Below are 72,089 nucleotides of genomic sequence, written 5' to 3' on the forward strand. Positions count from 1 at the left end.
ACTAATTTTCCCAGAAAAAACACTCTGCAGTTGAGTGTGTAGAGGCCTAGAACTCTATAGCTCAGTGCACGAACCCCTGTAGTTGAGTGCGCAGGGCAATTCGAGTTTGTAATCATCTGGAATTATCAATAAAGAGAAGTATTGTATAATTTCTTCATCTTTATTTCCTATTTATGCATCTATTATATTGGGTATCAATTTCGCTTCTAATGCTTATATGATGCACGAATGTGAATAACTATATTGGTTAAGTGAACGCAAGTAAAAACATTTGTTTACATGAAGCTAACTAAGATCTACTAATAAGATAAGTAAGATACTTAGCTTAGTTTGGGAGATATCGTAGTTCACTGCCCTAACAGCGCAAAAGCATATCAACCCCTGGTTAGGGCTGCGCGGAAGCCAATTGTAACATTTGGCGAAGGTAATGAATGGTAGAGTAGAGGGATAAATAACCTACGCGAAGGCAGGTATAGTTGGAATAAACCTACATCACAACCATCTCAAGGGTGCGGAAACTTGGTTCCAGCATCCCTCCATACTCCTTTGGGTGAGACTTTAGTCTACGCTCCGCTAGCTAATGCTGAAAGGGCTAGTAGTGTAGGAATTTGTTTGGCTAACTAACGCTAAACCTAGATCAGGCCCCCACAAGCCAACAAATGGTTGCATTGCCAAGACCAGAATCTACATGAGGGATGTGTGATGTCATATCACTAGAATCCAACTAAGAAAGAAATCGAAGGTTTGTTGGACAGAAGGATTCACAAGTTCACGGCACAAGAAAATAGAAACCCATGACTGTCAAAAGAACAGTGGTTGGACCAATACCTGTATACGAAGATCCATGAAATCTTTTTTCCCTCTTTCTGTACTGAGCCATACGAGTGGATCGCAAAGCTAGCAGACAACCAAGGAAGGTGGAAAGTTGATGGTCCTATTATGTTGACCCCAAAGCTAGTCAAAAGTTTCGAAGCATCGAAGGATAAGATCACGTGCACTGTTGATCATTGGCTCGATTGCATTATAGGAGGATTTTTTACTGAGTTCGCAGTCAACACCTCAGTCAGCTATAGCGAGGCAAAGTGACACTTTTTCAAAGGATCGCAAGGTAAGTACGTAAAATCTCTGAATACTTGGATTAAAATGTTGTTGTACAAAAAATGGGTTATGCAGTTACCTTGATGTTTGGGACTACGGGAAGTGGAAAAAGTTACAGAAACAAAGGAAATAAGGGTCTGAAGTAGAGCCCCTTAATTTCACCACCACAAATGGATGAAAAAGGGATAATGAAGGTCTCTCTATGAAGAACTATTCAATTGATAAGATAGGGATTTGCACGAATGCCACCTCTACCAACACCACCTCCATATTCACCACCATCACCTCCAACTTCACTCGTACCACCTCCGCCACCACTGTGATTTAGTATGGAAAACACAGTGAAGTTTCCTTTGTTTAAAGGCTTGGGAAGTGAGGACCCAGACCAATTCTGGTTCGTTGTGAGGGCTGTATGGGAAGCTCAAGGTGTTACAGATGATAACATAAATAAGGCAACACTAGTTAGTGCTTTGAAAGATTGCACGCTAACCTGTTATATTAAGTACTCCAGTGATAACCCGAATGATAGAGTAGCGGACATCCAAGCAGCACTAAATAGGGAATTTAGCAGGCCTAAATCTAAAGCACAGTCGATTGTGGAATTCAAAGGGATCACGATGCCACTAGGCAAGACACCTTAGGAACTATATCAGAGCCTGAAATGGACGATCCATGAAGCCAACATGAATTTGATAGATGGAAAAAATCACAAGTGGTTTGTGACTTCGCTACAACCACATTTAAGGAGTGCGCTATCACAACAAAAGATAACAACTCAGACAGAGGCCTTGGAAATTTCCATGAGACTACATGAGAACCTAATGCAAGATCATAATCTAGGAGTTCAACAAATCCACAAGCAACTGAAGAATCTGTGCCTTGACATGTAAAAGATGAAGCAGGATAGGATGGTTCAACCAAAGGTATGCGAGGAAGTATGGTGCATGAAATGCAAGAGTCAAGGTCATGAAAAAGACCACTGCCCGATATTTACAAATTACCTTGCAAGATGAGGATTGATGCCTTTAAGGAGGGAAGCTCAAGCATGACCTATTGCGACACCTGCTTTGTGGTGCGCTATCTATCAAATAGCTGAAAAACATGCCATGGATCACTACCACTTGTTACAAAAGTATATGCAAACTCTACAACAGTTGTTCTACAACTTTTGGAGATCGATCGGACATGATGAGCATACTTGCAGGAGCCATGAATTGCTAATAGATAGAACTCCTACCTATAGGGTTCAGGCTGAAAATCGGCCCCTTGACCAAAATGCAGGGATGGCGTAGACAGTCGATTTGCTACAATTGCGGACAGCTAAGACACTATGCCCGCGATTTCACTAATCCAACATGCCCGTCATGAAATTATTGCATGTTGTTTGATCGTGAAACAAAATATTATCCAATGATGATAGCCAGGATACGTGACAAAGGAGTGCCATGATCCAGGTGGATATTGGTGGCCACCTGCCAAGTCCACCTGGACCCCCACCATTGTCTTTCTCAGCATTCGCAGTTTCCTAAATTGTAGCACAGTTTACTATTTTTAGCAGTTTTTCGGGTCCTGAACTTCTGGAGCCGTTTTGAGACCCTAAACGACGTTTTTTTGGGAATCTGGGGCAACATGGGTCCATGGACCGATGTTGCCTCCCAAAGTGGTAGTACTCGGATAGATCTTTCTAACGAGCTATCATACGCGTCAAACGGAGATCGTATGCCCGAGTTACGACCTCGGGAAATTGATGTACCAATTTACCCAAACGGGGCCCACAATTTGGCGTTTCATCTTCTAGGGTTAGGTTTCGAGATGTGAAGGGTTTTCCATTGTTTCTCAACAATAAATAGGCCTTCGAGCCTCATTGTAACAGAGTTCGAAACAGTTCAGAGGCATGTAGCCGACACATCTCTTCTCAGAGATAAGCTACCATCGCCCTAGCTGGTTTATTTCCATTTCTGGTTGTAAGCATATTTCAGTATTTTCCATTAATGAATGAAGTATTATTTCCGCTGCATCTCTGTTTTTATGGTTATCGCATCTCTGTATTTATGGTTATCTCTGTAATCTATTGCGTTCCTGTTTAAATCCGGATCAGTGGTATCAGAGCGGTCTGCTTTTTCTCTATTTTTCTTTGCATGTCCCCAACGAGGTCAGGATATAAGGAGTTAGGGCTTGAACTGGTCGAACCTTTGCAAGACCAGCCTCGAAAATCCCGACGACCTCCCATGGCGGATGAGAAGAAAGACAAGGGGGCAGGAGATCCTATCAAAATCTTGCTCGAAGAAGCGCTCGAGCGGCAAAGGAACGCGATGATGGATAGCTTTGCACAGATCCTTCAGCGGCTACCCAGAGGCGACGCATCGGCTTCCAACAGCGACTCTGGAAACGCCACACCGTTTAAGGTACAAGTTAATTTTGAAATCCCCATCTTCGAGGGTCAAATAGACGCAGATGCCGTAGATAAATGGTTAAATCTGCTAGATGGGTATTTTTCTGTTCATGAATTTTCAAGTCGGGAAAAGATTGTTTTCGCTCTTCTCAAAGCAACCCCCCACGTCAAGGACTGGTGGGAAACCTACTGCGAGCAGAAGGATGAAAGTACAGGCTCACTATTTTCAGCCGCACCCACTTGGAATGACTTCCGGGATGCCATCAAGGAGCAGTACTACCCTGTCGGAAGCTATGAGGACAAATACATCAAATGGACCACACTGCGGCAGGGACGAGACCAAGATGTGCCAGAGTTCACAAACATTTTTCATACCCTTCGCACACAGTTGGGTATCAAAGATTCTGAGCTGCATCTGGTACTCAAATACCGTGGCTGCCTACACAGATACATCCAGGAAGAGATGGGGTTCTTGAACATCCCCTCACACGGCACAGCGTATCGATACGCTGTCAAAATCGAGCAAAAGTTCAAACAGAAGAAGCGAGACTTTGGATCTGCAAATCCGAAGCCCAAAGGACAAAGCCAAGGCGGGGTGACCCAAGACAACCCGTCGAAGCCACAAGAAAAGAACAACACCACGAAGCCGAAGAAGGACACAGGGAAGTGGTGTGAGTTCCACAAGAGTCCCACTCATAACACAAGTGAGTGTCGGACCAAGCAGTCATTGGTGGCTGAGTTGAAGGCTTTCGAATCAGATGCATGTTCCGACCCTGAGCCAGAACCCGACAAGGGGAATTGCAAAGGGAAGCAGATCATTGATGCGGATCCCAACGCCACTGTTGCCACTGCCAAGATCCAGAAAGATGAGCCCGAAAATCCAGAGGAAGGGGAGCGTCTTTTCCACTCACAGATGTGGGTGAAGGGTTCGCCACTACAATTCATTGTCGACAGTGGTAGCCAAAAGAACCTCATTTCAGCAGAGGTCGTGAAGCGGTTGGGCCTACCGACTACACCACACCCACAGCCGTACAGTATCGGGTGGCTTCATGAAGGACGAGATCTGAAAGTTCGCCAGCAATGCCGCCTTCCCTACAGCATCAAGCCCTTCACAGACGAGGTATTGTGTGATGTTACACCTCTGGATGTTTGTGATGTACTATTAGGCCAGCCATACTTGTGGAGGAGACATGCTGTGTATGAGTCAAGGCCTCGCGCTGTCATTATTTCTTTGAGTAATTCATTATACAGGATACCAGAGGTAGCCCCACCTACTGCCACATCTTTGATCACTACCAAGAAAGGCAGCAAGCTCATATCACAGACCAGGAAATTCATTTGTCTGGTTCACTCCCAAAATAAGGGGAAGATCGTTGCTACATCCATGACCCCTGCAAAGGGTTCCTACATGCAGCAGCAGCCGCAAAGGGATACGGTCATGACAAAACATAGGAACAACTTCTCCTCACCCACAGGGGTACCACATAAGTTTCAGGTGGGCAACAAAGTTTGGTTACATCTGCAGAAAGAACGCCTTACAAGAGCCCATCAGAAGCTCTGACCACTCCGACATGGTCCTCACAGCAGTACCAAGGCTACGGGAAACAATGCTTTCAAGCACAGCATTCCTCCATTCCTTCACTTGCAACGAGTGTTCAATGTGGACCATCGTCGACCATGCTTCCCACCATTTCTGGTCACATCAGAGAGTGCAGAACAGCTCACCAGAGACCCAGCTCAGCAGAAGCTTCCTCATCTCAAGGAGGAGCTCAACGCAATGGGGACCATTGCTTCCTAAGGGGGGAGGAATGATCCAGGTGGATATTGGTGGCCACCTGCCAAGTCCACCTGGACCCCCACCATTGTCTTTCTCAGCATTCGCAGTTTCCTAAATTGTAGCACAGTTTACTATTTTTAGCATTTTTTCGGGTCCTGAACTTCCGGAGCCGTTTTGAGGCCCTAAACGACGTTTTTTTGGGAATCTGGTAGTACTCGGATAGATCTTTCCAACGAGCTATCATACGCGTCAAACAAGATCGTATGCCCGAGTTACGACCCCGGGAAATTGATGTACCAATTTACCCAAACGGGGCCCACAATTTGGCGTTTCATCTTGTAGGGTTAGGTTTCGAGATGTGAAGGGTTTTCCATTGTTTCTCAACAATAAATAGGCCTTCGAGCCTCATTGTAACAGAGTTCGAAATAGTTCAGAGGCATGTAGCCGACATATCTCTTCTCAGAGATAAGCTACCATCGCCCTAGCTGGTTTATTTCCATTTCTGGTTGTAAGCATATTTCAGTATTTTCCATTAATGAATGAAGTATTATTTCCGCTGCATCTCTGTTTTTATGGTTATCGCATCTCTGTATTTATGGTTATCTCTGTAATCTATTGCGTTCCTGTTTAAATCCGGATCATGCCACCACCTCCCATGACTTAGAACCTGCAAATGATGAGGTCTGATTCGTGCAAGGAAGATTTGAACGTAAATATAGTGCTCCGAAGTGGAATTGCGACAGGAGATGACAAGGGAAAACAGTCAGAAGACAATACATGGGTTTGCAAAGCCTTGGTGAAATAGGCTAAGTTTGATTTGGAGCATGCTTGGGAAACCTTCATGGAAGCTAAGAAGAGCTTTGCTGAAGCCTCCACTTCAGGAAGAAAAGATAAGCCTGAGCCAGAGATGGACCCCTCCATGCTCTACACTTTCCTAGAAACATGTATGAAGTTACTGCGCGACAATAAAGCTGTGAAAGGGTTACAAGAACTTATCAACAGATGTGATGGGACCATGCCAAGAGAACAACACATAGTCCGGAAGATCGGAAAACATAAAATAAGGATGGGGCATGAAATGAGACTAACCGCACAGATCGAAGAATACGAGATGGATCAAGTCATTCTGGATTTGGGATTAGATGCAAATGTTTTACCAAAACAGACATGGGAGCAAATAAGGAGACCTATGCTACAATGGTCTCTGATTCAGCTAACGATGGTGAATCAGCAGAAAATCATACCATGGGGCGATTGCAGGGAATGACCGTGGATATTGAGGGAGTGAGCACGCTGGAATATTTTGAAGTAATAGAGACTGTTGATGACAACAATCCATACCCTACAGTGTTGGGAATTGATTGGGCTACTAATATGGATGGGGATATTAATATGAAGAAGCAAAAGATGAACTTTGAGAAGAAGTCACTACGCGTAATAATACCCCTGGATCCTACTGAAGGATCATGCTATACGGAGTTGGTCCATGACTATGAGAGTGATGATGATCTAGAATGCATCTATAAGATAACAAATGTGAGACCAAGACAGGGTGAATCCCACCACGAATGGGCGGATTACATGGGAGCATGAGAGTTCCTGCACTTCAAACTCCGACGAAGAAATAAAATGCTGGTAGAATCAGTTACACGAGGTAACTATGCTAAATTGCAACATGATGACCCGATCGCTATGTTGTGTGTCATTAGAAGTAAGGAATATTCCTACTTATGATGGTCTAACTGAGGTAGATACCTTCTTGGATGCATTTGAAAGGGAGGTGCCAAAAAGTCAATGCTTCCAGGCCTTAGACTGGGTACTGCGCGCTATGCCCGCAAGATGGTGGGGTACGCATAAAGGAAGCTTTGATGATTGGCGCGAATGTAGGAGAATGATGCAAGCATGATTTGGGAAACCTAAGATGCGATTGATAGACCAGTACGATGGCCAGAATGATCTATGCATGCAGTTTCCCAAACCATAAAAGAACTATTCCACCACTGAACGTGAGGGACTTACTATGGTGTATGCACCCCAAAAGTATCAGTAGTACTTGCTAGGAGGCCACTTTAAGATGTATACAAATCACTTCGCGCTCAAGTACCTGGTCAATAAGCCTATGTTGGGGGGGTACATCTACCGATGGCTTTTATTGTTCTAGGAATACGATTTTGAAGTTTTTGTGAAGCCTAGACAATTGAACACTGGACTAGACCACCTATCACGCATTGAGATAGGGGAGGAACCCACTAATTAGGAAGAAGGATTACCTGACACGCAACTTTTTGTTATGTGTATCATGGACGGACATTTTTAGGATATAATACACTTCCTAACAACTGGAACTACGTCAGAAGGATACTCTATCCAACAAAAGAAGGAATTAGTGGTGCGCGCAGCAGATTTCTCTGTCATTGCTGGGCATCTGTACAAAATGGGGACTGATGAGATAATGTCAAGGAATGTACCTGAGTTTGAATGAAGTAGCATCCTCGCGGATGCTCATGGGGACACCACGGGAGGACATTATGTAGGGAGAGCCACCGCGCAGAAGATTCTATGCACTAGGTTGTGGTGTCCAACCCTTCATCAGGATTCAAAAGCATATTTCAAGGTATTCGACGTATGTCAAAGAACAGGTAGGCCATCCCGAAGGGATGAAATGTCTTTGAATCCACAAATGACGTTGCAACCTTTCGAAAAGTGGGCAATAGATTTTTTAGGACCTATCGAACCTCAAGGGAAGACAGGTGCGAGGTACATTATCACTGCGATGAAGTACTTGACTCAGTGGGTAGAAGCGTAGCCATTGAAGGATTGCATGGGCGCAATTGCCCCGAAGTTTCTATTTGACCATGTACTAATGTGATTTGGCTGTCTGAATATCTTGATGAGTGATCATGGTACTCACTTTCTAAATGAGACGATCAGCGCACTAACTGAGGAATTTTAGGTGTATCACCAGAAGAGCACACCTTATCACGCATAGGCTAATGGGACAGTGGAGGAATTCAACAAAGTATTGGAGACTGTACTGACCAAGGTTTGGAATGCTCAGTGAAGTGCTTGGGACCTACAAATACCTGCAATATTGTGGGCTTATCAAACAATGTGCAAGAAGTTAACAAGATAGACACCCTTTAGGTTGGTATACTATGTTGAAGCGGTGATGCCTATGGAATACGTCGTGCCTAGTATGTGCATAGTAGTGCTCACAGGTATGATGAATCATGGGGCCCTGAAAGCGAGGCTTGCACAATTGGATGAGCTGGAAGAAGAGACATTTTTGACTGGATTTCACCAGCAAGTCCAAAAGAAGTGTGAAAAAGCATGGCATGACCGCCATATTAAGCTGCACACATTTAAGGTGAATGACTTGGTGTTGTTGTATGATAGTAAGTTTGATAAATTTTCATGGAAACTCAAGATGCACTAGTTAGGGGCATATGTTATTAAGAAGATTACTAACGGAGGTGCGGTATAACTAGTTAAGTTAAATGGAGAACCTTTCCCAAGAAAGGTGAATGGGAGTCACTTGAAGCCATACACCGATGATTTGGTGATGTGACTATATGGAAGTAGCACAATCTTAGCACTCCAGGCAACTGAAAGGAGGCACGAGACTATAAACTACACTGCCCAGGGCTGTGCAATTTCAGGACTGTGCGAAGTAGCGAAGTGTCACAGGGTCCATGAAAGCGCGAAGATAGTTGTGCTAGCACATAGGTCAGCCAAAAAGTGACTGTTAAAGTCACTATTCATGATTTCATGGTCGGTTTGAGGCCAAATGGAGTAGGTGGCAGACATTTAAGGAGATATTTACAGATTAGATTCTTGAAAATTTGCTGGAAATCTAGCATTAATGGACCGACTATGGGGGGAATGGTCGAATTTGAATTCAAAAGGCCTTATAAATTACAAGTGGTTGTCCAGGGAAAAGAACTTGGCATTTTGAAAATTCAGTTATTGCGCTATCAAGTGTGTATGGAACTTTCAAATTTTGAGGCTTTGAGAGCAAGTTCAGTGTTTGAAACATTGCCGAATGAGACATAGAACCTCCTAACTAGAATGATGTCGACACCTGAAGAAGCCGCACAAGAAATTGCAGTAGTGGAAGCCCCAGAGAGCACCAGAATAATAGTTGAGGTTGCTAAATCACCTAGAACACTGAGATCTAAGAAGGATAAGTAGGCCATGATCCCAGTGTGCATCCCACCTAGAAATCCACAAAGGACCAAGCTCACCTTGCAGGAAAATGGGAAGGGCATTAATCTACAGGCCGACGAGGAGGAATCTGAAGAAATCCTGGTGGATGAGGAGGACGTAGAGATGGAAGTTGAAACCTAGGGTGCAGACCCTATTATGTGGTTACTTGAATATGTTCCTCCACGCAAGGGTAAAGCTAAGGTGTTGAAGGACATAGATGAGAGCAAGAGCTCTCTGCAAACTCCGCCACTCCCAAATGTTATTTTTTTGAGGGACTGCACTTGGGGCGGGTTCCTATGTTGAATTTTGAATATTGGGACCTCAAAGACCACGAGAAGTTCCCGCATTTAGCGATTGAGAAGCTAATGCACCAGAGGATTGACATGACTACTAGAACAATTCAATTGGATTTGTGGACATGGCTCAGAGGTGTAGAGAAAGCTGGGTTGCTTAACCTACTATGGGTTCCGCATTACCACCGTGCCCTAGTGACAATCTTCATCATCAGACAACTGCTCTGCTTGGTGCATGATGGGTGTTTGTGGCTAGAGGAAGCCATCCCTATCACATACCATTTGATTCACCGGATTACATGGCTGCCTTACTCAGGGGAGGATCCAATCAACATATCAAAAGGAAAAGGTGGCAAGTTGGCCCTTGTGGAAGCGAAGAAGAAGAAGTTCAAGTTGGAGAAGAAGAATCAAGGATACGCCATCTCCAACATTAACAACCCTGTAGTCAAGGTCGTGACACAAATACTAGTAGGGAATGTGATGCAGAAATGTTGTGTGGATGAGGTGCCTGCACCCATGGTTGCACTGGCGGCCCAATGTGCAGAAGGAGTCTAGTTCAACTCGGGGAACTATTTATGCGGCGAGTTCCTTGCAAACCGTCTTGAAGCACAGGAGCTGAGCAAAATGTTTCACTACACGTGGCTCCTATTGTCGATAGTAACAGTGGCATGGGAGCTGCCTGACGATAGTCAATTCCCTTCGATCGTTCCTGACCTTCCAGAGGCAGTGAAATACGCTACGCTGTGGGTGACCAAGGACACACAGCGAATAAAAGAAATCAAGATTTTTTGGGAATTAATGGAGATGAATATCCAAATGGGGATCAATCACAAGCTACAGTTGTCACCCACAGTATATGCCAGTCTACAGAGCTTTGTAGAGTTCAAAGAAAATTTCCACCAAGTTTTTATTAGGGCGCAGAAAGACCCTACGAAGGCATCGCATAACCTACTGTACCTGGTGACTAATGATGTCATTTTCGCAGTCCTTGAGTCTTGGCCACCGGAGTGGCGCGCTCCAGCTAGCTCCGCAGTGGAAACGAACAAGCCCGTTGCATAGCACAAGAAGGAATAGACACAAGTTTGAATGGCATAGTTAGTAGAGAAGCACAAAAAAGTGGAAGCAGAGGCTAAGGCCTAGGCAGCACATGACACCGCAAAAGTGGCGGAAGAACAAAAAAAAAGGGAAGAAGAGAGCGAAGGACAAAAGTCACTTTCACCCAGCACTGAGGTAGAAACAGAGACAGAACAAGGTGGCATGGACTTGCAGATGACATCCACCCAACTCAAGCATCTACGACCAAAAGAGAAGGTAGTGCCATGAAAGAAAAACAAGGCATCCAAAACGTCCTTCAACCCAATCACCCTCACTAAGGGGGATTTTCATGACATTGGAGAAATGGTGAGGGATGTCACTGCAGAGGCCCTCCAACAATTTGAAGAACAATAGCAACTGGTATTGGGGGGTCTTCGATCATAACTACAGGAGTTGCATGCCCACACTCCATAAGCTAGCATAGTGTCCACCAGCCTCGCGATTGGCACTTCAGATGCTGAGGAGATGTTGCGCACAAGGGTGACCAACACAGTATTGCCACTTGATGGGACACTCACTACAGAAAATGAGGTTGACATGCCTATGTTTAGTAGTCTGAAAGGGTTAGGATTGAACATGGCTGTGCTCCCTCGGGAGATGCTCTACCTCTTATAGGATGGAGTCACCACAGAACTCAAGGCCCGGGAGAGTCACGCTCTACAGGTGATGACAGAGCAGCACATCAACATCGAGCAATTAGGTCTACAGCGCAACGAAGAAGTAGAGCAAAATAGTAGATAATGTAGGTTGTGGAGGAAGCCTTCTAGATGGTCTTGGAGTTGGACATTCAAGCAGAAGAATGGGTGGAGGCGCATGTCCGCAAATTGGCCACAAGGGTGCATGACGCTCGAGCAGAGATGGCCAGGGTTTAGCTACAGCTGAACCTACAGATCACAAAACTGCAGTTGAAGGTTCAGCCTTCAACTCCACCAGTGATTAGGGAAAATCGTACCACCACTGTTACAATAGCAATGGTGGTGATTGACAATCCAATGGGAGACTGCCTGTAGCTTTTTGAACAATCATTGGAGGTCCTAACCACACTACGAGAGGACCCGAATATAGAGCACCTAGAGACAGAGGCGCACGAGCTCTAACCGAGGTATGACAAGGTAAAAGGGCTTGCAAAGACATTTTCCCTTACATAGAGGCTTGCATGGATGCAAGAGGCAAAGGTGCTCAAGGAACAGGTGGATGCTGCTCGGCACAAAGAGGCGATCTTAAAAGTGTGCCTACAGCCATGGATAGATGAGGCTTATGCAATCACAACCTCCATTCAAGGAAAGCTTGCAAAACTATAAGCAACTCTGTTATAGACATTTTTTGGGCACTGCAACCCCAATCATAAATGTCCATAAACCAAGGGCTCCTAAGTCCCTAAAGGTGTTGTTCCAACCCCTAAAAGAACAAGGTCAACTGATTACAGCATCTCCTAGAAGTTCTCCATGAAAAACTACTCAGAACTGGTCAAAACTGAACCATTTCACCTACTCCATGGTCAAAGTGCGTTGCATCCCACCTGGATACACATAGTAGGTGCGATACATGTTGAAAACCCTTCTATGGGGTGCAATGGGCGAGAGTGGACAAATGGTAGGGTCAATCCGCAAGGTAGAGGAGCATGGAATCTTCCAGAAACTTCTCCTGTGACACTTGCCTCTCTGCATTCGACCAGGGATGAGTAAGAGATCATCAATCTCCAAGTGGAATCAAGAACTATCAGAGAGAGGATACTAATCAAATCTCAAAAGCTGACTCATTCCCCTTGCAAACATCTATATATGGATCCCTCATCCCAGAGATCGAGAGGCTGGAATTTTGTATCTTGTAAGGAAGTGTTGTTGGTTTCTTGGTGCAATATCATAGTGTTGGGTGATCTAAGATTTTCATGAGGTGAAGAAGGGCTTTCTTGCTAAGAGGATGATGTTGGGTCAGAACAATTGGTTGTAATCCTCTTTGCTCTTTCTTGATTATCAATAAAGCTATTCAAGTTTTCCTCCACATTCTTGTATGATTGATGTTATATGCATTTGTGTGGTCAATATACATCTGGTCCTATATTGTTTGTGATAATAGATCTATGTTCTTGGATAGTGTTATGCTGCTTTGATTCTACAGGTGCTCTTTGAAGCTGGGTAGATGAGAAAGCGAGTGGCGAAGACCTATCAGAAGGGAGAGGAATCGAGCAAGGAACCAAGCGCAAGACAGAGGTTGGTCTCCTTATTCCCCTCTTATCTATTTCTCATAAAGGAAAATGAAAGTAGTTTTTAGTTTGTTTGTTTCTAAGGTAGCTACCAGCCTTAGTGGGACTAGCAGCTCTACATAGACACTAGTTTTTCTAATAACAAAATGGTGACTCCACTCGGGAGCAAATAGATTGTTTGTTTATCTACACTTGTTTACTTTATAAACTTACAGATGGAGCCTGAAGTTAAGCCAGCTAGCCTTCGAATTGCATTTTCTATGCAAGTGAAAAGTAGATCAATGCTGCTTCAGTCTATCTCTGGGTTTTGTTTATGAATTGAACAATTGATTTACAAGCTCTCTAATTGCCCTTGTGGTGGCTCTAGTAGCCTCTTTAGATCTACCCCTGTGATTGATTTACTGATTACTACTTACTCGCCCTAAATCCCTGAACTGAGCTGCAAACTGTGACCCGGAACCCAGCTAAAGTCTCGTCCCTGGTGTTATCACTCAGGTTTTCCTTAAGCTCCTGAAAGGATACGGCCGAGGTAACCACAAACCAATATTTGGATTGCAGGTTCTAGCCCCCCTGCAATCAGAGAGGGCTCTCTCTTTCTGATTTAGCTTTGTTGAAGATGATTTTAGGCTAGCTATTGAGTTCAAGGGGGTTTTGTTTAAGTTTTGGTGGGAAGGATGATACTTTCAGGTAAAGAGGCAAGGATAGCATGAAAGTTTTAGAACCATTGGGCGTGGAGTCAAGGAGTAGGACTACTGGTGCATTTTCTTGGTCGCCAGAAGGAAAATAGAGCAAGCTAGCTGTATATGAAACAATTATTTAAGGTAAAAGAGATGGATTAAAGGCTAAGGAATGAGGGGAAATTAAGAATCTCTCATTCAGATTAGCAGAAAGAAAACAAATGAGCCCTATCTAGGAGCAGTTAAGAATTCCTAGATAACAGTCATTTATATGTGAAAAAGATCAAACATGAGCCACAAAGGAATTCATGTTTATGCCTAAATCGAGAAGAAAACATTAAAAAGCCACAGAAGCTGAGCATAGAGTGCAGCTAAGCAAATTATAAACCAATCCTTCGTTCTGCAACTTGAGCTTATATGAAATTGAAATAAAGAGGTAAGAAGCACTTATTGATTCATACTGCAGCACAAAAATTCCACATTCAATTCTTCAGACCATTAGACACAGAGCAGATAGTCATTTATCCAAAGCTTTTCAACAATCTTTGATTAAGTAAAACATCTCAGATATCCCGTGCGAGTCTCTCCTCTAGATTATCAACCAACCAACCCTTAAAACAATCTAGAGGGTGGTATAAATAGGGAAAAAAATATCCAAAATTGTCTATTACAACTTGACCTAAACAGGTCTGAAAGAAAATGATTACTTTAGCCTAATCCTATCCAGAAATAAATGTAAGAAAATATCTTTGAGCTGCGCTGAGGGCAGTCGTATCAAAACTGAGTTAATGTGTTGTCTTTGGTGGCTTGGTGCAGTGTTTCTGCAATCACTGTGCTTTGGGCTTTGATCCATTGCTGTTCGGCGGGTTTAAATGCTTTAATTGTGATTTGAGAGCTTTAATGGGCTTACACCACTTTATTTGACTTTGTTGGAGGCCATTCAATGCTAAGCTACCTTGGTAAATTAAGATTTTGATTAAAACATCCAACTGATACTCTTTGCCACTCCATCTTTCCTCTCATACTCTTTCGCAATTGAATTGGGCCGCTTCTCTCTTTCGCTGTGTATGAAATTGTCAAATCAATAGTTAATGGCCGTTGTTCGGCCCTCTGTTGCTTTAAAAACTTCGTTTGCCCCTTTCTAAATGCTTCGCGAAGAAAAACGGGTCATTCTGCGCCTTTCGGGCTTGCTGGGGGCTGCGCGATGAGGGTCTTTCCACTTTGGCCCATTTCCCGTAGCCATGCGCGATTAGCGCTAGGCGCTAATCGCGCATGAAAAACTGCCTCAGAATTTGAATCCGGGCTTCCTAAGCACGATTTTCGCCTTCGCGCCTTTTTTGCTGATGACGTCAGCATGATGTCAGTGGGTGGGACCCAGTATGGTGGTGACGTGGCAGGGTGACGTCAGCAGGGTGATGTCAGCATGTACAGCGGGTGATGTGGCGGCACACGGTGGTAGTGAGGTGGCAATGGTTAGTGGCAGTATGGTGGTAGGAGGCCGATGCAGGCAGATGACGTGGTAGGATGACGTCACTGGGCGGAGGACGTGGTGCTGACGTCACCCAGGGGAGGGCGGTTTGGCGGTTTCGAGCGCACCGCCTTTGCACTGAAGCGGTTTGGGAGGAGGGGGCTCCGCCACACCTGGGAGGGCAATGCGTGGCAGGAGTACGACGGTAAAACCACCAAACTCCCAGACGCTAACCCTCGGGCTGTTGGCCTGAGAAAACACCCGCCCACCGTAGATCTTGGGCGGGCCAGATCTAACGGTCGACGGGACAAGTAAGGTGATGGAAGGTTAGGGCGGAGACCCGCCCGCTGTATTTAATTTTTTGTATGGCGAGGGGGGGGGGTTTAAAACCTTAGGAAAGTGGGTTTTTGCGGGTTTTATGCACTGGGGTAGATATTTAGAACAAAACTTTAGAATAGAGGCGGAAAAATAGGTTTTTTAGGGTTAGGATTTAGGGGAACTGGTTGTTTTTCTGACCAGATGTCAGAGTAACTCCAGGACACGGATGGGCTAATTAAAAGCCCCAGATGGACTGTTATCTCCCAGAACTTATACAATAGGGCTATAGTGCCGGGGATGGGGAATATGTACATAGGGGAATTTTATACATAGTTTTAGTAGGGGAAGGGGGGATAGATAGGGAGCTCTATAATAGAATTAGTAGTTAATATGGAGGTGACCAGAAAGCACTAAGTATGTGACCTTAGGCTATTTTGGGGGAAAAGTGACTCATAGAGTGAAACAACAGGACTCCTAAGCAAAAATGACCTTTACTCAGGCAAATATAATGGAAAATGATGAAACTAAGAGGAATCAAGCAGATCTTGACCTCTTCAGGGAAGTTAGTGAGTGATTTGGGGATAAGGGAGAATGGGGAAGTTAGAGATATCCATATTGAGCTCCTCCAGATGAAAACTGCCTTCAACTTGTGATCTGAATAAATATGACATTTGACAACATGAAATGGATCACAAACCATGATTCTGCAACCACACAGCTACCTACCCAGCCTACCTTCCTAACATTTTTTCTTCTTTTTGGGTGGGTGCACTTAGACTTGCAGACCCTGCTTTACAATTTTTCTTTTGACTGCCCTCCTATCTAAGTCTACCCTTATTTCTGCCAAGGGCCCAAATTAAGCAGTTGGGCTCCTTTGATTCTCTACCTATCTACAAATCTGCCAAGATTAAGCTGTTTGGTCAAATATTAATTCTCTATATTCTGAAACAAGAAATTGAAACCTAGGGGGGCCAAGATTAAATTGTTTGGCCCTCCCTTTTATAGAACATTCTTCAAAAATGGTTAAGTCATCAAAATTGGAATACAGTAGTGGCACTTGGGCTGGAACACTTTCATGGCCTTTTTTTTGGCCTCTTTTGGAAATATGGAACCTTGCAGCATGAAAGATGACATATTTGGCATGTAAAAATGTCAATCATGAAATATGAACACCATTTGCAACAGGAGGCTAACAGTGGCTCCACTTGGGGATGGCTTTTCCTTGTGAAAAGCCAAGAACAGCAGGTCAGACTGCCTTGATTCTTCAATTATTTGTTGTATTCTAAAAACTTTTCCCTTTGTTGGTTGCTTAATTTATATATATGATAGCGGACTTGAAGAGCTTAGAGCCTTCACTTCGGACTTCAACTGCATCAAGCTGCTATCCAAACAAAAACTGAAATCCTACCTACCTACCCTAATCAGCACCTGTTTGCTGGTTAGGTAAAATGAAATAGCCAGTGCAACCACTTAAGCACTTGTAGAAAGAAACAAACTGTTTGACTGACAGTTGGTGAAATCAGAAACATTGTTTGGTCATGTGCCCCCATAATCAAAATTGTGACATATAAGTGCCACTGCTGAACCACTTGGTCCTCATAGAGAAAATATTTTAAAGATTTTGAGTTGAAGAGATCCTCCATGTAATCTGCTATAGGATCAACAAAAGCATCATGTGGGAGAGTTTCTTCTAGGCCTTCTTTGTCTGATGGAACAGCTGCATCCTCAGTATCAAACTCTGCAGCCAATACTTCAGTCTTTGTCTTGAAACCAAGTTTATCCCCAATCTGTAAGTCAGAAGGTAGTACAATTTCCTCATGACTTGGAGAAGGAAGACTTTGGAGGAATTCTTTAGGACATTGAAAATCAAAAGGCTGAATTTGAGAATGCACAAGTTCAATCTCATTTTGATGTTCTTCAACAAGTAAATCAAGAAAACACATTTTGATTTGAGGCTGCTATATTGCTTTGACCTTTAGCAACACTAATTTAAAAAAAATTCATCAAGTTCATATTCTGATAACAACTTCTTGAATCCATTTACAGCTTGTTTAACTTCATCTTCCACACACCTGGTCATCCTGTCTGACTATTAACACTTTGAAATGGGATTAGTTGGCTGTATAACTGCTCAAAAAAAATTGAAAATCTCTCTCAGGTTCGCTCACCCAGTGGAGTCTTGATTGTGAAGATGATGCAGAGTCGCCAGGTGGATGATCAACTTTGGAGTGCCTGATCTCTGTCCACCATCATAGATCAGAACTAAACCTGTAAAAATGGTAGTAAAGGAAACGATGACCTTCTCAAGAAACCTAGAAAGAAACTCTTGAAGGTCTGTTTCTTTCCCAGTAGAGCTTTCCAACTTGATTTATGAAATTATCTGAGGATTGGTCCCCAGTGGAGTCACCATTATGTTATCACTCAGGTTGTCCTTAAGCTCCTGAAAGGATACGACCAAGGTAACCACAAACCAATCTTTGGATTGCAGGTTCTAGCCCACCTGCAATCAAAGAGGGCTCTCTCTTTCTGATTTAGCTTTGTTGAAGATGATTTTAGGCTAGCTATTGAGTTCAAGGGGGGTTTTGTTTAAGTTTTGGTGGGAAGGATGATACTTTCAGGTAAAGAGGCAGGGATAGCATGAAAGTTTTAGAACCATTGGGCATGGAGTCAAGGAGTAGGACTGCTGGTGCATTTTCTTGGTCTCCAGAAGGAAAATGGAGCAAGCTAGCTGTATATGAAACAATTATTTAAGGTAAAAGAGATGGATTAAAGGCTAAGGAAGAGGCAATTAAGAATCTCTCATTCAGATTAGCAAAAAGAAAACAAATGAGCCCTATCTAAGAGTAGTTAAGAATTCCTAGATAACAGTCATTCATATGTGAAAAGGATCAAACATGAGCCACAAAGGAATTCATGTTTATGCCTAAATCGAGAAGAAAACATTAAAAAGCCACAGAAAATAAGCATAGAGTGCAGCTAAGCAAATTCTAAACCAATCCTTCATTCTGCAACTTGAGCTTATATGAAATTGAAATAACAGAGGTAATAAGCACTTATTGATTCATACTACAGCACAAGAATTCCACATTCAATTCTTCAGACCATTAGACACAGAGCAAACAGTCATTTCTCCAAAGCTTTTCAGCAATCTTTGATTAAGTAAAACATCTCAGATATCCCGTGCGAGTCTCTCCTCTAGATTATCAACCAACCAACCCTTAAAAAAATCTAGAGGGTGGTATAAATAGGAAAAAACTATCCAAAATTGTCTATTACAACTTGACCTAAACATGTCTGAAAGAAAATGATTACTTTAACCTAATCCTATCCAGAAATAAATGAAAGAAAATATCTTTGAGCTGCGCTGAGGGCAGCCGTATCAAAACTGAGTTAATGTGTTGTCCTTGGTGGCTTGGTGTAGTGTTTCTGCAATAACTTTGCTTTGAGCTTTGATCCATTGTTGTTCAGCGGCTTTAAATGCTTTAACTATGATTTGAGAGCTTTAATGGGCTTACACCGCTTTATTTGACTTTGTTGGAGGCCATTCAATGCTAAGCTACCTTGGGAAATGAAGATTTTGATTAAAACATCCAACTGATACTCTTTGCCGCTCCATCTTTCCTCTCATACACTTTTGTAGTTGAATTGGGCCGCTTCTCTCTTTCGCTGTGTATGAAATTGTCAAATCAATAGTTAATGGTTGCTGTTCGGCCCTCTGTTGCTTTAAAAACTGTGTTTGCCCCTTTCTAAATGCTTCGCGAAGAAAAACGGGTCATTCTGCACCTTTCGGGCTTGCTGGGGGCTGCACGATGAGGGTCTTTCCACTTTGGCCCATTTCCCGTAGCCATGCGCGATTAGCGCTACACTAATCGCGCATGAAAAACTGCCTCAGAATTTGAATCCAGGCTTCCTAAGCACGATTTTCGCCTTCGCACCTTTTTTGCTGATGACATCAGCAGGTGGGACCCAGTACGGCGGTGACGTGGCAGGGTGACGTCAACAGGGTGATGTCAGCATGTACGGTGGGTGACGTGGCGGCACACGGTGGTAGTGACGTGGCAATGGTTAGTGGCAGGAGGCCGACGCAGGCAGATAACGTGGTAGGATGACGTCACTGGGCAGAGGACGTGGCACTGACGTCACCCAGGGGAGGGCAGTTTGGCGGTTTCGGGCGCACCGCCTTTGCACTGAAGCGGTTTGGGAGGAGGGGGCTCCGCCACACCTGGGAGGGCGACGCGTGGAGGGAGTACGACGGTAAAAATGTCGAACTCCTGGACGCTAACCCTCGGGCTGTTGGCGCGAGAAAACACCCGCCCACCGTAGATCTTGGGCGGGCCAGATCTAACGGTCGACGGGACAGGTAAGGTGACGGAAGGTTAGGGTGGGGACCCGCCCGCTGTATTTAATTTTTTTTAAGGCAGGGGGGGGGGGTTTAAAACCTTAGGAAAGTGGGTTTTTGTGGGTTTTGCACGTCGGGGTAGATATTTAGAGGCAAAACTTTAGAATAAAGGCGGAAAAATAGGTTTTTCAGGTTTAGAATTTAGGGGAATTGGTTGTTATTCTGACCAGATGTGAGAGTAACTCCAGGGTACGGATGGGCTCATTAACAGCCCCAGATGGACTGTTATTTCCCAAAACTTATACAATAGGGCTATAGTGCCGGGGATGGGGAATATGTACATAGGGGAATTTTATACATAGTTTTAGTAGGGGGAGGGGGGATAGATAGGGAGCTATATAATAGAATTAGTAGTTAATATGGAGGTGACCAGAAAGTGCTAAGTATGTGAACTTAGGCTATTTTGGGGAAAAAGTGACTCATAGAGTGAAACAACAGGACTCCTAAGCAAAGAGGACCTTTACTCAGGCAAATATAATGGAAAATGATGAAACTAAGAGGAATCAAGCAGATCTTGACCTCTTCAAGGAAGTTAGTGAGTGATTTGGGGATAAGGGAGAATGGGGAAGTTAGAGATATCCATCTTGAGCTCCTCCAGATGAAAACTGCCTTCAACTTGTGATCTGAATAAATATGAAATTTGACAACATGAAATGGTTCACAAACCATGATTCTGCAACCACACAGCTACCTACCCAGCCTACCTTTCTAACATTTTTTCTTCTTTTTGGGTGGGTGCACTTAGACTTGGAGACCCTGCTTTACAATTTTTGTTTTGACTGCCCTCCTATCTAAGTCTACCCTTATTTCTGCCAAGGGCCCAGATTAAGCAGTTGGGCTCCTCTGATTCTCTACCTATCTACAAATCTGCCAAGATTAAGCTGTTTGGTCAGATATCAATTCTCTATATTCTAAAACAAGAAATTGAAACCTAGGGAGGCCAAGATTAAACCGTTTGGCCCTCCCTTTTATAGAACATTCTTCAAAAATGGTTAAGTCATCAAAATTGGAATACAGCAGTGGCACTTGGACTGGCACACTTTCATGGCCTTTTCTTTGGTGTCTTTTGGAAATATGGAACCTTATAGCATGAAAGATGACATATTTGGCATGTAAAAATGTCAATCATGAAATATGAACACCTGTTGCAACAGGAGGCTAACACCTGGTCCATCACACTGCGTCTTCTTTGAAACCTGAATGCATCGCACTTCTTGAGTGTAGTAGGTGTGTTGCATTTCAGTTTCCTTGTGCTACAGGTGCACTGATCAGACCTCATCTGCTCTTATATTTTGGCTTCTGTGTTCATGTTTTTCAGCTCTATTCATAAGTTTTGTTGCCTGTAGTCAGTACACCTCTATTTCCCTTCCTTGCCATTATTCCGCCTCCATTATGCAAAGAACTGTAAATGTTTTTATGTATTTTGAGTCATTTTCAGTTCTCTTTTACAAAGAAGTAGTGTAATCGTACTGTCGTTTCTTGATTTGAAAGTGTCGCAAGTGTCGTTTTTAGTCATAGAAGAGAATCTGATTGTTCTTGATAGTCGATTACACTGTTACTCTTGTATTTGATTTGAATTAGTAGTTTTTCAAGTGTCGAAAGCAAGTTTTCAATTCCAAATAACAAAGTGTCGTCATTGTCCTCATTTTGTTTTGAAAAGAAGCTTGTTAGTAATTGTCGCTTTGAAAAATAATTCAGATTTGCGCTTAGCTTTCTTTTTATCATTCACACATTAAGAAGGCTGAAAAAAAATACATGCATGTGCATTTGCATTTAGACTGTTTGTTGGTTTGATTTAGAACAATGCATATAGTATGTGCTCTCTGTTCTTTGTTGAAAGAACGTCATCTCTCTTTCCTTAGTAGCTAGGATTTTCATTGCCAAAAGAAGATTAAACGACTGTTTATCATCTTAGACTGCATTTTAGGAATTGTACATCTACATCACACGGTGAACCTGAAAGGCAAATTTCTTAAGAAAGATCAACTATAAAATAAATTTAATGAATCTAAAAACGCTTTGGAACCTAACGCACAACATTTAGAAGTCTAGGCTAGAGGCGTATTCCGGCGTCGTAAAGCCTGGTAACTGTTGTTTTCACTATTGGTTGGGTGATTCCTCCACTTTGAGACGATAAGTTCCAGTGCGGATTTGTGCTCCCACGTACCGTCGAGTATATTTTGGGAGACCACAATAGGCTATATCCTTTATCCATATGAATCCGTGTCTGCCGCCCTTTCGGTCGCAATGCACTGAACACAACATTTGGGAAGATTGACTGTCATACCGTAAAAAGTATTCTGCATTTTTGCAATTGGTTTGGTAATCCCTCTATCTAGATTTCCAGAGCAGTCCCTTTCATTCCTTTTCAGATTCCTTAACGAAAAAGGTCCATTTGAGCACTTGTCACTTCAGGCTCATTAAAAATCGAAGGCGACTAGAGTCATCTTTTGTTTTTTCTCGACTCTTAAAAATTGAAAAAACAAGTTGTGTCAAAGCATCTAAAATTTATTTTAAACAGAATAAACATCACCTTTCCTATGTTGGTCTTAGGTTGAGACAAATGGAGTCCACCAACCAAGGAGTTCCCCTTGGAGGAAATCCTAGTCCCTTCTCCTCTTGGGGAGTTGTTGTTGCACCCCATATGGCCACGTTGTCTCTTCCAGGATTGACAATCGGCTTGCCCATATGGCTCTTCTCAACTTCTGTCGTTCAGAACACCATGATTCCTGAACAATCAAGTCAACAACTAAACGATACCAGAGTTACCCCCCAACCCTCTACTTCGTCCAATTCTTCCTCTCCTCCTTCCTCTTCGCTTGATGAAGCTGGTAAAGCCCTAAATCAAGTAACTGAGAAGAAGAAGGAGAAGAAGAAGAAAGAGAAGAAGAAGGAGCCAAAGGCGAAAAGGGGCAGCCAAGCATCATCTAGCGAAAATCCACACACTGCACCGACCAGGCCTAAATCGCCATGTGTCATTTGCAAAGGAGACCACTATCATCGAGATTGTCCTTGCATCCCTCGGATCTTAAGGGACTAGTCTCCTTGTTTGCACAATCCGGTGTCATCAACCTCTGATGATCATGTTGGAAGTACACCATCAACTAGTGAAAGTGAAGCCCCTGGACAAAAAGGAAAATATAAATTTCCTTGTAAATTGTGTGAAGGAAATCACGTCGTCCACCATTGTCCCTTCTTAGACGAAGCTAAAAGAGTTTTGAATGACCGTCTGGTTTCACCGTTACGGCTTCCTCTTGGATATAAGAAACTCTTGCCGAGTCCGTCACTAGTTGAAAATCCGGTTGAGACGCCCTTGTGGTCGGCCGAAGCATCTATCATTGAAGATAAACCATCTGAATCCACACCAGACGAAAGTCAAAAGGTCGAGGCGGCAATTGACCCGGTCTTGCCTTCAAAGGATCAATCTTCAGATGATACAGTCCCCGAAGGGAACACGAACAACACCGTTCAAATTCTCTTTGTAAGCACAGACTCTGATGAACATGGGGGTAGTATACCAGTTCCTTTACTGCAGGAAGGAAGTTCGTCAGAGTTATATCTGGTCGTCTATTCGGTGCCACATCCAAACAACCTGGTTGTTTCCTTTGACTGGAATCTACTGGGCAGACCCTGTTTATCGGCTAGTGTACCATTTTGAATCATTGCTCAAATATTTATAATGGTCATGGCCGATACCATCATAGATGAAGGGGCTTCTGTGAGTATCCTTTCCTCAACTGCTTGGAAAGCGCATGGTTCGCCATCGCTTTTGCCTAAGATGAGAAATCTAACAGGCTTTGACAAAGGAACTAGTCGACTGTTAGGGATCCTTCCCAATGTGTCGATAACATTAAGAAGAAAAACCATTCACATGAACATAATGGTAGTCCAAGGACCCCTGGATTATAATCTACTCCTTGGACGGGACTATATTTATTGCATGGGAGCTATCGTCTCCTCACTCTTTAGAGTAATGTGTTTCCGCACAAAGGAAGAGTGGTCAAGCTCGTAGACCAGCTTTCATTTCCCGGTTCACACATAGCAAATAGTCATATACCAACCATGAATGGTATTTTCATGCAAGGAATGTCTCATCAATCTCCAGTCCGTCCTCCTGATGAGCGCGAGTGATTCGGAGGATATGACTGAAACCCAGGGGGCATGCACCCTGGTTTGTTTCGGCAGGAAAACCTTGGGTATAGGGTAGGTTTCCGCGGAGGATATATGACTAGTCTGAGACACCCGTCAATTTAGGAAAATGGGATTAGGCTGGAATAAGATTCCCTTGTCAAAGTTATGTGAGTGGAGGCGTCTGCGCCACTCACCTTTGTCTATTTCGGTAGACATCGCCGAGGAAGTGTTTTGTCTGTGACACAGATGGAACAATCTTTGGTAACCTGGAAATTTTTCACTATACCTGGGGGCATGCAAGCGAAGAGCGATCATTTATTTTTTTAAATTTATAGGTCCTCTAACCCTTTAAACTCGTAGGATTGGTCCTTTCCTAACTTGCATAAAGAAAGGATCCAGAGCAAAGCTTTGTAAGGTGCAAGCTCCATAAAAATGGCATCTTAGATGAGACATCCTTATTATACAACTGGATCGAGCAGTTTTAACGTGGAATTCAAGCTCGTTAAAAAATAAACATAAGCAATGAACAAGTGTTCCCCCAACATTTAAGCTCATAAAAAATGAACCATTTTCTAGTAAATAACCATCGTGAATGTATTATCATCAGCCTTTTGAAGCCTTGGTCATGTTCTCATCATCACCTCCACTCTGTATCGACCGATCATTCACCTCCACTTGATTGTTTACCCCTTTTGAGGAACCACTGCGAAGAGTGATCCTGTTATCCATCCTTGTGACACTGCCGTGATTGGAAAATTCCAAACCTTACCTAGAATCAGCTGCTACCTGAATCTATCACTCGTTCCTCAAAAAAACGAGTCTCCTTTAAGCTCTTTCCAACTAAATCGTAAAATATGAAAATATTTCCGAGCCATTGGCCTCTCCAGCTCGTTAAAGTGACCGGAAGTGCTATCCCTCCTTCAGATTTTAATCTTTTTGGACTTGAGGGATTATTACACAAAAAGATCGAGCGCTTGTTTTCTTTGGCTTGTTAAAAGTACCGAAAATTCATCCCTTTTGTATTGTTTTATACTTTTTCGGACTCAAGGGATTATGTGACGAAAAAGGATTTTTGGAGTTTCCTTTACATTTTCAAACTCTCTAAAATTGAAAAGGACCGATTTATCTTTGTCGTTAAACTCATTAAAACCTAATAGCGACAAACTTGTCCATAACAGACAAGAACAAGTTTCACTATCGCTAGGCTCATTAAAACATAGCAATGGGTTTGCCCGAAGGGAAAATTATAGAACAAGCATATGTTATCCTCCTCAAGCTTGACAAAATTAAAGAGGTACTGGTCGGCAATGACTGGGGAAAAATTGGGAAGAAAACTTGAAGAAACTTTGTTGGTAGCAAGTCGCTCTTGAACATGACACTTTCACTCCACATCCGAGTTGGGTTGGGTTGTTCCATTCACTAGTCACATCACCATGGTTCCGTCACACAATCCACATTTGGGGTTAATGCTACCAATCCATCATGTCAAGTGTCGCCGATATGTTCAAGAGAAATCACTCAGAGAATTCACTTGTGTCTCACCCATTGCAATACATTTACGCTCCATTCTTTCATGACCGCCACCTTGAACCTTATATCACCAGATCGTTTTAACCTCTCTTATTCCTCTCTTATCTATTTCTCATAAAGGAAAACGAAAGTAGTTTTTAGTTTGTTTGTTTCTAAGGTAGCTACTAGCCTTAGTGGGACTAGCAGCTCTGCATAGACACTAGTTTTCCCGATAACAAACTCAGTAGAATATTCAGATCAGTAGTTTACCAGAAATCACCGAACAACACGTGGAAGAAGTCCAGCAGGTGACCGCTCAGTGCATTTCCAAAGTTGCAGTGATCCAAATAGAGATGGGAGGTCTTCACGCTAAGATCTTTACACTTGCAGAGTGACTCAAGGGTGAGTCACGATGTTTGTGTTGGGAGGTTGTTGGGCGTGGGATCCTCCAAGGGCAGTTTTAGGGCTTAAAGCCCATATGTTGGTCGAATTTTTGTAATCCAAATGTAAAGACTCCACATTTTGTGGTCACAGAGCGCGTAGATTTTAAAGATTAATAGGGTTTTCCACCCTTATTTTGATAATGTAACATCGACTGTAAAAGATCTACCCATGGTCCATGGACCATGGGATTATATAGAGAGAAGATCGAAGTAGTTAAAATACAAGGAAGAAATCAATTATCGAAGATGTATGAGAGATAGCTCTGAAGTAGAAGTCTAAGTTTTGGGTCGTAGCGTAGGTAGAGGCTCTACAGCTGAGTGCGCAAAGGCCTAGAAGTCTGCAACTGAGTGCGCGGACCCCTGCAGCTAAGTGCGCAGGGCGAGTCGAGTCTATAATCATCTGGAATTATCAATAAAGAGAAGTATTCTATAATTTCTGCATCTTTATTTCTTGTTTATGCATATGTTATATTTGGTATGAATTTCACTTATAATGCTTATATGATACGCGAATGTGTATTATTGTATTGTTTAAGTGAACGCGAGTAAGAACATCTGTTTACGTGAAGCTAACTAAGATTTGTTAATAAGATAAGTAATATACTTAGCTTAGTTTGGGAGATATCGCAATTCACAGTGTGAAAGCATATCAACCCCTGGTTAGGGTTGCGCGGAAGCCGATTGTAACATTTCACGAAGGTACTAAAGGGTAGAGCAGAGGGATAAGAAACTTGCATGAAGGCAGGTATAGTTGGAATAAACCAAGATCACAACCATCTCAAGGGTGCGAAAACTTGGTTCCAACATCCCCCCATATTGCTTCAGGTGAGACTTCAGTTCGTGCTCTGCGAGATGATGCCGAAAGGGCCAGTAGTGTAGGGATTTTTTTGGCTAACTAACGCTGAACCTAGGTCAAGCCCCCATAATCCAACACATATATGTGTCCATGTCTTCAGGAATTCATAGATTTCATTGCTAAAAAGGACACTAGAAGGACCCTTGCTGTCTTGAATGATCCTTTCCCTGGTCAGCAACAATAGAACCTTATTGCAAACCAACCCCAACCCCTGCAAGGGGGCAACGGTGGTTCGCATCATCCTTTAGTTGGTGAAGGATCATCTACTGTTTACACCTTTGAAATGGTAGATCTAAAACTACAGCCAGATCTTAAAGAGCTATAGTTGCTCATGTAGAGGAACCCTCCTCAAGTCAAAACCCACTGCCACCTAATGATATTCATATCGAAAGGCCAATTGCTGACCCTGTGATTCACCCCCCTAAAGGGGAATTTCGATGCACAATGCACAATACATCTGCACATGCTGCCCAAAACTATAGCATTGTATAAGACTTGGCACAAGTGTCATCGAATATGTCGATACTCAAAGTATTACAAACCTTTCCAGCACAAAGGAAAGCTCTGCTTTCAGCTATTGTTGGTATCGACCGTCGGGATTCCATGCTTCCAATTTTCGACATGGAAAAATGTAAACCTCTGCTTTCTCACCAGCTTGCATTTCAGTTGCAAATTTTTTCGAGAGGTAAAGGAATACATAGAACTGTCATTGACAAAGGTGCTTCAACCTACGTAATATCGGCTTCATGTTCACTTTGGGTTCTCCAACCCTATCCCCACCATCAAATTCCCTTAAAGCTTTCGATGGCCACACTTTCATCCCAAAAGGTTACTGTGCTAGCTACCCCATCACTTTGAGTGAGAAAATGGTAATGGTAGATATTGAAGTCGTGGATCATAAACTTGACTATAATCTTCTTTTGGGCCGCAATTGGACTTATGCCATGAATTCCATTGTGTCTTTGGTCTTCCACATCATCCTATTTCCCAGGCATGGAAAGATAGTCACAGTGGACCAGCTATCCTTTTGCACCCCAGATTACTCCCTGTTACCTAGCAGCTCTGTACCCTTAGTGGGTGGTGTACCTGACTCTTACATCAGTATCAGTATAGTTCTATTGAAGGGCTCTTCCCTGATGGGTTGTTTCCCTCTTCTTTCGCCCCCAGTTCCACAGACGGTCAATATTGTTTCATCCATTCCTCATGAACCGACCGATCCTTGGATCCTACCGGCCCCTTCAAACATTAACACTTACGAAGAACAAATGCTATTGTTGCCAGCTGAATTGGCCTACAAGGCCATTCAATCTACATCCGAGTCTCTGGTTACTTTGGTCATGGCCAACAATACCACTTCCCCTCCCATAACTGCTCCTTATTTTGATCCCCTCAATCAAGTCCTACCTATGGACGAAGCCATTAGAGAGATCATGAGTTTAGAAGAGCAACCTTTGTGGGACTTGCACCCTCATGTTTCAATATTTGATTCATACATGATGCCTCTTCAAACCTTGTCACCTAACACACCTGAAATCTTTTCCTCACCATATATGACTATCCAAACTTTGGACTCAAAAGGAAACATGGGCAATATTTCAAAGACATTACTCATCGATATTTCTATCATGACAGGCATCATGGAAAACACTAGGTTGGAGCATATTGCAATCCTAAGGAAATTGCAAGCTTCACTTGCCTTTTTAAGAAATTCTGCAATGTATTCGCTTAGTCTTATGAGGAAATTCCTGTTATATATTCATCTATTCTCGAGCATGAGATCAAGATATATGACAATGCTAAACCTGTCCACCAAAGGCTTCGAGCAGTCCACCCCTACAAAATGGCAGCCATCAAAATTGAGGTGGAAAAGTTGTTACCTATGTCGAGCGATAAAAAGGTGTCTTTTTAACTCCTAATTACCTTCACATTAATTATCAACCCAGGAACGACTTTTTATTTCAAGAGTGTACTCAGTCTGAGGCGGCTATTTACTCAAGAGTAATGTTTTGCAGTATAGTGCTTAAAATCCAAAAGTAAATGAATGCTTGAAAAAGAAATCTAACAATAACATAAACTCAAATGCTCCGAAATCCAACTATTCACTCAGCAAACATCAATTGAGGATACAGTAGCAATAACTCATTCCTCTAGAGATTGATGCAATTGAAATCAAACCGAAACAAGACAATCAATCTGGGAACGAGGAAGCAATAACCAATGTTCTCTACAGTTGACAGTCTTACTTTAAAGCAATTAAAAGGAAATTGAAATTGAACTAAAGCTGCTATTGAAAGTAAACTAGGAAAACTCTTTGAAAGCAAACTATTGCAATTAATCAACAAAAATGAACAACAAAGTAAATGGACAACAAATTGTAATTAAAGGAATCGAATAACCAACAGTCTATAATGAATATCAAGGTCTGGAATGAACAATGAAGCTTTACATTTGAAATGAACAGCATAACAATATACATTTGAGAAGGATGATAACCTCTGTCATGATGGAAAATAACAACCACGCGATTCAATCTCAGCTTGTGCAATAAAACAATTTCATAAAATATTATAACAACTCGCTGCAAAAACATGAAAATGTAAGGCAATACGATTCAAAGAAATAAGAATTAAATCAAACCATCACACGACGGAAATTGGAAAGATATAATACACAGCAGTAGCATAATCCACCAATGGCTGGGCCCTTAGCCGCCAGCAGATGCTGCTGGGCTACTTCAGATGAGAAGAGTGAATGACAACCCTTTTATTTATTCATCATCAAACTATGAAATTATTACAACAGCTAAAGCTTTGAGAATTACAATGGCAATGCAACAATCTCCTTTTCCTCCTATTCTATCCTATCATCATTCTTGAATCTCTAATTCTGAATCCTCAATTCTCCATCATTTTTCCATCATTCGAATCCATCATTTTTCCATCCCCATCTCTGATCTCTGTTTTCATTTAAATAGAGAGAGATCAGAGAGAAGTTACAATAAAGATAAGTACAACATAATTTCTATTACAAAATTAGATTGTTTCCAACCAATTGATCAACAAGAAGATATATTTCCATCCATCTTTCAACAAGAGCAAGACGAATTTGGATTTGCAGCTGAGATTTAGAGGATGGCCGCAACAACAAATATGAGAAAATCATGCTCAAAGAACCCTACGTTTCTCTCAGTACAAGCCAAATTTGGGCAAGCGGTTCTTTGATAAAGTTAATTGGGTCCGTTCTGGATGAAACCCATGTTCCGGATTTTCCATATTCTGCTTTATTTGCTCAGAATCTCAACCGCAAAACTGTCACTTCTTATTCCAACGCATTTCTGAGTTGGCACTTTTAATGATCAAATCTTCAATCTGGAAATTATCTTAAAGGCTAAAAATGGTGAATAATGTTATAACCAATTTATTAAACTTTTATTGATAAAATCATGCATAATCATCAATTTATTAGAAATAAAGGAGAATAAATAATATTTTTACATAAGAGCATAAATCATTGTAAAATAGAATTATATGTTAAATTATGATAAATGACATGATGAAGAATGGTAGAAATGGGTGGAATAAGCATTCAAAAGTGACAATAATAATGGTGTATTAACGACCCAACATACCCCCACACTCAATATGTTGCATGTCCTCATGCAACCCAAAGACAAAACCCATGTGTTAACCAAGAAATAAAAATTTGAGAACAAATGAATGCTTCTTTAATTAATGAATATTCAATTTTAGCAATCTTGATGAAGGCATAACAATTTTTACATTGACATTCAACTATATGTATGAAGTTGCAGCAAAATATGATATAGATAACATCGAACTTCATTAACCATTTTCTCAAAAACTACAAACCAGATTTTGTTGAAATGTTGCAAGTAAATTTACAATATATGAATGCCTCTATGATCCAAAAATCAGATCGTTTTGATGCACGGATCATGAGATATAAAAAAAATGGTTGTAGGTGAAAGTGCATGATTTCCGAAATTTTATGAACTAATTTATCTTGAAATTGTTTGGATTTGTATTAATGATATGTCTGTGTTTTCCAAAAATCACAAGAATTGAGTTCATATTTTTAAAAGTATTATGGAAATCAATTTTTGCACTGTGTAAAAATGAAATTGTATGCCTTAAATGAGGAAGAAAGTAGAAAACATCCATCATGCTTAGCAATTCCTCCCCCTCTCTGAAGAATTAGCATGTCCTCATGCAATGCTAGAAAACAAATAGAGGTGGTTGCTACCAGCTGTTGAATTCTATGCTTGGTGTAAAACAACATGGAATAAGGGAGGTGTTGAGAAGGAAAAAGAATAGCAATGGATGATAAAGAATATGAATAACATGGTGATAAGGAAGAAATGAATGAAAGCAACACTCCCCCAAACTGAAAGATGATATGTCGCTGAAAAATGGGAAGTGGTACATATGTGGGCTGAAAGATGATAAATAATGCTAAAAATGGATTTTTATGAAATTCTCCTAAATTCATAATAAATCAGAAAATTATGCGATTTTACCTCAAGTTTTACCTCCAAAAATGTGGAATGACATATATGGACTAGCATTTGTTGAAGTTGATGTAGGCAGAGTTGGTGCTGAAAGTGATGCAAAAGGTGGAATCCAGGTAAGCACATCATGTCTGAAGAATTGTTCATGTTCGCGAGCCTCTTCTGTTAAGTGCAATAGTGTGGTCATGCTATGAATAGAATTCTGTCCATACTTGTTGTTCTCCTGTAAACAAATCACTATTTTCCATACAATGTTCTTGAATCCATAGTGTTAGTTTTGAATAGAAATAGATAAGATGCATGAAAAAATTTCAATCAGAAAAACTTTTGTCAAATCAAGTTATGGCAGTGTAATAATTATATCACATGCTATCCCATAATGCATACATTCCCCCCTCCAATTGGAAAAGGGATCCCATGGCCATCAAGCATGTGAAAGGTGTTGTGTTGATGACAAGGCAAAGGAATGAACAATACAACAGTAAATGACGCAGAGTACACATATCAATGATAGGACAGCGCGAGTTATGGTTATAATGAGAGCAAAGTGTGTAAAGATAGTTATGAATAAGAGATAGGATGCTTTGGATTGATGATAAGTTATGAAAAAGAGAAAAAGGACAACAATATGCAAAAAAGATGCTTTACTGATGGTGTTCTAATTGAAAATGATGTGATTGATTAGAAAACAATTTCTCATGCGTAAAGGTTCAAAATAGGGAAAAAAAACTAAGGAAATAACTTCTCCAATAAAAAGAAAAAATAAGAAAAGGGTATTATAATGATAATTGACGATAAAATATAACTTCAATACCATAAGCAGAGCCTTTGCTGCCAGCAGGCGTCCATAGCCTCGGCAGGGTTGCTTTTTAACCCATATGAGCCAGGATCCTCAATTTATAAATGGAGAGTTCTAGTGCTGTTCTATAGAAGAGATCAGTGTGCTGGCGTGGTAACCAGATAACCACACTGCCATTCATTGGGATGTAGCAAAAGTGATCAGGTCGGCTCATGATTAGACCTCCTGTTCCAAGGATATTTGGCTATCCAATGGATCATAACCCTGGTGTGGTGGCCATAATGAGAATGTCACTTTGTTACAACCTTATGAACATGGTAGGCTGGCTCGTAATGAGACCCCTTATCCTCCATCTGCGAACAAATTTTTGTTATTATTACACATTTTTATGATAAAAAGAGGGAGGCTCAGTACTCCTTAAGAGCAGGGATGGTGGAAGAAGTTGAACATGTCAATAGAAAAATATACCCATAATCTCATTTATTACAGATAGAGAAGATTATAATCCAGAAGGGTGGAACCAGCATGGTATTAAGATGATCAATCAATATCTGTTCAACAGAAAACAATGCAGTAAAGTAGTATATAAATAATTGTGTCCTTTTTGAAAATAATCTATCATCAAGGAGTTGTCCTGTTAAAGATCATAATGTGAATGATATTAACTCCCTTCAATAGAATCCATAATTCTTGTCCTCATAAAAATAGTGTACTTCATGCCATGAAGGGGAATCAATAAAATGTGGTTGAGATGAACTAGGAATAATCCCATAAGAAGAAGAAAAGTTTGCTCTCAAAAATACTCCCAAAGGGTTTCTATTTTGAAGGAATAGCAAAAACACTCAAAAAGTGGTGTTCCTTGTAGGGAACAACAAAGGAAATGCAAACCAAAAAGCAAAAATACAAATAAAAAAGTGTGAAAATGCAAATGTCGTTCCTTTGGAAAAAGGAACAGCAAAAACTAAAAGTGTCGTTCCTTTAGAAAAGGAACAGCAAAAACGCAAGTGCCGTTCCTTTGGAAAAGGAATAGAAAAAATGAAAAGTGTCGTTCCTTTGGAAAAGGAACAGCAAAAACGCAAGTGTCGTTCCTTTGGAAAAGGAACAACAAAAATCAAAAGTGTCGTTCCTTTGGAAAAGGAACAACAAAAAATGCAAGTGCCATTCCTTTGGAAAAGGAATAGCAAAAATGAAAAGTGTCATTCCTTTGGAAAAGGAACAACAAAAATGCAAGTGCTGTTCCTTTGGAAAAGGAACAACAAAAATGAAAAGTGTCTTTCCTTTAGAAAAGGAACAGTAAAAACACAAGTGCCATTCCTTTGGAAAAGGAACAGCAAAAATGAAAAGTGTTGTTCCTTTGGAAAAGGAACAACAAAAACGCAAGTGTCGTTCCTTTGGAAAAAGAACAACAAAAATGAAAAAATGTCGTTCCTTTAGAAAAGGAACAACAAAAATGAAAAGTACAGAAGTGTTGTTCCATTCGAAAAGGAATAGCAAAACGTGAAAGTGCAGAAGTGTTGTTCCATTTCGAAAAGAAACAGCAAAACGTGAAAGTGCAGAAGTGATGTTCCATTTCGAAAAGGAACAGCAAAACGTGCTGCTCTATTTCGAAAATGAACAGCAAAACGTGAAAAAGGAACAACAAAATGGACAATCATAAAATGCAAACATGCAAAAAAACAAATTAGTTGTTCACGGCATTGATGCTGAAGATATGTTACAATTTGAATGAAGCAAAACTTAAAACACAAAATATAAGAGAAATCAGAAAGGAAACATCATTTTATTTAAAAAAAACAGTATGTAAATAAGTAAATTAAGTTACAACAGCTATGATGTTATGTAAAAAAAATGATCTCTTTGAAAAATGTTTTGGCAATAGTGACAAGACATGAATCTTCAAATGGAAATCAATTCTTCATTTATTCTATTATGAATCCGTTGGGTAATGAGTTGGATGAAATTCCTTTGTTTCATTTAAAATTTCTTTCAAAAATCACTCGTCCATAAATTGACCTTTATTTTCCCAAGACCTGCAAAAAACGAGTATCTACCTGCAATAAAAAATTAAATCATGGAGAAAGAGAGGTGCGCGGGCTCCCCTAATCCAAGAATTATGCAAAAAAACTAACAAGTAGTTACTCTATAGAACAAATCCACGGAGAAAATAACAAAGTAAAATTTATTTGTTACCTGCGGGAGAGCAGTGGCCAATCATGCTAACTTGCAGTGTTTTAATCACAACTTTTTTGTTTTTCGTCGAAATTGAGGGATTCCAAAGCTAAATGTGAAATAATTCAAAGGTTTATCTCCAGTAGAAACATGTTGTAAAGATTCAATGATAGGATATACCAATGTAAACTTTGAAACGGGAACTGATACTGTTACCCGTTTTGTAGAGGTGGCAAAAAAATGACCCGATTTTCAAAAGTGTTGATGCAGAATACACATGTTTTTTTTAGAACATGGTTTTTGGAACTTTAATTTTTTTCATGTGCATTAAGTTTTAGAATGGTAGTGAATGGTAGTGATTTTCATCCTGATTTTAAAAAGTGAGTATTCTGCATCACACCCTTTTTTTAAAAGACCTATTTTTTGAAAGAATGTTTTTTTAAAAGACCTAGTGTGTGAAATGTAAAAAATTATTTTCTAAATTTGATAGTTTTTGAAGTCGTCATTGTATTCATATTTTCTTGTTCTCTATCTTAATTTTTTTTTTTTAGTGGGGTTTTTATTGTTTTGCGTTTTTAAATTAGAAAGTCGATAGTTTGAATTTTAGATAATCTACATATTTAGACATCCTTAATTAATTTTTCAATCCACATGAAATAATTGTTTCTAAAAACAACATTTTTTAACAATGGACATAAAAAATAACCATTTTTAACATAAATATAACAAAAAAACTAAACGTTTTGATAATTTTTTGCTAGAATTAACATGTCAAAATCACAACTTTTATACAAAAATATTAACTAAAAATGGTCAAATAATAGTTTTTTTTATGAATTTCATGTCAAAAAGATAATAATAACTACTTTTTTTTTCAAAAAATAATGATTAACTTAAAAATCAATGTAAAAATCACAAATTACAAATATTGAACACATAACAACTTTAATTCATTGATTATTCTTTTCATGAAATGTCAGAGTCAAAACATTGCAAAGCTTTATACATAATTTTTAACTATATTTAATTACAAATTTGAAAGAAATAAATTTAAATGTTACCTAGTTCGATATTTATAAATCTAGAGTTTACATATAGATATAAAAAATAAATATAAAGACTATCCTTCTCTATTTTATTAAATGATAATAAACTTCAATTACTACCGAACCATTCCATTCATAATTGCCTCCTGCTACACACACTAGTAGGCTCTTCCCCATGCATAATTGCCTTGCTATTGTTGTTACTCTTCTTTTTCTCTTTTCCTTCTTTCATTTTGCTGACTTCTCTCCTTCCTTGCAACTCACTACTATTCCCATATGACGGATAGCATCTCTTACAAAGGGCGCCTTGTGTAGCATATGGATTTTTCACTTTAGCACTCACATACACCTACCCACTAGGGAGGCTATGGTGTTACCCTCTTCGATTTCATTTCCATACGTAACCCACCCAGGGATGACACGATATCTCTCTACAGTCATTCTGTGTTGGACTACCTTCCCTTCCTTGAGTCCCCAGACCTTAGCCTAGATATATGACTTATTATAGATGTCTAGTGTTGGTGGGAAATGGTTTTTCAAATGTGCAAAAAATCCCTACTTAGTTTTGAAATCTAAGCAACAAATAATGAATCAAAAATTGAAAATAAACTTAGACTCAAAATGACCAAGCCTTTCACTTCATTATTTAATTTTAAAACTTATAAATATTGTTAAATAAACCCAAAATTCATATTATATCAAACAGATGTAAAGCACACATATATAAAACAAAAGAAACGCACATATTATGTTGTGTATTATACTCATAAAACCTCATCACACAACTTTAAACATAATGCAATTTTGATATTTGTGCAGAATCGAATGTAATATCTTTATGGTATGTTTGTGCAGGTAATTCGTAGATGTTGTTGGCGTTTTCTCTAAAATCCATAACATTCGGACTTCGGACTTCGTCGTTTTTAAAACAAAGAAAATATTGAATCGATTAGTTATTGAAACTCCATCACATTTTCATGATGCCACTCACGCAAACCTTATCCAGATCAAAATTAATAATTGAGATGGCAAAATTTCTTTGTTGGTTGCATTTTCATACATAACGAACACTAGCATAAAAGAAATTGAGAGTAGAAAATCCCCTCCGCTGGAACGCAACTCGTCCTGTGCTTGGATCTAAATCACCCTCCCCTTTCTTCAATGAGAGCCTTGTCTCCTTTTATAAGTCGTAAGGTAGTTTTCTCTTCCCTTGATCTTAGGTTTCGAATGCTTCCATTTTAACCTTGTCATTTAATCCATTCACATCCCATTCGTTGTTTCCCATTGAGAAATCCTTCTATCACAATGATCCTGCAATTAGAGAACAAGAAAAAGCAGGATTAGTTTTTATTATGGTGAAATGCCATCACTGTCAAAGAAATTTGTTACGCTTGGCTTGAAGTTTGGTGCGTATTTCTAGCTAGATTTTCGTTTTTTCCAATCTGAGTTTTCTAGAAGACGTTATCTCGTCTTGATACAATGGCTCTATCTCGGGTTGTTTCCTATATGTTGCAATCGAATTAAACCTTTCCTGTATCGTTGGCATGAATTTTTCTTTGAAAGAGGAGAGAAAACGAATTTTAAGCAATTTATGGAGCGGATTATATTATTTCTTGCGTGATTCTAGGTTAATTCCTCAAATAGATCTTCATCGTTTTGACCAGGCTCTTTGTAGAATTTGATAAAACGTCACACAATTGAGTTTGGGTGCGCCTCTTAGCGAGGATCTTCATACCTGTAAACAAACAGAAAATCCTTAATGAGATTGATACGACCACAAATCCATAAAAATAATAAATAAATAAATAATCAGTAATAAATCGTGGAATCAAGGGCTGAGATCTGGAGCATGTATTTAGCATCTTTTCGTCATCTGCACATATGTTGGGCATGATCTCCTCATGATCTTCGCATTGTTCATTTCTTTCAATCGAGTTTGCATTGACACTAAGTACATAGTTTGGCGGAAAATCTGTGTCTCGGAAGAAATCTGGGATAAACATTCCATAAGAAAACAACTGCCAGCCAAAATTCGATGTGTTGACAATGACGAGATGGCGCGTTGCACTAGGATTTCGCAACTAAATCCCGTAGGATCCTCGTCCCCGCAATCAAAAACAAATAAAACCGTATGTAGTTTTGATATTTCTCGACATCGAATTTATGCATTAAAATTACCATAAATAAAAGACAATACCAAAGGATTCGGTCCCGATTGTGGTCGATATACATTACACTTCTGAAGAACTTTCAACACATTACGCAGCGGCACCCTCGGGCTGCCCCGCCCCGCCCGACCGGCGGCGGGTCGATTCCCGGAATCGACCCGCATTACGCTTCTGAAGAACTTTCAACACATTACGCAGCGGCACCCCCGGGCCGCCCCGCCCCGCCCGACCGGCGGCGGGTCGATTTCGGGAATCGACACACCGCCTGTCGCGCGGGGCGGGGCGGCCCAGGGTGGCGCTGCGCACTATTGATTGTATTCACACTAATACACAGTGAGTTGTCCAATTTTTCCTTTGGATCCGGAAAACCGTTTATGCAAACCATTTAGAACGATGTCAGAAATTTTAAATAATTTTTAACGGAAATTGTTGGGATAAGTATGTCGGTGTTTGTTGGTCTTCACCTACCCTGTTTCTGTATCACATATCTCTAATTGAATGACAGGAGCGGTGGTGTAGAGTGGACCATCGTTGGCTCATCATTGTACTATATTTTTTTGTATAAGTAAGGACCATCGTTTGGTTGCGAGTACTACCGGTTTTCTGAATCTAATATTTAGAAACATCTGTGAATAAATTTAGGAATAACTGTAATTAAGCTTGAAGAATATAATCTTTGTTGTAGGTCGCAGGCACACAGAGCCATCTCAATCCATACGAAAAGTTTAGAAAGCTAAGGTTCTTGCATCGTATTCTCTTTTTATGCTCCCAGGTGTGTTCTATCGTACCGAGAATCATTTTGAATTTTTTCTTTCGGTTATTGTCAACACCGAAATGAGAGTTTGCAATAAATTTTTGAGATGAAAATAACAAAAATGTAAAATCTTTATGGAGTCATGATAGGTTAAAATGCTTCTGATTCGTTCACTGTAGTATTGCCGGTTAGTTGTTACCTTAGTGTGGGTTAACAACATACCTCGAGAAATCTGGGTAGGATTTATGACAAGGAGATGTTTATATGGATGCCTATTTTATCATAAGTTTTGAAACTTCAGGAATTGTAAACCATTAAACCTGTGAGATATTTCATAAATTAAATTTGTAGCAATGGAATTTGAAAGAAAGTTCTTAAGGGATTTGATAAATTAAATGTGTAGCAATGAAATTTTTAAACTTGTGAGCTGATTCAATAAATTACATTTGTAGCAATGAAATTCGAAAAATTGTGAGGCGATTTGAAAAATTAAATTTGATTCGATAATTTAAATTCGTAGTAATAAAATTTGGAGTATACAAAGAGAATTATTGAATTTCTACGTTTTTTTGATTATCAACATGTTTTTGGGGAGGGTTTATGGGTGCAGAGAAGGAATTTTCGTTACAAATCATTTTTCTAATTTAATTCTATTATTACATTAGTTTTTTAAATATTAGTTTCAGATTAACTTTTAAATTTGTAATTTATATTTGTAATATTTTACAAGTGTGTTTGTTTTAAATTATTAATTTAATTATAAATAATGATTAAGTAAATGTAGAAATTTAATTTCCATCGAATATTTTACAATAATTTTAGTATTTATCACATATTAAAGTTTGAAAATGAACAAATAAACTATTAATCTAAGCTTTGTGCCATCCATATCTATTTCAATGATAATGGCGATCTATTTTAATGATCATGGTGATCATGTAGCGAAGAAATAATTCTCACAGAATGAACTAGTGCTGGGGAATCGACCATGTAGCCCACTAAGGCACATGTGTGGCAACCCTAAGTTTATTCATCCAAAACACGAATATTTAATTGTTAAAGAAGTGGTCGATTGGTGGGGGTCAACGTGTGATGATCAAAATGCCTGGAAACAGCGGTTAATAGTGGCAAAATAAATAATAATTCAATTTAATTGTATTTTAGTTTTAGAAACTTGTGACCTTTCATTTCTCAAACTCTTAATTTAATTTGTTGAATTATAACTTAAAAAATATTTTTACTTTACCAAATCACTATAATTAAATTATATTAAGTTATTTTTAGTTAGAATATTTTTTCACTTTTAATTAAAAAATTATTTAAAATTTTAAAAGGTTAATGTATCTAATTCTTTAAATGATATACGCCTAAAAAAAAAAACATCGTTTCAGTATACACACTTTCGTTTTGAAGCTATATTTTGCAGGAAAATTTCGTAGAAAATTTCGTAGTCACTGCCATTTTTAAAACACGTTCAAAATTTACGCCTAAAAAAAAAAACATCGTTCAAGTATACACACTTTTCGTTTTTAGCACTGTTTTGTGGTTTTTTTGGGGTTTTTGGGCCAGAGTTCCCGTTTTGAGTTTATAGTTCCCGTTTCAAAATTTACATTGTTATATGTCAATTTTAGTTAGAACAACCTGCATAACAGAGTCATTTTCGATTACCAGGCTTAGACCAACAATTGATATTTCAAGCGTAACTTTTTCGTTTGATGTCAGATTCAAATTATTCAAATTGGAAATGAAATAGATTTATTTATTTATGTCCAATAGAAACAGGTTTTGAAAACAAGAAGAATTGGTAGGTCAAATATTGTAAGGAACAGCCGGAAAGGCAGAGTTTTAAGAGTGTTGATTTACGATAGACAGTCAGTATTTTGATCATAACTTCCCAATACGATATCGAAAATGAGTGATTCCAATTTCATTGTAAACTATATTCATAGGGGAATCTACCATAGAAACAAGTTTTAAAAATTCATTCATTTAGGCCTCCAAAAACTGATTGTCCCAACTACGTTCCTGAGCTTCCTGCTAGACATCCAGTCAATGTTTTGGTTCTAACTTTCTCGTTTCAAATCCAAATTGAGTGATTCAAATTGGGTTGGAAAGTAGAAATCAAGGGCTACTTAGGATAGAAACATGTTTTAAAAATATTCCCTTTTTGTCCCTCAAAACATGACTACCCGACTATTTTTTCAAAAATTCCATCAAGCCCACAAGCAAAAAAAAATATGATATTGAAGCATTTTTTCAAATTGGTAATAAAAGTGAATATGAGTGTTTGTAGAACTATTATTTCCATTATAATTCATCTACATACACAAATGAATTAAAAAAATTATCACCAATGTTTATTTGCATAACATATTGCAACAAAAAACAACTAATTTTACATAAAACAACAAAATGCATTTATTTATTCCCTTATTTATTTTATTTTCTACACTAACCTATTTTGATATGAAAAATGAATATGACTATGTATATGAGTACTTACAATGGAGCCATTTCGAAATAAGGCTTCATGTATATACATACCCAAATTTGAAAAATGCATATTAATGAATATTAGGGTATGAGAAGCCAACTTCCTTTGAAAAAAATGGTATAAAAAATTGTTGAATCATAGAGTGATGTTGCAAACAAAAGACGGAGTGAAACCAATCTTCAATGTATCCGTTATTTTCTTGATTTCCCATAGCCATCATACCATGAAGTTCTTGAGCTTTTAAATTGGCTTGTTTATGCAGATTAGACGAAACCTCATTTTCTTTCATAGCTTCTACAATTTTTGAATTTGAAACATTCTAAATCTCATTGTAAGTTTTCTCCATTGGTGCATGTGAGATAGAATGGGTGGGAAAGGTGGGTAAATTTTGCAGTTCAACATTGTAAGCATGTTGCACTGGTTTATTATGGTGAGGGTGTGGAATTAGTTGAGTAGGAAATTCAAAAGTAGAAATGTTGGGCAGTTTCTTACCATAACAGAAAATGTTCTTCATGTGTTTCTTCGAAGCTCCTTCTTCCAATGTTCCTATCAATTAGTTAGTGAAATGGGTGGTGCTTACATCACCACTTGAGTGAAATCATGTGATTCATTTTTCAAAATTTCTATATTTTCCCCTAGTCATTCACACAAAAATTCAAACATTTATTTCTACCCTAGGTTCTTTAATAGTCCTGCTGGAAAGCGGGCGGGGGAGCAGGGCTTTTACATGCTCCGTATGCAGGTTCTTACCTTCCGTTTTTAATACTCAATTCTCTCCTAACAGGCACTCATAAGATGCACACTACTCTTTAAAAATGGCTACACTCTCCCCGGCAACGGCGCCAAAATGTCAAGCAATAAAAAGGTGTCTTTTTAACTCCTAATTACCTTCACATTAATTATCAACCTAGGGACGACTTTTTATTTCAAGAGTGTACTCAGTCTGAGGCGGCTATTTACTCAAGAGTAATGTTTTGTAGTATAGTGCTTAAAATCCAAAAGTAAATGAATGCTTGAAAAAGAAATCTAACAATAACATAATCTCAAATGCTCTGAAATCCAACTATTCACTCAGCAAACATCAATTGAGGATACAGTAGCAATAACTCATTCCTATAGAGATTGATGCAATTGAAATCAAATCGGAACAAGTCAACCAATCTAGGAACGAGGAAGCAATAACCAATTTTCTCTACAGTTGACAGTCCTATTTTAAAGCAATTAAAAGGAAATCGAAATTGAACTAAAGCTGCTATTGAAAGTAAACTAGGAAAACTCTTTGAAAGCAAACTATTGCAATTAATCAACAAAAATGAACAACAAAGTAAATGGACAACAAACTTTAATTAAAGGAATCGAATAACCAACAATCTATAATGAATATCAAGGTCCAGAATGAACAACGAAGCTTTACATTTGAAATGAACAGCATAACAATATACATTGAGAAGGATGATAACCTCTGTCATGATGGAAAAGAACAACCACGCGATTCAATCTCAGCTTGTGCAATAAAACAATTTCATAAAATATTATAACAGCTCGCTGCAAAAACATGAAACTGTAAGGCAATACGATTCAAAGAAATAAGAATTAAATCAAACCATCACACGACGGAAATTGGAAAGATATAATACACAGCAGCAGCATAATCCACCAGTGGCTGGGCCCTTAGCCGCCAGCGGATGCTGCTGGGCTACTTCAGATGAGAAGAGTGAATGATAACCCTTTTATTTATTCATCATCAAACTGTGAAATTATTACAACAGCTAAAGCTTTGAGAATTACAATGGCAATGCAACAATCTCCTTTTCCTCCTATTCTATCCTATCATCATTTTTGAATCTCTAATTCTGAATCCTCAATTCTCCATCATTTTTCCATCATTCGAATCCATCATTTTTTCATCCCCATCTCTGATCTTTGTTTTCATTTAAATAGAGAGAGATCAGAGAGAAGTTACAATAAAGATAAGTACAACATAATTTCTATTACAAAATTAGATTGTTTCCAACAAATTGATCAACAAGAAGATATATTTCCATCCATCTTTCAACAAGAGCAAGACGAATTTGGCTTTGCAGCTAAGATTTGGAGGACGGCCGCAACAACAAATCTGAGAAAATCATGCTCAAAGAACCCTGCGTTTCTCTCAGTACAAGCCGAATTTGGGCAAGCCATTCTTTGATAAAGTTAATTGGGTCCGTTCTGGACGAAACCCATGTTCAAGATTTTCCATATTCTGCTTTATTTGCTCAGAATCTCAACCGCAAAACTGTCACTTCTTATTCCAGCGCATTTCTGAGTTAGCACTTTTAATGATCAAATCTTCAATATGGAAATTATCTTGAAGGCTAAAAATGGTGAATAATGTTATAACCAATTTATTAAAATTTCATTGATAAAATCATGCATAATCATCAATTTATTAGAAATAAAGGAGAATAAATAATATTTTTGCATAAGAGCATAAATCATTATAAAATAGAATTATATGATAAATTTTGATAAATGACGTGATGAAGAATGGTATAAATGGGTGGAATAAGTGTTCAAAAGTGACAATAATAATGGTATATTAATGACCCAACAACCTACTAGTTTCATCTATAACTTTCCCTTTGCAGAATGGGTTTCCAATCTGGTTCTTGTCAGTAACAAACGAGGAACCATCCGTGTATGTGTCGACTATCGAGACTTGAATGTCGCATGTCCAAAGGATAATTATATGACATCGTTCATCGACCAAATCATCAATGACTGCGCTGGTTGTGAATCATTTTCATTCATGGATGGATTCTCAGGTTACAACCAGATTGCTATAAAACATAAAGACCAACACAAAACTGCCTTCGTTTTCCCATGGGGAATCTTTGCCTATTGAAAACTCTCATTTGGTTTAAATAATGCTAGAGAAACATTTCAAAGGGCCATGGTCTATGCATTTCATGATATCAATAATATCGTTCAAGCTTACTTGGATGACCTTCCAACCCATTCCAAGCAGCGAGTGCAACACGTAGATCATTTAAGAGTTATCTTTCTTAGGTGTCGGTTTTATAACATACGTCTGAATCTGCATAAATGCGTTTTCTTTGATGAGTCTGTATGCTTACTTGGATTCATTGTCTCCAAGTATGGGATTAGGGTTGATCCCGATAAGCTAAAGGCAATTCTTCAATTGCCCAAACGATAGTCCATTCTGCAACTCCAACGTTTGCAAGGGAAAACAAACTTTTTACGACGATTCATTGTAAACTATGTTGATTTGAAGAAAGGCTTTATGTGCCTACTTAAGAAGGGAGTGTCATATCTATGTGATGATCAAGATCAATGATCATTTGATGCCTTGAAAAGGGCGCTTATATCAACCCCACTCCTTAGCGCTTCCAATTATGGGTGTGGCTTTCTTCTATACCTAGAAGCCTTGCCATCCTCACTAGGAATGGTCTTGATTCAAACTCATGATGACCGGAGTGAACATGTGATATATTATCTATCGAAAGGCTTGGCTGGGCCCAAACTCAGATATTCACATGTGGAAAAGTTGTCCTTGGCAATTGTCTTTGTTGTCAACCACTTCCGACATTACATACTGCCACGACAGACTACTGTCATCACCTTAGACACATTTTGTCTTGTCAAATAATTGGAGGGAAATATTCCAAATGGATAGTGATATTCCAACAATTTGATTTGGTTTTCACAGCTGTCGAGGTGAAAAATTCCTTAGTCTTCACCGATTTTTTGTCGAAACTTCCCATTATCGATCTTAAAGAGATAGCCCATGATCCTCTTCCACATGAAGCTATCTATCTTCTTGACACAATTGTCCCTTGGTATGGTGACATTCTTGTCTACCTGTTACAGTAAAATTTGTCACCATGACTATCTGCAGTTAGTATGGCTCCATCAATTGTCATACTATCCTCCTTGGCAAGTCGTATACCTCTGCTCCTCATGTCAAACTCCAAGAAAGAGAGAGAGTCCTTAAAAAGTCAATTAACTCTGGTTACGCAGTTTCTCTTAACCTTACCTGCGTGTACGCACCCCAAGTTCACAATACCTGCGTACTTGTACGCTCTGTCTGTAAAAGGGTGGGTGCGTACTCCTGTAAAGGTCAAAAGGCACAAGTTTCACTTCAAAAAAGTTACTTGTGGTCATTTCTAGAGCATTCTAGAAGATGGTTTGATGTGGATTGAGCGCCTCCAGATGGTTCATGCATCCCTATGTAAGAGGAACTTATCCCATGAAGAGGGGAGCTATCCCATTGAAAGAGGGGCTTATCCCATTCATGGTGGACCTGATTAACTTCCTCCTGAGCACTATAAATACAGGCATTGGGCCAGAAGGATGGGAGGTTGAAAGCTAAATATTCCTAAGGGTAAATGCTGCTGGAATTAGGACTCCCTTATAGAGCTTGAGAGGAGAGATTCCCATCCTTTCCTAGCCTTATTTGGAAGTGGGTGAGCTGATCAAAGTAAAGGAGAACTCTTGCTGGACCCTAGGAGGGACCTGCACAACACCAAGGCTCAGGTTGTAATGGTTTCTTTTGTTTCCACTTAATACAATTAAGCTCATTTTTCTCAACAAGTTGTTATACATAATTTGTTTCATATACTCCTTGGTCTTTATGATGAATATGTTTTATTTTATGAGTTATTCAGGTGCTATGTAATCGTTTGCTTGTTAGTGAATGCAGGTTTCGAAGAGAAGGAGGAGCTCATCCGGATCAGAGAGGCTGGACTGCTATAAAAAGCATGGGACTAAAGGTATGTTTTAAACACCTGATTACTTGTATTCTAAATGCATATTTAGGGAAAGATAGTGTTTAATTGTCTTGTTTGTCACTAGAAAGCCTTAGCTTCTAGGGAGGTCGGTTTTGTCCGCAAAATTGACTCTTTCCGCATGACACTACCTCCAAGCGCAATGGTTCCACCTCGAGCTATTGTCAGGTGACCGTCGTTGCATCCGCCACCAAGCGCGACATTATTTAGTGCTTAATGATACGTTATATCATTGTGGTGCGGATACAATTCTTTGACGTTGCCTCACTCATGAAGAGGCGGAACATGTTTTAAATGATTGCCATGCTGGGGCACGTAGCAGTCATCTTTCTGGCATATCTACTGCACAGAAAATTTTGCGTGCAAGGTACTACTGGCCAACCTTGTTCAAAGATTGTATCAAGGCTATCTGACAGTACCATCCTTTTCAAGTATTTACAAAGAAAATGTGTGCTCCTCTGGCCCTACTACACCCGGTTATCTCCATCAGCCCCTTTGCCAAATGGGGGATAGACTTCGTAACTCGCAACCCCATTTCCTCTGCTGGACACAACTATATTATTGTAGCTGTGGACTATTTCATGAAATGTGTCAAAGCCCTTCCCACCTTCCAAGCTGATGGAAAAACCGCAGCGCTATTCGTGTTAAATCAGGTCATCTGTCACTTTGGTGTACCCTGCATGATCATTACAGACCATGGGTCTCCTTTCCAAATCACATTATGTCTGACTTAACATTGCTGCTAGGTTTTCGCAAAGGCCAATCATCCTCCTACTACCCCCAAGCTAATGGTCAAGTAGAGGCCATCAGTGGTGTCTTAAAATCCATGATCCGTAGGTTAGTAGGGAATCATAAAACCCAATAGCATCAAATGTTATATCATGTGCTATGGGCATAGCAAACTTCAATTAAGACTGCTATAGGCTTCAAATCTTTTCAACTATCTTATGGCCTAGAAGCAGTTTTACCAATTGAGTGTCAGATTCCTTCCTTACAAATTTCCGTTGAACTCTTGCCTGACACTACTTCCAAAGAAGAGTGCCTTGCTATACCTAAATCAACTGGATGAAACGTGTCAAGATTCTGAATTATCACTCGAGGCCCACAAGCATCAAGTGAAATCTGTTTGGTCAATTTAGTGTGTCCTAAATTTCTATATAAGTTGTCAATCCGGGAATCGTAAACTGCTGAAGTGAAGTGCATTGTATATGCAAGATAATCGATTTCTTAATTCTTTGTCGTTTGTAATTTTTGGTTTGTTTTTGGGTTTATCTTTTGATGGTTCCCTAATGTGAGATGGCAAAAGTCAAGTATGGATATAAGTGTTCAAGGCAATGGTGACCTCTAAAATAATTTCCAGACTTCAAAAATCTCAAAAAGGTTTTAAAATTTGCAGTGATGAAATTAATTCCTAAAAGAAAATAAAAATGTACAGTGAGCTAGTGACAATGAAGCCCAGTATCCTTGCTGCTGTATAAAAAGAGAAAAAAACTGAACTTAAAGAAATTCAAAAAATGTAACAAAGTCAACTAAATTGTACTACTTCAACTCATATTCTGACCCCTCACCAGTAGTCTCGCTCTGGCTATAGGAGGTAATCATAAACAAATTGAGTAATCTGATATCTAAATTGCATAAAATGAAACTAAGATCAAACTATGCATTCATACTTCAATCCCTCACCAGTAGTCTCGCTCTGGCTATAGGAGGTAATTGAAAATGACATGAGTAATCTAATCACTAACTTGCAGAAAAGTAAGCTAAATCATATCACATCAACTCATATTCTGACCCCTTACCAGTAGTCTCACTCTGGCTATAGGAGGTAATCATAAACAAATTGAGTAATCTGATTTCTAAATTGCATAAAAGTAAATGAGCAAAACAAAACTGAAAGAAATAAACAGTGCTCAAATTAGAACTCAGAAAATAAATCAGCAGAAGGATAGGATGATTTCATGTCATTAGTCATTAAAAAGCTATGTAAAATTGCCCGGGCTGTCTACAAGAACCTGAAAGAAAAACACTGATCAGTTAATAATCATGAGAAAGCATAAAAGAAAATATGGACAACAGTTAACATGAATATCAAAAACAGTATAATATATACAAACAAATGATTATGGAAACAGTAACATAATGGAAGAAAGCAAGAAACTATACAGTAGTTACAGAGCCTTGGTCAGTCACAAATTGAATTTAAGAACACTGTCTTCTCATATATTAAAATGCAGTCATAAGATAAAGATAGAGCATGGCACAGTGGGCTCGTAAAATAGTCAAAATTACATATATCAAGCTAACTAACAAGTGTATGATAATGCGTTATTTATAACTGAGGATGCTACAACTACTTCCTAAATTTTGCACTGCTAAACAGACACATGAATAACCACGTCCGGAGATCTAGCAATATGGTAGCCGTGACAATTAAATCCAAGGAGTGGTGGCTGTTGGATTTGGGTTCACGAAACAATCCATAGGTGTTAGCACACCTCCTGAGATTGAGGAATTTGCCACGCAAGTCTTCACGTGGTGAAAAATAGAGTCTTGCCACCACAATTACATATATCAAGCTAACTAACAAGTGTATGATAATGCGTTATTTATAACTGAGGATGCTACAACTACTTCCTAAATTTTGCGCTGCTAAACAGACACATGAATAACCACGTCCGGAGATCTAGCAATATGGTAGCCGTGACAATTAAATCCAAGGAGTGGTGGCTGTTGGATTTGGGTTCACGAAACAATCCACAGGTGTTAGCACACCTCCTGAGATTGAGGAATTTGCCACGCAAGTCTTCACGTGGTGAAAAATAGAGTCTTGCCACCACAAAACTCTTAGGTTGACCACCGCTTTGACTATCCTTAACCATGGCCTTTTGTGGGTGATTCGGCTGAACCAAGGGGACACGTTCCATGTACACATCATTTGCAGCTTGCCCATGTGGCTGAATTCTCTAGTAGACACCTGTAACATAGATTTCAACAAAATAGTTGCGGAAAGTTGAGCTGGCTGCGGAAACTAACAAGATTCCGCAGCTGACTGAGCAAAAATCTAAATCAAACAGCAGTCACAAGACATAGTTAGGAAACCATTTTATAAGCTCTTTTTAAACTAATATGCAATGATTTGACAGCTTGGTGGTTCAAGTAACTGGAAAAGAAGGCTAAAAAGGTGTATAGGGAAGATGCAAGTTTGGGACTCAACATACCCCCACTGTGAAGGTGTTGCATGTCCTCATGCAACCAAAATTTTAGTCATTCCCCTTTAGTCCATATGTTCTGAAGCCTCTGCTAGTACATCTAGTCCTTTTCTTTTCTTTCTTGGTGCTACCACCTTCCTGGGTTTCCTTATCAAACATCTGAATTTGAGATTAATTAATTCCCTGCTCAACTTTCTGCACTTTTTCTTTAGTTTCTTGTTCTTCTTCTGCCATAGACCCAAATGTAGCATAGTATTATCATGAATGATTTTTTCCACTTTGCTCTGCTCCTTTAGTGCTTCATTTTCTTGTTTAATATGCCTGTTTAGAACCTCTAATTCAAACACTTCTTGTTTTAAGGATTGGACTTGTGCATCTTGTGTCATGTGGGGTAGAGTGGACAATGTACTCGGGCTTGTAGCTGTCTTTTCTAAAGATTCGAGGTAATCATACACCTCCTACTGAATTGGATCTATTTCAGGTGTTTTTCTTGGACTTACTTCAAAGTCTTGTTGAGGAGGAGGACTGCTTTCTAATTCCGGCCGAGAGGGACTTACATCAACATCTAGAGGACTAGTTTCAACATTTGACTAAGGATGAGGTGGACTACGGCCCGCTGGGGGTTTTCAGGTGTTTCCCCACACAAGTCGATGAAGTGGGGCCCTTTTACTTGTGTTTTCTTCCCCTTTCCTCTAAGCCTACTGCTTCTTAAATATTGTGGGCTAGTACTCCCTTCTTCCATGCTTTGTTTTCCTTTTTCCTTCTTCTTGGCTGTAGCATCTTGTTTTTGAAGATGCACTAGTCTCTCAGACAATGTTTTATGGTCTTCCTCTATAGATGGCTCTGGTGATCAGTAGACTTCTTCTATGTTCCTTTTTCCTTTCAATTTCCTCTATTTTTTGTCCTTAGTTCTTTCCTCCTTTTCTTTTTGACCAACTTCTTTAGTTTTGCTAACAGGGGAGTCTTGGATTATGGCACTCTTTTCTTTTCTCCTACTCCTTCTCGGTGTCTTTGGTGTACTTCTTTCAGGTGCCTCAAATGGCTCTTGAAATTAATTTCTTACTAAGAACCGTTCCTAGGTATCTTTGTTCTTCTTTAGTTGGTCTTCAATGAGAATCTTACAAGTCCATGATGATATAAATGAGGTTCTATGTCCCCTATGTTCTTTTGGACTGTGCTACTCATCTTTTTCAAACTCAGTAGTAAGAAATAAGGCAGATTAAGGGTTTGACTCTCTAAGAAGTTCATCAATAACCTAGCATGATACATGTACATTGCTCCAAAGCGTCCTTCACAAGTGATAAACTTTTGGATGATTAACAGTAAGCTAGCCCATTCTTATTTCAATGCATGAACAGGAATTCCTTTTGTAAATACAATAGCATCCATACCTGGGTTTCGTAATATGATTCTCCATGCTTGTTCGTCCACACTTTTGTTTTTAAACCAACGCTTACCTTCCTGGGGCAAGTCTGTGGTAGCTGCTATTGATGCTTCAGTGACCATGAACTTCATGTCTCCAATTTCCACCATCTGGCCATTGAAAGACCGTGCAAAGGCTTTTGTTACCTCCGTATTATGGCCTTTAAATTTTTGAATGAAGCGTAGCCATTTTGCTTTCTTCAACAAATCTTTTACTTAACAGTAACCTTCTAAATACTTAGGTCCTTCTGGTTCTGCCCTTAGTAATCGTCCGACCCCTTCCTCTGTTTTGAAATTCCACTGAAATTCAACTGCATGTGAGGGTTTAGCAGAGGTAAGATGGCTAGGTTGCAAGGTTTATGGCAAAAACACAGTGGCTGCAATTGGAACATGGATAACAAGTAATGGGAATGTTCAAGAACTGAAAGCGGAAACAAAGGATGAGCAGCCGAGGTGAGTTCACAAAATGAAGTGTAGACATATGTGAATGAGGTGGCTTTAACAGAATGGCAGGGTAATAGAGTGAAGTCAAAATTTTGAATTGAACAGCTACGTACGAGATGTTACACGTTTATGGAATGGCTGCGAAAAATGTGGTGGAGAGGAGCCGTAATGAAATAGGTCACATCTTATGATTACAAGTGGAGTATGAAAGTGCAGTCATCTATGAGTTAAACCCGAAATTTAATCATGAGACCGTTTAGGGAATAAATGCATGGCTTATGGGATAATGTCATGGAATGGTAATAGGTAATGGAGCTATCGTGATAATCATTGCACATAGTGGAGCTTTAAGGTTTAATAACTATGCTAAATTGTGCCTTTGATTGCTATTTGAAATAAATTTTTGCTCATACCTTGGAATCCTTGTCATTTGTTGTCCATTAGCCTTTAATCAACTGCTCCTTATTGATGTCTATAGATGCTCCATGTCTTCATAGCATATGCTCAATCACACCTACATTTTCATGATTATTGCACTAACATTTTGACTGTAAATTTGAAAAACAGAGTGGTGGCTGCGGAAACTTCTTTTGGCTACGGAAACTGATTCCAGCTGTGGAAACTGACACAGCACCCACTTGGCTGAATGAAGATAGTTAGATAATAACTAACTGAATGGAAATGGTCATGAAAGAGACATTTATTGATGAAATGGATGAGATGGAGTCAGATGAAGTGGAGTGGAGTGAAATGAAAATGAAATGGAGATGGAGTGGAATGGCAATGAAGTGAAGTGAAGATGGAAAAAGAATGAGAGATTTTTTTTTTTTTGGAAAATATAGTGTCAGGTGTCCCTCATTTTCACTCTACATTTTCTGTATAAGACTGCCAATCAGTGATTGGTTTTCAGGCTTATACAATTTTTTATTTTTTTTGAACTTAAGAACAGAAAGGAACAAAAGCTAGGCTGGTGGGGAAGAAGGATTCTTCTTCACCAGCCTTATTGCAGAATTTTCTTGAAACATTTTGACAAATTCCTCTTTTGAGAGTGGCTTATGATAAATTTTCAATCTGTGGCCATTCACAATAAGAGGAGTTTGAAATTCATCAATGGTCTTGATTCTTACCGCTCCATTGCTAAAGACTTTGTCAATCTCATATGGACCAAGCCAATGGGTCTGAAATTTACCTTTGAAGTCTTTAAACTTGGAATCAAATAGTAATGCCAAATATCCCACTTGAAACTTTTTCTCTTTGATGTATCTATCGTGCCACTTAGCTCTTTGATGTTGAACTAGATCAAGTCTTAGGATTGCTTCTTGTCTGATCTCATCTAGCTCATTCAACTTCTCCATTCTGTGCTTTTGGACTTCTGATAGATCCATCCCTAACTGAACTGCCATCTTGAAAGTTTTGACTTGAAACTCAATGGGGAGCAGGACTTCTTTCCCATAAACAAGTTCATAGGGAGAATGTCCTGTTGTATTCCATGTAGTTCTATAGGCCCATAAGGCTTCAGGAAGCCTTTCTACCCAATCTCTTCTGTGTAGATGAATAATTTTGGTGATGATGCTCTCAATAGCTTTGTTTGTAGACTCCACTTGGCCATTTGCTTGCGGATGGTAAGGAGTAGATTTTCTGTGCTTGATTTTGTATTCTACCATCAGCTTCTCCATCATGTTGGATGTAAATTGACTTCCCTGATCTGTCACAATTTATCTTGGGACACCAAAGCGAGTAAAAATATCCTCATAAAGAAAATTAAGAACTGAATTTTCAGTAGCAGAAAGTAATGCTTTGGATTCTACCCATTTATTGACATAATCAGTGCATACCAATATATAATTCTTTTGTTTAGATGGTGGATTAATGGGTCCAATGAAATCTAAAGCCCATTTTTCAAAGGGTTCGATGAGTACCTATGGTTGTAATGTCATTTCATTTGAAAGAGTCGATTTCCCTACTCTTTGGTAGTTGTCACACCTTCTGACATATTCTTTTGTATCTTTGAAGAGGGAAGGCCAATAATATCCTAAAGAAAGGATTTTATAGGCCATCCTTTTGTCAGCAAAGTATCCACTGCATGGTTCATCATGACATGCCTTAAGGATGTCAGGCATTTCATCTTCCTGAACACATCTTCTGATCACACAATCTGGCCCTATTTTAAACAATTCGTTAGAAATCCATGAATATTTTGAACTCTCCTGAATAATTCTTCTTTTTTCACTAGGAAATAGATGTGGAGGTAGCTTCCCTGTAACCAAATAGTTAGCAATATCTGCATGTGAAGGAGTCTTAGTAGTTACTGCAAATAAATATTCATCTGGAAACTTATCCTCTACAAGAGAATATTCGTTAGTATTTTGGATCCTAGATAAGAAATCGACTACTGTATTTTGTTTCCCTGGTCTATCCAACACAGTAATATTGAATTCTTGTAAAAGTAAGATCCGTGTTGTAACTTTGCCATTAGTAACAGGTTTTTTCATTAGATATATAATTGCAGAATGATCAGTATGGACAAAAGTTTCATAGTTTGTGATATAATGTCTAAACTTATTGATTGCATAAACAACAACTAAGAACTCTTTTTCAGTCACAGTATAGTTCAACTCAGTGGGAGTCAAATTTTTATTGGTATAGTAAATGGCATAAGGAAATAAATCCTTTTGACCCAACACAGCTCCTAGAGATGTATCTGAAGCATCTGTAGAAATATGGAAAGGAAGTTTCCAATTTGGTCCTCTCAAAATGGGTGCTTCAGATATTCTTGCTTTCAAAGTTTCAAATGATGATTGACAATCAGGATCCCATTTGAATTCACAGTCTTTTGTAAGTAACTTGAAGAGTGGAGATGCTATTTTGGTGAAATTTTCTATAAATCTTCTATAGTACCCAGTAAATCCTAGAAAACTTCTAACATCTTTTTGACAATTTGGAATAGGCAACTTGGAGATGACTTCAACTTTTGATCTATCAACTTTAATCCCATCCCCTGAAATATGATGTCCCAAAACAATACCTTCAGTAAACATCATAAAGCATTTTTCATGACTCAATGAAAGGTTTGTTTCTTTACACCTTATAAGGACTTTTTCCAAATTCTCTAATGCCTCTTCAAATCAATCACCATAAACTGTAAACTCATCCATATAAACCTCTACACAATCATGGATTAGATCAGAGAAGATTCCTAGTACTGCCCTTTGAAATGTTGCAGGTGCATTACATAATCCAAAAGGAAGCACTCGGTAAGAAAAAGTTTCCCATGGACAAGTAAGTGTGGTCTTACCTTGATCTTCAGGTGCTACCTGAATTTGATTATAGCCACTAAATCCATCCAAAAATGAAAAGTACTTTTTGCCTACTAGAGTATCTAATACCTGATCAATAAAGGGTAAAGGAAAGTGATCCTTCAAAGTTGCTTTATTCAATTCCCTGTAATCAATGCATACCCTCCATTTACCAGTATTTTTAGGTACTATAACCAAAGGAGAAACCCATCGACTATCTAAAATTGGATAAATGAAGTTTACATTGAGTAGTTTTTGGAGCTCTTCTTTCACTATCTCCCTAAGGTTTGGATTCATCCTTATTTTAGGTTGTCTGATTGGTCTACTGTTTTCCTCAATGTAGATGTGATGAATGCAAGTCTTAGAGTCAATACCTTTCATATCAGTATACTCCCATGCAAATGTAGTAGAATGTTTTTGCAAGATTTTGGTTAGCTCTCCCTGTTGTGATTTTTCCAAGTTTTTGTTGATATTCAATGTTTTACTTGGAAAGATCTCAATGGTGGAACTACCAAAATCTTCCATAGAGTAAAGATACATTTGTATAGATGATAAATACTCAATGTCAGAATCTAACTGAAATTGTGTGTGGTCATATTCTAAAGATATTTCAAAATTTTCTAATGTGTTCAGAATTTGACTATCTTCACTAATTTCAGAAATGGTAAAGACAGGTTGTATAGTGTCCTCATCATCGACCCATTCATTATCTCCTACTTCTGTAATTTCTTTTGTTGGAGGATATAGATTGAATTTCTTTGTCGAATTACCATCAGAAATATACATATCCCCGGATCTACAACTGATAAAAGCATCAGCTGTGGCTAGCCAAGGTCTTCCTAAGATGAGTGGGTGCCCTCCTAGATTACTCTTGGGAGTTAAAATCATGAAATCTACTGGATATTCTCAAGAATCTAAGGAGACCGAAATGTCTTCTAATACACCATCTGGTTTGATAATTGATCGATCTGCAAGTTGCAGTAAAGTAGGTGTAAAAAGAAGATTAGGAAGTTTTAGTTGTTCCATAGTATGTCTAGTCATAATGTTGATAGCAGCCCCTAAATCAATCAAAGTATTTGGAATTTCTATCCCATTGATATGTGTTTTGACAATTGGACTACCGGGATCTACATACTTCTGCATGGTAATTTTTCCCATCATGATATCTGCAATTTTTCCTACCAGGTTTATTCTTCTTGTATCTCTTGGTTTCCTTCCTGGTCTTTTGAGACTCAACTCCTTTATTGTTTTTGCTAGAATAGGAATTTCTCTAATGGCTTGTAACAAGGGAATCTTGATACAAACATTTTTTTATTCATCTAGGAAATCATAGTCAAGCAACAAGATTTGTTTTTCCACCCCTTTGTCAATTTGTAATATTTCAGGAAAAGGAGGTGTGGATGAAGATGCAGGTTGCTCAACTATAGGAGTTTTGGGGGTTCACTCTTTTTCTTTTTCTTTTTGAGTGCTTGGGTTTTGAAGAGATGCTTCAGAACTTTTATTGGCTTCAAGAGAATCTTCCTCAGAAATGCTTTGCTTTTGAGCATCTATAGAAGGCTTGTCTAAAACTCTACCAGATCTGAGTTGTACATCATTGAGAGGAACATTCATATAATTAGGAAATTGTTGTCCTTCTACCATGTAAGCATTTTGAGGGTTTTTATTATTGGGGTTTGGCAATGGCTGGGGAGGTAGTTGATTTGTCTTCTGTTGGAATGGAAGCAAGAGTTGGGAATTTGGATTCTATTGAGAAGGTTGTTGTTGTTGTGGAAATGGAAATGAAAGTTGTGGATATTGATTTGGAAGTTGTGGAGCTTGTTGATTTTGAAAAGATGGAGGATATTGATAAAATTGAGAAAATCTCCCATAAGGATTTTGCATACCTTGTACCCATGATTGAAATGGATTTTGAGGTTGGGACCAAGGTTGTTGCCAAGGATTCCAATTTTGTGGGGGTTGAAAGTTCATAGGTTTGTTAAACCCTTGATTTTTTTGCCCCTGCCAAGGTCTTCTTGAAACAAAACAGAGAGACTCAATTGAATTTGGATCTTCTTGAAAGACAAATTTGAGCCTAGGAATTGAAGGAAAATCCTTGGTCTCATGGCTTTCTAAACAAATCACACATGTTTCTACAACTTTTTCATCCAAGGGACATTCCCTTAGAGCATGTTTCTTCCTACATTTCGGACAAAAGATGGCCAAAGCTTCAGCTTCTGCTTTCTGCTTGTTTTGTATCTTGAGGGTGTCTAGTTTCTCACTAAGACTCCCTAAAATATCAGTTTTGAACTCATCAAGCATGTTGCCATTCTCAGCCCTACTTACTGATCCAGTTGTAGGTTTGTTTGCTCTAATGAGAGAAGGATCTCTAGGCCCTTTCCCAGTTTAGATTTTCCCCTTAAGAGATGGACACATAACTATGCTATATCATGAAGTGGAAGTTGAGATATATCTCCTTTTCCCATCATGTTCAAAATATCTATCCATTCATATCTAATGGATTTTAATAGAAGGGCTTTCAAGGTTTCCTCATCTAAGTTATTCATTTTTGCTCTTTTCAAATTGCATTGAAATCTTTCAAGTAAATCCTCCAAGTTTTCATCTTCTTTTTGCACAATTTTGAATACCTCATCCTTATGATTGGTGGGCATACAATAGTCCAGATATCTATCCAAAAATGTTTGTTTCATATCATTCCAATTCCTAATAGATTGAGTGACTAATCCCATGAACCATTTTCAAGCAGCTCCCTTCAATGTTGAAGGAAACAATTTGAGTATTTGAGAGTCTTCCATATAATCACAAGTTCGACACACGACTTCAAACTCAAATAGGAATGTTTCAGGATCCTCACTTCGCAACCCATAAAAGTTTGGGAGGACAGATGGTGATATGTTTTTCATTGTTGTTCAAGATTCCTCATCAACTATAGGAAATCCAAATGAGTTATCTCCATCCCTATTTCCCCATTGTTACCTCTACCTCCTCCATTGTTTCCTCCTCCTCCTCTACCTCTACCTCTACCTCCTCCAAATCCATTTACTACTTCCTCTGTCATGATAGTTTCCTCAGAGACTTCAGATTCCTCTAGTTCTTCTACTAATGGCGAACGAGGAGGAATTTCTCCCTCTTCCTCTTCAGGTGATTCTACTTCCTCAATTACAATTTGTTTTCCTGTAGAAGTAAAGAAAGGGTCTTTTCCTAACTCAGATTCAGTGGATAGTGTGGGAGAGTCTCCTAATTCAGCTACTGCCTCTTGAATTCCAGGAATCCTAATGCTAGGAGTGTGATTTGGAGATGATGGAGGTTTATCTTGTCTATACCTTGAAGTAGATGGAGTTGTAAAAATTGAACTCTTAGCCCTAGCTATAAACCTTCCCCTAGAATCTCTCGCTCTATGCATGTCATTTTTTATTTTTCTTCAAGTCAAGCTAACAATTCTCCTTCTGATCTTCCAGGTCACTCTAAGTGTAAGAAGAGAGCATACTTAAGAAATTACTGAACCAATAACTCTCTTTTCTGATCCTCCAGATCACACTAGGTGCAAGAGGAGAGCATACTTTTAGAAGTTATCAATTTTTACCTTCCTTGAAATTTTCTTGCTTTTTTTTAAAAGAAATTGGCTACCTAGTTTCACTTCCTCGTCAACGGTGCCAAAATGTTTGGTCAATTTAGTGTGTCCTAAATTGCTATATAAGTTGTCAATCTGGGAGTCGTAAACTGCTGAAGTGAAGTGCACTGTATATGCAAGATAACCGATTTCTTAATTCTTTGTCGTTTGTAATTTTTGGTTTGTTTTTGGGTTTATATTTTGTTGATTCCCTAATGTGAGATGGAAAAAGTCAAGTATGGATATAAGTGTTCAAGGCAATGGTGACCTCTAAAATAATTTCCAAACTTCAAAATTCTCAAAAAGGTTTTAAAATTTGCAGTGATGAAATCAATTCCTAAAAGAAAATAAAAATGTACCAAACAGTGAGCTAGTGACAATGAAGCCCAGTATCCTTGCTGTTGTATAAAAAGAGAAAAAAATTGAACTTAAAGCAATTCAAAAACTGTAACAAAGTAAACTAAATCATACTACTTCAACTCATATTCTGACCCCTCACCAGTAGTCTCGCTCTGGCTATAGGAGGTAATCATAAACAAATTGAGTAATCTGATATCTAAATTGCATAAAATGAAACTAAGATCAAACTACGCATTCATACTTCAATCCCTCACCAGTAGTCTCGCATTGGCTATAGGAGGTAACTGAAAATGACATGAGTAATCTAATCACTAACTTGCAGAAAAGTAAACTAATCATATCACATCAAGTCATATTCTGACCCCTCACCAGTAGTCTCGCTCTGGCTATAGGAGGTAATCATAAACAAATTAAGTAATCTAATTTCTAAATTGCATAAAAGTAAATGAGAAAAACAAAACAGAAAGAAATAAACAGTGCTGGAATTAGAACTCGGAAAATAAATCAGCAGAAGGACAAGATGATTTCATGTCATTAGTCATTAAAAAGCTATGTAAAATTGCCCAGGCTGTCTACAAGAACCTGAAAGAAAAACACTGATCAGTTAATAACCATGAGAAAGCATAAAAGAAAATATGGACAACAGTTAACATGAATATCAAAAACAGTATAATATATACAAACAAACGGTTATGGAAACAGTAACATAATGGAAGAAAGCAAGAAACTATATAGTAGTTACAGAGCCTTGGTGTATAGGGGCCCTCTGCAACCTCGGCCAATCAACAATCAGTCACAAATTGAACTTAAGAACACTGTCTTCTCATATATTAAAATGCAGTCATAAGATAAAGATAGAGCACGACACACTGGGCTCGTAAAACAGTCAAAATTACATATATCAAGCTAACTAACAAGCGTATGATAACGCATTATTTATAACTGAGGATGCTACAACTACTTCCTAAATTCTGCGCTGCTAAATAGACACGTGAATAACCACATCCAGAGATCTAGCAATATGGTAGCCGTGACAATTAAATCCAAGGAGTGGTGGCTGTTGGATTTGGGTTCACAGAACAGTCCACGGGTGTTAGCACACCTCCTAAGATTGAGGAATTTGCCACACAAGTCTTCACGTGGTGAAAAACAGAGTTCTGCCACCGCAAAACTCTTAGGTTGACCACCGCTTTGACTATCCTTGACCATGGCGTTTTGTGGGTGATTCGGCTGAACCAAGGGGACACGTTCCATGTACCCATCATTTGAAACTTTCCCATGTGGTCGGATTCTCCAGTAGACACCTACAACATAGACTTCAACAAAATAGTTACGGAAAGTTGAGTTGGCTGTGGAAACTGACGAAATTCCGCAGCTGACTGAGCAAAAATCTAAATCAAACAGCAGTCACAAGACATAGTTAGGAAACCATTTTATATGCTCTTTTTAAACTAATATGCAATGATTTGATAGCTTGGTGGTTCAAGTAACTGGAAAATAATGTTAAAAAGGTGTATAGGGAAGATGCAAGTTTGGGACTCAACAAAAGGCCAGTACGACAAAAAGGTAAAGCCTCATTCTTACCAAGAGGGAGATCTTGTTTTGCTCTACAATAGAAAACATGACATCTTATGGGCAGGAACGCTTCAACCCTTATGGCTCGGTCCATATGTCATCAAAAAATCTCTCTCAAAAGGGGCATATGAACTTCAGGACTAGGAAGGAGTCCCACTCGCTGAGCCCCAAAATGGGCTCTATCTAAAAAAGTATTATGCCTAGTACTGCACTTGGCATGTGCTTTGTAATTTTATGTATTTATAAGTTTTGCTTCCTTTTTGATGTGATTTGATTTTTTGGTATTTATTGAAGTATTTGTCTCATACATCTTTCTCGTAATGTAGATGCCTTCATTACCCTCATCATACGTAGGATATGCAAATGGTGCCAATTATCACACATGGTACATTGCATCAGCTGCCTAGGTCATTTACACACTTGAGTCGGAATTACTTTGTTCCGGGGGAGTCTTTCTTGGTACTACCATCGAAAATGTTGCTGAGTACATGTCCTTAATTTCACTTCTCACTGAAGCGTCATCAAGGGACATCTCCAATCTGTTGGTTAGGTTAGACTCTCAGCTTGTTGTTATGCAATACACAAATCATTATGACATTCGTAATCCAATCTTGTTACGTCATTATTTAAGGGTACAACTCTTGGAATGTTAATTTGAAGTTATCACATATGAGCACATTCCTAGAGAATTTAATATAGTTGTTGATTCATTGGCAAACTATGTGTTAGATTGGCATCTGTGTCATTCACTATAGATACATGTATGAAAAGTAAATATTTACATAGTTAAAAATTTACAAAAAACATTTACATCATAAAATACCATATATATATATATATATATATATATATATATATCAAATCCAGTCTTTTGCATCAAAATATTCCAAAACTTGGGTGTTTTAAGTACAAAATGGCTACTAAGCCTAGATATAAACACCCGCTGGCTATGCCAAAGCGCCTGCTAAAAGAGCATACTTCTCATGAAAGCATAACACTGCTCTAGCTATCCTCCGAAGAGGAACCAAAAGCCGCTCAGGCACACTGACTGTGTGCCATTGCATGTGAGGGGGGATATCCCTCATCAGAAGGGGGGGCACACCCATGCTTAGGCCCTCCAGGTTCCTCAAAACCTCATGAAGACTGTCATTATCACCCCCCCCCCACCACCCCCACCCCCCCATCAGAAAGTAGCTCTCCCTGCCTCCCTTGATGAGGTTCACTTGTAGGTCGTACCGGTGCCACATCTGTGTTAAGTAAAAAGCTTCATGTTAGTACTTGTTCACCCATAAAATCAACAAAAACATAACATAAATATTCAAAAGCTTAAAAATACTTTAAGTACTCTCAAAAATCATTCTTACCTTGAGGACCCCAGTTGGTCCCGGGAGGCAGCATCAAGTCAGGGTCACCGGTGAAGTCCGTGGCCTCATAGGCATAGTCGTCAATCATCACAATTTGGCTACTAAGCCACTTGAAGAAATATTCCTTGAAGAAGTGTAAAATAGGTCTTCCTCTTGTCCAAGGATCAATTCATGCCCATCGCCCCTGTCTCAACTCCCTCGGATCAAAGAGACCTAAGCTCATCCTCCGGCACATAACAAGTACCCTCTCAATTATGAATGAGACAATCAGAGTGCCATACCCAAAACTTTGTTGGCTTTGAGTCTTTCATGTAGTCAACTCTGCCTTCAATTGACGAAGCACAACCTCACACCAGTCAAACATCTTTGGCTAGACACAATCAACTGCCAGCAGCAGTTGGGCCTTTGTTGTGACATGGGGACTTTTGGACCTTGCCAACCGCACAATCATCCATAAAATTGCCCTCATAGACCATGATCTAATCCTCTCTATTGGGACTCTATTGCTGATGACATCACTCTCAGGGATATAGTAGGTTCGGACCAAATCTATAGTAGATCGAGGATCAGGCCTCCCACCAGTCAAGTTTTCCCGTGCTCCTCTACATAAAAAACCGGTCAAGAAGTATATATCATCCCGGTCAATAGCAAGCTCATGATCCCCATTTCTGAATACCTGCTCATGTTCATCCCAGTGCAAAAGGTCCTCTTAACCTTTCGTCAAGTCCAAGTTTACATACTTCATCAAACCACAGCGGCGCAATGCAAGTACGCATGTTGGATCATTTCGCATCAACAATTCCTGTCTTTCATGGGCCCGTTCTCTCAATAGGCTAGTCATAATGGCTTGAAGCTTGCACAAAACAACCCAAAAATCAGTCAAAATGGGGCAAAAAAGCTTCTGAAATCACTGCCTGGAGTTTTGAAATGCACCCTAATGCTTTAACGCTCCCCCTAGTAGTACACAGGGAGGATTAACGCCCTCTGGTAGGTTGTAAAGGGCATTTAACGCTCCCTGTAGGCATGCTAGAGGGCGTTAGGCGCAATAACTGAATTAGGGCTCCACAAATCTGAAAAATACGCCCCAAAAATTGATTAAAAAAGGTGAAGTAAAGAAAGATTATGGTTTTGGTATCTACTTGGGACTGACGACATGTCGAATGGTCACCCGGATCTCTCGCAATCATTCATGGAAAATATGCTCCTTTGTGGCTCCAAAACATTCTCACAACTCTCAAATAGTGAAAATGGTGAATATGAAAGATCAAGAACTCTCTTATATTTATTTTGGAGACATGACTTATCTTAATTGAATTCATTAAAGAGGAAGTAGTCCATTCCCCATGATTTTTATCATGCATGACCCCATATTGACAAAAAATGTTGTTTTTTTTATGAAAGTACTTTCAGGATTGAATGGTAGAAATCACTGCATGCAATTCTGAATGAGCGGTTTCTTTTATGGGATATTTTCTCACTCTTAAATCGAAAAATCCCTGAGTTTTCCATCATTGGGCATGTTAAACACCTATAATGACAATCTGAGAAACTCTTTTTCTCTCTTTTTCTACATCATTAAACTGAAAAAGATAATTTGAGCATTCTTTTTAGGTGCTTTTTTCTCACTCATAAAACTCAAAAAGTCCTAATTTTTTTCTTTCAGGCTCATTAAAAACTTATGAAGATGATCTGAGCATTCTTTTAGTTACTTTTCTCACTCGTTAAACTGAAAATTATTGTTTTTCATCACCAGGCTCATTAAAAAGCTACGGCAACAATATGAGCACTTGCTTTTTCGGGACCATTTCTTGCTCTTAAATCAAAAAATCCCCGCGTTTTTCCCCTCTTTAGGCTCGTTAAATCTACGAAGAAGGAATGAGTAGTTCTTTTACCTCTTTTTCCTTCCTCACTAAATTGAGAAAGATACTTTGAGTTTTCTTCATTTGACTTGCCAAAATTCGATGAAGGTATTGAGTTTTCCATCGCATGACTCATTAAAAATTCACGACAAATATCAAGTTTAGTATGTCTCCTCATACTCGTAACAAAATGAGGTCAACATCTATTGAGCATAGGTTTCTCTTTATCCAGACTCGATAGATTAACTTACAAAAAAGTAACCGATCTGGGTATACTATTAAACCTTTGTCGCACCAAGTTAACAACTATGACAAAGGGACCACCATGGAGTCATTCTTTATGATCTTTTCAGACTCTCTAAATATGAAAATACCACCGAGTTATCTCATCTAGACTCACTAAATTACATAGATGTGAAGTAGATTCACTCTTTTTATGATCCTTTTTAGACTCTTAAAACATGAAAAGATCGATGAGTATGTCTGTCTGGACTCATTAAACTTGTTACCACTCCAAAATTTCTTTTAAGTTGTCAGGAAAAGAAATGATATAGGTAACCAAAAACTAACTTTGGAGATCAGGATCTAGCCTTCCTAATCTCAAAGAGGGCTCTCTCTTTTTAATTTAAATTTTTTTTAGTTAATTGATTTTAGGCTAGTTATGATTGTGTTGGTGTTTTTGATTTGAATTCAGGTGGTGTGATCACTTACTTAGATGAAAAAGGTTTTCTTTTACCATTGGGATATGGGGTTAAATGTCATACAAACAGGACTGGATTAAGTTCTAAAAATAGTGTCTACAGGGAAAGATAGAGGAGTTACTACAGATCTCAAAGGCTTGTTGGTGAAATGGTTTCCAATCAGATCTAAGAAGCAATTAAGGGTTCCCTAGGACGGATTATGAAGAAAAGTGAAAGAGGTCAACCTGGATGGGAGAGAAATTAAGGATTCTCAAATCTGGATATCAGAGGAAAACATATAAATGATTAACTATGCAAAACAGAGTGTACTTAAACAAATTCTGAGTTAAATTTCCAGTTAATTGATTCAAATTTAGATAACATTTAAGCTTATGAAACACATAAGAAAGTAACAAAATCAAACAAAGAAGATACTTCACTGCAATAGCTCATCTCATGAATCCTGTAATGCAATCTTTTTATTACTTTCTCCGATCTGTTGACTTGAAAATTGGTACAATAACCCTTAAGTTTAAGATCAAAATAACTCTACAAATGTATAGCAATCCACCCTCGATACTTCGAATTATGAAGTATTTATACAAAAGAACTTACAAAATATCTCAAACTGCATTGAGAACTAATCTAGGAAAAAGAAATATCTTCATGCAAGAAGATAGAGAAAACTATTGAGTTGTTGTTTTTTCTCCCTATTGTTTAGGTTCTGTTGTCTTTTAGTCTTTGATATTTTGCCCTTTAAGTTGCTTGATTGTTTGGTCTTCACGCTGGATGTAATATTTACTTATGACCTTTCATCTGATACACTTTCATCTACCCCCTATGTTTAGTATTTTAATTGTATTCTCTGTCACCTACTTTCATTTTTACCTTTTACTGTAAATCTTACTCACTCTTTCATGCTTCTTTGTTTTTAGTAAAAATGTTTTTTATTAAAAGACACATGTAGAATACAAAATGTTTCTTGGAGAGTAGTTTGTAAGAGTATTTTGTTGTGTTGGTGAAAATGATTTCATCTCTGTTTTAACATTTACTATGTAAATTGTTTCCTTCTGCTCTGTGATAATTGTCTTTTCCTTCTAAATAAAGCCTTTTGAATACATTTCCTTGCAAATCTTGGAGTAAACAAGTTTTGGAACTAGTATCAAAATTGTTTTTCCAATCTCGTAGCCTTCCAATTACCTGCAAAATACAACAATTATTAATAAAGCATAGGTCTGTGGGGAAGGAAATGAATGGCTTTATTGAACTGAGATGTCTGTGGATAGAGTCTAGAGCGTGTTTGAAAGGTAATCAATGGTCAAATTCAGTTGCAAAGGCTCATGGTGGCGCAAATGGCTAAGCAACAATGTGCAGTGAAAACGTGCAAAAAGAGAAAAATGGGCTTTTTTGGCCTTTAAACGGGTAATAGTTAGATTTGGCATGGAATTTCATAGATGAACAGTAAGTGGTTTTGGCTTTAGGCATGGAGGTGGTTTTCTAGGCCATCGTACTGCTTTTGGCAGTCAGGCAGTATTTCCTTGAGAGAACACAAGTTCACCTAAAGTTGCCACACAGCTAAAAGGGGCCCGAGCAAAACCACGAATCTCATGTGCTCTCGGGATGGTAAAGGTCGGAAAGGGAGTCTGCATGATATGGATGCACTTCGTCAGATCTAGCGATGCAATATCTAACAGTTTTCGCACAGTGAGGTTGTACAAAGGGAAAATGGGTGGAGATTTGCGGGGCCCGGGGGTTAATTACAACTGATTTGTAATTATTTAATGAATATGGTGTGGGTTAAAAATATAATGAGCAGGTTTAATACAATGGGAGTAGGGTTTAATGTGGTGTGGTTTGTTAAGCGCACCAAGGGTGGTGGGTTAAAAGGTTTTATGTTGGGGAAATATGATATAATGGAGGTTTTTTAAGTAATGTGGCATGGGGGGGAACAAAATGTAGAATAAATGGGTTTTATGGGTTTTTTATGCGAAATATGGTATGGCGGAGTTAATTAAGTAATGCGTAGGGGGGATTTAAACTTAGGACAAGGGGGGATTTATGGGTTTTTTAGATAAAATAGGGAAATTAATAAGGGGAAAATGATTTTTTCAAAGGGGAATGGGTTTCACAATAAGGAAGAGAGTTTTTGGGTTGGGAAATGACCTTTGGAGGGTAATTTGCTAGGGAAATGTGTGAAACCAAGGGGTAAGTGTCAAAATGAAGGGAAAAAGGGTATATTCTTAAGAAATGATGGGATGATGGGGAAATTAGCAAGTATGTAATGTGGGGTGAAATGAAATGAGGGGAAGTTAATTAGATCAGCTTGTGAACATATTTTCACTTTCATAACTGCTCCTGCACACTAAAAAATAGGATTAAACATGATAAATGTGCTTATGTTTTGACGACCTTGTATTTCTGCAACCTTTCTTCTACCTACCCTTTACCTATCCTAACATTTTTTCTCCTCTTTATTGGGTGCATTTAAACTAAAAGACCCTTTCTTTCTTTTTTCTTTTGAAAATCAAACTATCTAATTCTGACCTTATATCTTCCAATGGCTCAGATTAAGTTGTTGAGCACATTTTATTTCTCTACCTAACTATTGATCTGCCAAGATTAAATAGTTTAGCTAGATCCTTATTCTCTACCTATAAACATGAAATTTAAAGTATGAAGTAGTCAATATTAAACTATTTGACTATCACGGGTTGTGACATTTATGACAAGCTGCACACAACCATTATTTTGCACAATAAAGTAAAAAGTAGTGGAACTTAGACTTGCACACTTTCATGATCTGTTTTTGTTTGGGGTTCATATTTTTTCATTTTTCTTATTTTTTCTTATTCTTTTTGTCCTTTGATATTTCTTTTAGGACATACCCTCTTTACATTTTTTAATTTTTAATATGGAAAGCATTTTGCAGAAAGAAAAAGTATGTACAATATTACAAGACTAATTATAGCCAATTCAAAATTATGAATCTTATTATTATAGGACCCTAACATTGGCTCCACATGGGGATGGCATTTACGGGTGAAATTTCAAAAACTTTAAGATCAGTAGCCTTTGAATTGTGACTACAGTTACCCTGTAAATTGTTCTTCTCTAATTTCTGCCTTATTCGTACTTATGATTGTGAAACCTTCAAAGCTTAGGGCCTTCTCTCTGGGCTTCAACTTCAAAAGATCACCATCCAATCCAATCTAAAATCTGCAATGTTATATACAATGAGTAAAGTAAAGTGAACTATTGTTAATCTATGGAAAAATAATGCTTCAGCATTCTACCATTGACAATTCCTCTTGGTAAATCTGATCTATCTATCCCTCTCAAGAAAAATGCATTGTTACCCCTGTAACCATAAATGGCATAAGGCCCTTGCCATAAGAAGTCAAACTTTCCATGTTTGCCCTTGTCTTCTCTTCTTGAATACCACTTAAGAACTTTATCACCTATGTAAAAATCATCATCTTTGGTCTTTTTATCAGATATCTTTTTGATTTTGTCCTGAATTACTTGTGATTTTACATATAATTCTTCTCTTATCTGCTGCAAGTGTATGGTCTGAATATCCTTCTCTGGATATCATTTGGTTCTACCTGCAACTCATGGATGATCTTCATCACTGGAACTCCCAAAGAGGATGGAAAAATAGCATACATCCCATATACTAACTGATAGGGAGATGTGCCAATGGACTTCCTGCTAGTTAGTCTATCTGCTCATAAGGCATTTACCAACTCTTTGTTCCATGTCTTTTTGTTGTCTTCCAGTAATTTCTTAATGATATGACCAGGCTTTTGTTAGAGAGTTCTACAAGTCCATTACCTTGAGGGTAATAGGTAGTGGAGTGGCCAAGGGTGATGTCATATTTGTTACAGAATTCTATCATTCTCTTAGACTTAAAAGAAATTGCATTATCAGTAATGAGCTTTTTGGGGCATCCAAATCTTGAAAGGACATTATTTTCTAGGAATGAGATAATGACAGTGTCTGTAGCTTGTCTAGAAGGGATGGCTTCTATCCATTTGTTAAAATAATCGGTGGCTGTAAAAGTCCACTTATGCTAGCTGAGGAGGATGGGTGTATTTCTCCAATGAAGTGTAACCCCCTTTGTTGAAATGGCATTTATGTGGAGATGGGTTTGAGAGGTAAAGGTAAAAGCTTTCTTTTTCCCTCAAATATCTAGCACTTATAACAGGAGGTCACATGTTTCTTAACATCTCCAAACAAGGTGAGCCAGTAAAAACCAGCCCTCAGAATTTTGTCAGCAGTAGTCTTCCAATACAAGAGTCCTCCACAATCCCCTGTATGAAATTCTTGCATAATTTTATCAGCTTCATCTTTCAATAAATAGTTCAAAATAATACCACTAATGTCTTTCCAAAACAAAGTATTATCTATGATACAATACTTTAATAACTTCATTTTCAAAAATCTAGCTTTAGTTCTTGTTAAACCAGGAGGATCTTGTAAGTCTAGTAATACAAACATGATATCTGCATACCAAGGTGAATCAGTAAAAGGTTCACTAATTTGTGTAGTCGCTATCTCTTCCTGATCATCAAGGGCACAAATGAAATTAATATCTAGGGCCTGACAGTTTGATTCAGCCATGAGTTTGGATAAACCTTGGTCTTTGATAAGTTTAGTAGGCTTTATTTATATGTCATATTCCAATATAGTGGCAATCCATTTGCCTCTTTTCCTTTTAGGCCCATTTTGTGTCAAAATGTCCTTAACTACTAAATTTGGAACATAAGCAATAATGTGAGAATACAAAATATAGACTCTGAAATATTTGATAGCCTTTACTAAATCTAATGCTTGTTTTTCCATAATGTCGTATTTGAGTGTGGCATATCTTAAGGATTTAATGAAAATGCAATTGCTTGTTCATATCCCTGGTCATTCTTTTGCAACAAGACAGTTGCAATACTGTATTCTGAAGCAAAAGAAAAAATTATAAAATCCTTCTGTAAATCAAGACTTATAAGGACTGGAGTCTTGGTTAGGGTTTCCTTGATGGCTTCAAAGGACTGTTTGGCCTACACTATCCATTTAAGTGCCGAATCTTTTCTTAACATGTTATTTAGTTCTCTAATTAATTCTTCTAAATTTGAAATGAATCTCCTAAGAAAATTTATTTTGCCTAAAAATTATTGTAGTTATTTAATGTTTATAGGAAGGGTGATGGTCAAGATTGCCTCTATTCTAGAAGGATCTATTCTAATTCCATCTTTGGATATTATATGTCCCAACAAATTTCCTTTTTCTAGACCAAAGAGTGTCCTTTTGGGATTTAATGAAATCCCAAATTCTCTGCATTTGATGAAAACTCTTCTCAAGTGATCTAGGTGTTCATTGCCAGATTTAGAAAAGACTGTGATGTCATCTTGGTATACCACTAGGAAATCATGGATCTCCTTGGAAAAATCTATATCCATAGCTCTTTGAAATGTTGCTCCTGCATTCATTAATCCAAAAGGCATCTTCAAATGCATGAAGGTACCCCAAGGAGTAGTAAATGTAGTTTTGGCTTGGTCCTCTGGTTGAACTAAGATTTGGTTATATCTAGAAAATCCATCAAGAAATGAAATTATGGATGAGCTTACTACCCTCTAAAGGATATGGTCCATTTTTGGTAGAGGATATTTTTCCTTTAATGACACCTTGCTTAAATTTCTAAAATCAACACAAAGTCTGATTTCTCCAATTTTCTTCCTAGTAGTGACTAAGTTTGAAACCCAATCTGAGTATCTAATGGGAGCTATAATTTGGGCATCATACATTATTTTAACTTCTTTCTCAATAGATGGCATAAGAACCAGATTAATTCTCCTAAGTTTTTGTTTAAAAGGCTTATGATCCTCTTTGAGAGGTATTTTGTGTTGAATTATGCTAGTGTCATAAGAATTCAAGCCTTCATAACTCCAGGAAAAAACATCTTGGAACTCTTTAAACAGATTTATGCATTTTACCTTTTCCTCTGGAGGTAAGGCTTTTGATATTTTAATGAGTTTTGTTTTTTCCTCAATTCCTATGTTACATTCTTCTATATCTTCTCCCAAAGGCTCCATTTTCAACTCCCTGCTACATCGTTGGAATCAAACAAATCTTCTAAGGGGACTAATCCCTTAGGTAAAAATTTATTTTTAATATTAAGAATTTTAGGATCATCATTCATTATTTCCTCTATTTCTACATTTTCTAAGTTATCTACTTCTAATCTAGTGAAATTAGTAGGTTTACCTATATCTAAAATATTTACATCTTTGTCACTATCTATGTCATTTTCTATTGTACAGTCTGTATTTATTTTACAATTCTGAAACTCACCTTCAGCATTCATGAAGTCATAAATTTGAGAATCCTAGGAGAAAATCTGCCAATACTTCAATTTGTCTGGAATAACAAGCCTATGTCTCACTTCTGCAGTGTACTGATGGTTGGGATGAAAGGGAAATTTCCAGGTACTAGCAAACGTAGCCAGGCTGTGGGCCTGCATATTCTGCTTTCTAGGAATGGCAGCAAAGTTTGTTTCTAGAAGGTCTTTGATCAAATCTAGGACAGTCTCTCTATGTTGACTCAGTCTGGGATTGTTTACAGAGTATTCACCATTAATTTGTTTAATAATCAATTCTAAGTCTCTAAGTATAGAAACTCTCTTGGCTCCATTTTTTCTAGCCATTTGTAATTCTAAGATTAGATCTTCATACTCTGCCATGTTATTTGTACACTTGAAGTTCAACCTGAATGCATGTCTCTCAGAATGATTATTCTCCATATTGTGGATCCACACTCCTGCACCAGCCCCTAACCTATTCACAGATCCATCAAAGTCTAAATTCCAAAGTGATTCATGAAAAAAAATTTCACTGTTAGTTGTTTTGTATTTCAGTTCTTCAGATGTGATTTACTTTTGTCATGGTCTGAATTGTACAAGATGAAAGAGTACATATCAGAATGCATGGAGTATATAGGGAAGTTTTGTGGTTTTTCTACACTACTCACCATATATTTTATCGATGGCTCTCTATACAATTTCCTTTGTTGGCAAAAAATAGATATGGTGGCATATGACATGTCTAACTACAAGGATCTATACAATTTTTCTCCCCATGAACAAGATAAGAGCATTCCATATTTGGGTGGGATGTCTGCAACTACTATGTCCATCACAATACTCTTTGTTGGGCACTGGACTAGAGTTACACATAAATCCTTGATCAAACCAAGGCATTTAACTTCGCTAGAGTCAAAGGAAAACAAGTCCTTATATGGTCTAGTAATATCTAAGTTTAGTCCCTCCATGATTGCTTTTGGCATCAAGTTATGGGATGCCCCTGAGTATAACATAGAATTATGTGATATTTTGTCATGAATGTTCAGGCTAATGTAGAAAGAAGGGATTCCCCCTTGCTGATGAGTACCATTCGCCTCAAGGCCAAACAATAATTCAGGTTGAGCATCATTCAAATTGACAGCATCTTCTCCCTCTCCTATATATAAATTTTCAGTTATCTGTGATCTATAGGATTCATTGTTTACTAACTCGGTCAAGGGAACTAATATCTTCAATTTCTCTATTTCATTTTTGAGTTTGGAAGGAAGCTGAGCTTTGTTTGTTTGGATGAGATCTTCCTTAACAAATGCAGATTGTGTGTTTTTATCTTGTCTTTCAGTACTAGGTAATTCAGTCTTTGTTTCAGTTATTTTTCTTTGATTACTCCTATTTGGAATGTTTGAGTGACTGTTTCAGTTTTAGTTTCAATGGAGGTTATATCTACAATTTTTGGGGTAGAAGTCTCCGGTTTTCCCCTAGGGAGGATTTGTAAAATTTTAGTGACAAGAGCTTCTGTTATCTTTTTAGTTTAGGTCTGGATTGAACTTTCAGTGGGAGCTTCATTGTTCTTTTTACTTCTTAAGCTATACTATTTGTAAACCTCATATATAGCTGACTCATAACCCTATTTAAAGTCAAAGGACTCACTAGATTCTAATTGCAATTGTTGCAACATGTACAACTCCTGTTCTTCTTGAGTAAGAAAAATAGCATCTTCATCCTTTATTCCTAATAAGTTTATCTGGGTGTCATCCTCTCCTTCATGTCTCTGTGAACCCTCAACATAGTTATCTTGGAAGGGAGGCCTAATTTGCTGATTTGGTATAACATTATTTCCATTGTTGGGATTCTTCCTAAAGTTGGGGTTTCTTATTAGGGGTGGTTGTTGATTCTCCCACTGAGTTTTTCTTTCCATGTTTTCTAATCTATCCATTATTCTCTCTACACTCTTTGCTAAACTATCTATTTTTCCATCAGAAGTGGAAGTTTCTTGTAATTACAACTCTCTTTTCATTTCTCATTCTGGATTTTTTGGCTAATAGGATAGCCTCTACACTAATAGCATTACTTTGCATTTGTTCCAATGTTTCAGGGTTTCTTTCCCTTAATTGGTATGACATGTCAATGTCAAAACCATCAGGGAATTTTATTAATGCTAGGTCAGGTGGAGGCTTAATATTACTAGGGACTGCATTGTAGATGCTATTGAACCTAATACAATAATCTTGAATTGACTCATTAGGATCTCTTCTAATGTTATCATATTAGAAATTATCTGCAGAGGGTTTTTCTTTCTTTCCCATCTATCAAC

The sequence above is a fragment of the Pinus tabuliformis genome, chromosome 3_1 (assembly GCF_031772625.1).
Source record: "Pinus tabuliformis cultivar Carrire ecotype Pingquan chromosome 3_1, CPIR1, whole genome shotgun sequence".
Classification (NCBI taxonomy): Eukaryota; Viridiplantae; Streptophyta; class Pinopsida; order Pinales; family Pinaceae; genus Pinus; species Pinus tabuliformis.